At 32.1% G+C, this 69,029-nt stretch overlaps 1 protein-coding gene across 2 annotated transcripts; it reads right to left on the bottom strand.

The window, feature by feature from the left end:
- Positions 1-40,826: 40,826 nt before the first annotated feature.
- LOC132746151 (STE20-related kinase adapter protein alpha-like) lies at positions 40,827-64,996 on the bottom strand. 2 transcript variants are annotated; one of them, XM_060735228.1, is made up of 13 exons: positions 64,877-64,996; positions 63,468-63,587; positions 60,607-60,687; positions 58,676-58,790; positions 57,739-57,863; positions 57,093-57,201; positions 53,954-54,077; positions 53,390-53,561; positions 52,573-52,677; positions 51,523-51,616; positions 50,791-50,932; positions 50,179-50,303; positions 40,827-42,974 (listed from the first exon to the last, which is right to left on the bottom strand). In XM_060735228.1, exons 2-13 carry the CDS (start codon positions 63,477-63,479, stop codon positions 42,904-42,906), a joined length of 1,275 nt encoding a protein of 424 aa, XP_060591211.1. In that variant the 5' UTR covers positions 63,480-63,587; positions 64,877-64,996; the 3' UTR covers positions 40,827-42,903. The 2 variants fall into 2 exon arrangements, with proteins under 2 accessions (XP_060591211.1, XP_060591212.1); XM_060735229.1 differs by lacking the exon at positions 64,877-64,996 and adding an exon at positions 64,832-64,850.
- Positions 64,997-69,029: the final 4,033 nt, after the last annotated feature.

The following is a 69,029-nucleotide window of genomic DNA, read 5'->3' as shown; positions in this document are numbered from 1 at the left end:
TGTCTTAAGGTTGGCAAATTTACTGATTTTTTTGCTTCTCTATTAACAACGGCAGGCGCCATGGTACAGTTGTATTATTGTTTGTCAATAATATAGGGGTCAGGCATGCGGCTAAAAGTACTAACAATATTTAAGGATGGAACTAAAGTTTAATGGTGCTTTACACATTGGTTTAAAGTTTAAACAGTCAGTTTCTGAAATGTAGTTGTTCCTGTATTCACTACATTAGATTCCGAAAGAAAATATATCATTATCGGTCTTTAAGAGTGATTCACTTGCGGCTGTTAAAGATAACGCTTCAATCACAATATCATCATGTGTGCTGTTGACGAATACGATATAATTGTTTTTATATAGGTATAAATCATTTGCAATCGACGTAATATGGTAAATATCCTGTATACCCAAATAACTAAATTTCTTAATTTGGAACAAATACTCTAAAAGTGGATGTAAACGGATAATGCTTTAAATTTATGAAATATCAAGGCACTTGAATTTTATTAAAATGTGACCTAACGTTCGATTTTGTAGCTGATTTGGAATATTCTAGTTCATACCTGCTCGGGAAATGGTTGCAAAGGAAGAGTACTTATGACTGGCCAGATTCTAGATTATTGAATGAAATATCAACACCCGAAGGTTGTGTTGTTCCAGTAGCAAATGTAAAAATAGTCAATTTCCAGAATTTGCTAGTGAATGCCCTAGAAGCACATCACATCAATGTATATATTTTACTAAAAGAGCTTTCAAAGGATGTTATTTAACCCATATGCCCGACAATTACATTATATATATTGTAAAACATATTATTTTATGGCAAGCCGAAAATACTCCAAAAGAGCTTTTTGACCTAAGATTACTTGTGTTTAGATGGATTGATGTCCTCAATTTTTTACAGGACTGTATAAGGTCTAATACCCTTAGAAGTTATATGATAGAAGACAGAAATATTTTCTACGGACGAATTTCTGAAAATCAAAGGGAGTTAGTTATTGATAAAAAAAGATAAATTTTTGAAATGACGATGAACAAATAATTCAAAAATCAAAGACATTGTTCCAGGCGTACGATATATTTGATACTCCGGAAATCATAAGAAAAACGAAAAATGAAGAACAAATTGAAAAAACTTCTAATGGAGCAGTCTCCAGTGTTTGTGAACGTATACGATCGCGATTACATACAACAACAATTTCTTGAATGATTGACAAGAAATAGAGAATTTGTAGAACTGAAAAATGAGTTGTTTAATTTAGTAATACCGGATAGTTACCAAATACCATTGATCGCACGTGATTTATATCTAGAAGACAATTATATCGTATTCTTCAATAGCACACATAATATGATTGAAACGTTATACTAATAACAACTACCAGTGACTGATAGTAAATTTTTTAATCTAATGTAGTAAATACAGGAACAACCTTATTTCAGGAGGAAATGACTGATAAACTTAAAACTAATGTGTAAAGCACCTGTAAACTTAAACAGTTTCATCCGTATGTGTTGTAAATAATTTTAGTCAGATTCTCAACCCCTGTATTATATACTCAAACAATATTACTACTGAACCATCGCGCTCGCAGTAACTGTTGTTGATTAAGTAGATTTGCCAATCTTAATTCGCTGCATAATTATGTCAATTACCATTCGGTATGCATTAGTTTTTAAGTAGTATCAACCTTAATGCGTCATGTGTTTTATTATTATATAAAAAACCCTAGACATAATAACAGTTGTCAAACTATTTAGGACAAGATAGTTTCCAAAACCCTTGAATCAGCGATTATTCATTAAATAAGATAATTTGAGATTTCTGTCATCACTGCAGCAGTCTGTCATCATACAGTGTGTGATAATAGATATCTCACAGTTAAACATAACGAATTATGATGAATGCGTTTTCGTTGCGTCAAACTGTATTGAAGATGAGCTAATTGTTTCTATTCTTTGCCTTTTATTCGATTTAGAAATATTTGTAATCTCACTAGTGATGCTGAGAAGATAAACTGATGTACTATTCAACATAAACATTTCATTGCATTGCACTATGCCTATATGTTTTAAATAATATAGCTTTAAATGTATTTAACAATACCTAACTATACTTATATATCTGAAGTAATATAATTTATATATGACCTAAGATCTCAAATAAAATTTGTTCACACATGCTATACGTTGAACAATGCATCAATTGCTTACTTCCGTTTGTCTTCTTTAATAAATTGCATATTAAATCCATGTATAAAACGCAACATAATTGTGTGTCAAAACAAGAGAGATAGACAAGTAAAATTAGTGAAATTAAAACTTTGGAGATAAAATATAAATGAAGATAGAAAAAACGTATTTAAACAAAGACATGGAAAAGGTATCAAGAAAACTTTCTCGTTGTCTTGATTTCATCGGTTATCGAATGGATTTGATTCGCTTTCGAAGGAATTTCTATCTCGAATTAGACCGGCGATTAAATATGAAATGGCCAGAATACACACATTTTACCACAGGGAGCAAAGTTGAAGGAATAACTAAATATTACGGAAGTGATTTAGATCGCTTCGTTATTCAGAACGAAGTTAAATGTTTAGAAGAAGAGATGACTGATTCTAAATCGATTGTGTTTAACATGGATAAAATTAAATGTTCGCCTGGTTATACGAGACTTATTTTAAGCAATTCGAATAATCATGTGATACCCGAGGAAATCAGTATTGCCTTATTGAGGAAAATGGCCAAAAGCATATTTCCAATAATTCAATTAAAAGTTTTGTCGAGATTTCTAAATTTGGAAAAAGTGCGCTTTAAGTGGACTTAAATGGATATATGAACATGTTGCTAGTCGTATAAACCTCTATACACGTAAATGTCAAATCGTTAAGCTAGCGAATATTTTTTTATTATGTTTATGCTTGTAGTGTGTAGCGTAAAAAACGAATATTGTTGTTTTGAAGGGAGTTTTGTTGATTTCTTGGGGTTGGTTGAGTTTAATTGTGATGATATTTAATTAATCATGATTTATTGGTTGTAATTTGTTATTGCATTATATTTTGTTGTTTTGTTACATCTGTTTTGTAAGCTATATTTACTTCATACTGGTTGAGTTGTATTGAGTGATTTTGTCTTCAATTTGTAAAGATTATCAGTTTGAAGATATCTGCAAATAGTGGGTGTTTTAGTTTTAGCTGTTTTCCTATGCTGATTAAATTAATGTTTGTGGTTTTTAGTTTACACAATATTTTAGTTTAAACATGATTTTATTTATAATCTACACATATACATAATAAAGTACATATAATAAGATTTACTAATTGAGTAGGAAGCTTGTAAAGCTTTTTGGAAAACTCTCTCTTTGTGGTCTTTACTGTGTCTTGGAGTTGTAAAATAATTCATTCTATGTGCTCTATAATTTGGCTTGAGTGTGAATAATTATCAGAGTTCTTTGTTTTGGGTGTAAATAAAAATCAGTGTTTAAATGTATATATTGATTTGAGATAGAAAAAGATAAAGATACCCATAAAATATCGTTAACTAAACAATTAAATGCCAGTTACAATTACATCAAGGCAGTCATTCTCCTGGCACAATCAATCAAACAAAGCAAGCAAGCACCCAATCAATCATGAAATAAATATTTTATTATATTTGTATACACCAATATACATATATTTTAAAATTTAAAAGGACCTTGCAGAATAATTTATCAAGTAAAGTAGTTTAATGCGTATAATCCCACTATTATACGATAAAATAAACATTTAAACGTTTATAATTACAGTCTGTAAAAATTGTTAGAAATGTGAATATAACAATGATATAAACATATTTCAAAGCATACTAAATGATTTAATCAATATAGATGTATAGTTACAAGATAAACATTCAAATAAATAAATAATACGTACAAACTACTTTAAATATAAAAATAGGAAAGAATATGCCGAATTACAATAGAATCTTATACAAATTATGCCGACAATATCAAATGATATGTTGTCTGATCCATATAAAACATTAAAAAATGTATTCGATTCACATAAAACAACTATCCTACATTTGCTTGAACCTTAAGTCGGTTTAAGTATCAAAATGCCAAACCATTAGAAAAAGATAATTTTACATTGTTGCATGTCTAAAAACAGCTTATTTGGAATTTCACGTATGTCTATAGCAAAATGTGATGAATTAATCAACTTAGCTGTATAGTTACAATATAAACATTCAAATAAATAAATCATATTATGAGTGGTATTGAAGAATACTATATAATTGTCTTTTATATAGCTATGCGAGTATTGGTATTTGGTAACTATCCGGCATTACTAATTTAAACACGTACGCCCGAACAATGTCTTGGATTCTTGAATTATTTGTTCATCGTCATTCAAACAATTATATTTTTATCAATAACTTACTTCCTTTGATTTTCAGAAATTCGTCCGTAGAAAATATTTCTGTCTTCTATCATATACTTTCTAAGGGTAGTAGACCTTAAACAGTCCTGTAAAAAATTGAGGGTATCAGTTAATCTAAACAAAAGTAATCTTGGGGCAAAAAGCTCTTTCGGAGTATTTTTGGCTTGCCATAAAATAATACGTTTTACCAAATAATTATTTTGTTGTCGGGCATATAGGTTAAAAACAACCTTCTTTCAAAGCTCATTTAGTAAAATATATACATTGATATGATGTTCTTCTAGGGCATTCACTAGCAAATTCTGGAAATTGACTATTTACATTTGCTCATGGAAAAACATTACCTTCTGATGTTGATATTTCATTCAAAAATCTAGAACATGGCCAGTCATAAGTTTTCTTTCTTTGCAATACTTTTCCGAGCAGGTATTAACTAGAATATTCCAAACCAGCTACAAAATCGAACGTAAGATCACTTTTTAATGAAATGCAGGGGCCATGATATTTCATAAATTTAAAGCATCATCAGTTTATATCCACTTTTAGAGCATTTGTTCCAAATTGATACATTTGGTTATTTGGTTATACAGGATATTAACCATATACCGTCGATTGCAAATGATTTATACCTATATAAAAATCAAAGGGCTGCAGCTCTATGGTATTTTCTGATCTTTGCAATCTAAATCATACTGACTATCTGTATGTACTTTCCTGTATAAGGTTATTTTTATATACATGTACTATGATTCATCTTACGCAGCGACAGCGTTTTGATTTTCTTCTATAACAGTTTGAGATTTACATATGGAATTTTGCATGAAAAAAAATAGAATTGCCTCGACTAGGATTTGAACCATAGGCCTCTCACACCCTCAACGAGACCGCTTACCTCTGCACCACGGCGAAGTTATACATATGAACCTTGAATAAAAACGAATACATTATGTAATTCTAAATTGAGAATTTCCATTTCGTGTTTGTAATCCTTATTAATTTCGAGGTATTTTGTTCACGATAAACGTGTTGTTTAACACTGATGAAAATAATTTATCGAAAATCTTCTCGCCAAAATAGTCCGACATGTATATATTCCACTACTCGACAGTCAGATTTATTTGTGTACTACGCTCTGGAGTATTCGGTAATCGGCATAGCTAAAAATAGCATTTTCATTGATTAAAATGATATTCATGATAATCCGAAGCTTTACGGAAATAGCCGAACATTTTTCATTGGGTAAAAAAGATATTCATCCGCGAAATTTGTGATTGTAACCTCATATTTCTATTGACTAATCTAAACTTTTAATGCACTGTAATTCGTTAAATGCCTACATTTAAAATTATTCTTTCTTTTAAATTGCTGGTTTTTAAGCCTTTTTGAGTGAGAACTACTTTGCGTTGTTAGGACTGTTAGGAAATTTTGTGTTAGACCGTGGATGTTAGCTATGTATTTACTGATCTTACGATCAGAAAATACAAAAAACAATTGTATCGTATTCTTCAACAGCACACATGATGATATTGTGATTGAAGCGTTACCTTTATCAGCCGCCAGTGAATCACTCTTAAAGACCGATAGTGATATATTTTCTTTCGGAATCTAATGTAGTGAATACATAAGAAACTCCATTTCAGAACTTTAAACCAATGTGTAAAGCACCATTAAACTTTAGTTTCATCCTTTAATTTTGTCAGTACTTTTAGCCGCATGCATGACCCCTGTATTATAGACAAACAATGTTACTACTGTTCCATATGGCGCCTGTCGTTGTTAACAGAGGAGCAAAAGAATCAGTAAAACTGCCAACCTAAATACACTGTATATTACATGGTGGCTAATTTGTGACATTTCGTGGTTTCAACTGGTTCCCCGCGAAGGTAAAATACGACATTTCACAAATCAACCACCATAGACACCATTCTTTCAAGTATTAGTACTATGCATTATGAAGCTAAAAGAGTTCTATTTTTCTAATATACTAAACACCCTACACATAATTACTATTTAGGACAAGATTGGTTTTCCAAAAAATCTATAATTAGCGATTATTCATAGCCACTTGATTTTTTTCCACTAAGTCTATTTTAAGACACGAGTGGTGGTTAATCATTTCATCCAATTCATTAATATAAAACCCATCTAATAGAAAATCTGCAACTTAAGAAAGAAGAAAACATTATGGTAACAAGTAACGATAAAAGCATTAACAGTATGAATATTTTGTGATTTTATTACTTGTCATAACAATGTTGTTTATAAACTTGAACTTAGTAATTGGTTAGTTATTAGTTTGCGAAAGTCACGCAACGTATGATTAATATATCTAAATTACCACTATTACGTTCGTACTTGTTTATTCTGTTATATCCTTGGGGAGTGAGTTGCATACGGCGACTTCTTAATGTTCGAGGAAGACCTCAGGTGGTCATGTGTGCATCATGATGTTATGAATTATATGAAACAATAATATTCATCTTAGTATTTAAAACAACAGAGGAAATAAACCATAAATTTTAAGCAATTTCTCATTTATTTGTTTATTATTTGACTCATACAAATTTATCATATTAAGTGTATTACAGTACATTCTACAAAACTTGCATCACATGTGTTTCTATTTACGTACTTACATATAAAAACATATAATACATATACATAACAAATGTCAACAAAGTTCAATATCCATCACTGTATTGGTCAACAAGTAACTTATTGTACAGCATCACCTTAATAATGCAAGAAGCCTTATACACACATGTTGCTTATCTTCAATGGTCTTTGGTCATAAAAATACTAAAAAGTTACGCCACTCAAAAAATGCGGTAGCAAGTTTTTGAAATTCCACAACACATAATACCAGACGTTTGTAGCTTCTACACTACACAATGAAAACATGAGTGCCAGTAATTCTGTAAAAGTAGGCTTTTTGGAACTTATTTTTATAAATGCGATTGACATAGATTATCTTAGGTTTCGGAACAACAAATAGACTACACTGATAACGATAAAAAGACTAGACTTCGATTTTGTTTTGATTGGTTTTTACGTCACACCGACACAGTATAGGTCATATGGAGACATTCCAATTTTACTGGTGGAATCAGACCTCGGGTGCCCTTCCGTGCATTATTTTAGGCATGAACGGGCACCAGAGTAGAACCACCGATGTTCGTAAGCTAGCACATAAAAGATCCCAAAGTCCCCGTCGGGATTTGAACCCACAGCGGTGAGGGGCAAGTGGTTTGAAGTCAACGACCTAAACTACTCGGCCACGAACGCCTCTTGACTAAACTGCATGATTTATAACGTATTGAATTAAAGTAATTGAATAAAGTTGATCTATGTGACCTTTATCAATATGTCGTTAGATAGGACATCACTTTAAACTGTTGAACTCGTTTCATTAGTGTATGGATGTATCGTTTTAAACATTTATTTGTGATTTTTTGCCTTTACAAAAATAACGTACTTAAGATCTAACATTTATTTTCATTTGCTACCTTTATAACAAAACTTCATTCTCGTGTGAAATAAGTGTATATGATTATGAAGTTTTTGTCAATTATCCTTCAGTATTTTGTTAAAATTCGTCAAAAGAAAGACATTTCACATATAAATATTACTACTAATTAAGTCTTCTTCACTCACCTAGGGTATATTTGCAATTTGTTTAATATAGACTCAAAACTGTGCGTCGCTCTATAAAAGTCAGACCGAATTAAGCTCATCTTTTTTCAGTTAAAGTTCAGTAGGTAGTCAATTATAGTCTTCCAAGTTTTCTTCAAACTTTTTGGGCTCAAATCCATAGCATATATGGTGATGTTTAATTTGTGTATTTTGTTATTAACACACTTTCTCATTGATGGTAATTTGTTTTTGTGTGTTCATCTCAAGAGCTCCAGTGGACATGTCCTCGATCAATTTTATTGTAAAATTACACCCAACAAATTAAACCTACCTCGTATGAGTAATATTTTCCGTTGAAAAATATCACCAGACACTCTTCTTGTAAAACGTCATAGTTTAAGCTAGGGAGCAACCATTAAACATAACAATAACAACATAGGTCATAGACCACCAAATTTTAAATTTTCTTAGGATAATGGTCACGTCGTCGATCAGCTAATTTTGACATGATAATGTAAAAAATATTTAAACTAGTACTTGTATGACAAAATTTGGAGTTTATATTTAAAAGAAATGTGAATAAAAAAGAAATGAATTATTTGAGATCCTTCACTGGGATCCATGCGTTTATCACCTCCACGACTGATAATAATCTCTCTTGCAACATTTTTTAAAAAATAATCTAGAAAGAGGACAGCCTCTTGATGCCATGAATGTTGCATAATTTATCAGAATTTTGTTTCATTATCCGCAGGCTTAAACATACACACTCTTCCCCAAATTTTGTAATATAACCCTTGTATTTTCCCATTGATCAATGGTTCTGTTAACAGTGGTGTAAGGAACGCCTAATTCAATAGCTGCTTTACGTATGGAATAGCCCTGGGTCACAAGACGTTTTGCCCCACTATATATTTGATCTGTGCGGGTCCTCTGAGACCTAGGCATTGCTGAAAATATATAAATGAGTGTCACCAAAGGGGAAAAATATAGTGGTGTTAAACCAAGGGAAAAAAAACCAGTAAAATATAGTGGTTTGTAACCTATGTGTTTATCTATCCTTTAATTTACTACTTTTTTACTTTTGATATTATGGACAAAATGTAAAAATATCTAAAAATTATTCTTAGGAAAGCGGAAAATATGTATTTTGGGCAAAATATGGATATATTTAACATCTTTTCTTAATGGCTGATCCCTGACCTAGATTACTGTAGGAAATCGACCCACCCCCTTCCTGGGAAAAGAGCTAAAAGCTTACTTAATTTTATTATGTAGAAAAAAAAATTTGTATAATTATCAAAAGTAGTTATTTTTTGTAATTTTTATATATTTTGTATAAATATTAGAGCTAAGGAGAAAAGATGCACTTACTTTTTTATTGGGTAATTTCTACTTTCACTTCGCCATTGTTTTTAGAATCGTCTGCTGCGTGAACTTTGACCTCACATAAATACTCTTCAGTGGGAGTTTAGTAAAGTACTTACATGTGTTGGAAAAAGAAAGCAAAGAAAGTTCGTGTTTTATCAAGTTTTTTTGAAAAAGATACAAAAAACCAAATTTTGATCGAGGACCTGGCTGATCGAGGACGTGTCCAATCACTCTAGCTATCAGAAACAATGGTAGTTTAACACCTAACATTTGGCAGAGTCTACTTTGCGCTCTTCCATCCCTCAATACAGCAGATATATTTAGTTGATATTGGTTGAGTTGTATTAAGTGATTTTCTCTTGTCAAGATTATCATAGCTGATGCTTTGTTTAAGAAGATATCTGCATATACTGGGTGTTTTAGTTTAAGTTGTTTTCCGATGCTGATTAAATTTTGTGACGTTATTTTTTTGATGATTATTTATGGTCTTTTCTGTATCTTGGAGTTCTAAAATGATTCATTTTAAGTATTTTATATTTTGGCGATTTTGTTGTTTAGTTGTTTAGAGCTTGGACTCGCCAGGTGTTGTATAAAAGACGTACACTTGAAAAGATATTTTGTATAAGTAGTGAATGTTGTGTGTTTGACTTGGGTGTGAATAATTATCAGAGTTCTTTATTTTAGGTGTAAAAAAAAACAGGGTGTTTAAATGTATATATGGATTTGAGATAGAAAAAGATAAAGATACCTAAAATACTTAAAAATTACATGCTAGTTTTCTAACTGAGAATATTTTAATTTTAAGTCAGGCGGTGCCGATCAGCCTCCATATCTTGGATATTGGTTATAGTTTTATTAATTAATCTCTCCTTAGATTAAAATACATCAATGCATTCATTCATTTGACACCATCAATCAATCAATCAATCAATCAAAGCAAGAAACCAACCAACAATCAATCATGAAATTGATACTTATACACCAATCTAAAATATATTTCAAAATTTAAAAGGACCTTGCAGAATTATTAATCAAGTATAGTAGTTTAATGAGCATTATCCCACTATTCTACGATTGAATAAACATTTAAACTTGTATTAACTACAGTCTGTACAATTTGTTAAAAAAATGTGAAGATAACAATCAAATAAAAATATTCAAAAGTACACTTAATGATTAAATCAATATAACTGTATAGTTATAAACTACTTTAAATATATGAATGGGAAAGAATATGCCAAATTACAATAATACAAGTTACGCCGATAAAATCAAATGATATATTATCTGATCCTACATTTTACGAAACTTAAGTCGATGCGAATACCTTGCCAAACAATGAAAATAATTTTACATTAACGCATGTCTAATAAAAGCCTATTTGAAATTTCATATCTGTCTATAGCAGAATATGATGATTTAATCAATATACTAGTAGCTGTATAGTTACAACATCAACATTAAAATAAATAATAATCAAATTACAATAAGACAATTTATGCCGATAAAATCAAATGATATAATTATACGGAATATTATGTTGTAGTAGCTTTCTAAGGCTATGTATTTTTGTACGAGCAGCGTAAAAAAAACATTAAAAAATGTATTCGATTCATGATACAAATATCATTCATTTAACCGAACTTTAAGTCAGTTTAGATATCAAAGTACGAATTACTTGCCAAACAATAAAACTATTTTGAATTTTATGTCTGTCTATAGCAAAATGTCTTGATAAATTGCTTATGGCGCTAACATACAATCGAAAAAAATAAAAATGTACATCCTCAAATAGTGCTTCCGGCTTTCAATTGAAAATCAAATGACTGAATTAAAATATAATGCTTGTGTCAAATGACACAATTCTACTGATACCTGCAAAATACAAACATTAATGTGTGAAGCCATATTTTTCACTGAAGCATTTGTTTGGAATACAAAAGTACTTTTTGTTCCTCCTGTAACGTTATTGTAAAACCCTTCCGGTATTATTTTTTACCATTGAAGAATATGAGATAATCTTGTTCTGTATAAATATGATGAACTAGCATCTGGTGCTCCAGGGCATTTCTCTGGTATCACTAGTCTTTGCAACTCTCCTTTAACTTCTGAAAATTCTTTATCTTCTGCCAGGCAATTTAAAAATTGTTCGCATGTGACAAAGCGGTCGTATATTTTCAAATACAATAATGACAGATTCATCAGAAGCTTTTCAATGTGTTCTGCCTTTTCAGCTTTACTAATGAATGCCGGCGTATCAAAAACATCATAAGCAACGAATAATTTCTTGGTTTCTCGAATAAGTTGTTCATCTTTACTAAGAAGTTGATCTATTTTATTAATAGCTAACTTTTTTTGCAGCTCAGAAATTCGTTCAAAGAAAAGATTTCTGTCTTCTATCATATAACTTTTTAGGTTATTACATTTAATGCCAGTTCTTGTTAAGAATTTCGAGGGCATCACATAATCTGAACAAAAGTAAATTTGGAGCAAAATGTTTTTTGGTTTTTGTGTATTTGTAATTCCTCTCTGCCTTTTGCCATAAAATAATTAACATTTCTTTTTACTATTTGTTTATGACGTTATTTGCCGGACAAATCGGTTTTAGAGGGTCTGTCTTTAAAAAGCTTTTTCAACAATATATATACTTTGAGATGATTTTCATCTAAGGAATACACCAGTAGAAGTTCTGCATTTGCAAAGCAAATTCGCCATTCTGTATTTGAAAAATGACTTTTAACTTCTGCAACTGGGACAACATGACCTTCGGATGTCGATATCTCTTCTACTAATGTAAGATTTGGCCAGTCGTAAGTTCTCTTTCTTTGCTCCCATTTTCCAAGGAGATCCCGACTTTGACACTTAAAACCAGCCACAAAGTCATATGACATGTTTTCACTTCGAAAAGAAACACATGGTCCATGTCTACGAAATAGATTTAAACGTGATCCATTTAGATCAACTCTATGGGCTTTTCTGCCAAATTCGGAAATCTCATTAAAACTTTCAGTAAATCTATTTGAAATATATGTTTTACCATTTTGCTTAATGAGACATTTTTTTGCTTCATTTGATAGATACGTGTTATTCCAATTACTCAACACAAGTCTCGTATAGCCAGGCGAACATAAATATTTGTCCATGTGAAAAATAACAAAATTAGAATCAGAAGTCCCTTCTTCTAAACATATAACGTCATTGGAAAGAATCAAACGATCAGTATCACTTTCGTAATATTTAGTTATTCCTTCAGCTTTACTTCCCGCGGTAATTTGAGTGTATTCTGGCCAAATTATATTCAAATTACGGTTCACCTCAAGAAAGGTATTTCTTCGCGCCTGTATAAGTTCCATACGATAACCACTTATATTCAAACAACGAGAAAGTCTTGTTGAAACATGTTCCATGACTTCGTTTTGTTTTTGTTTCAAATATCCCAATATATGTTTTTTAGATTACCATCCGTCACGGATATTTTAGCAATTAACGTATTAGTATGTTTACAACTAGTCAATTATCAATTTCAAGAATATAAACAACACTTTTATGAAATCACGTAAAAAATACATAATCGTCATACTGTCCTTTTTTGTTACCGTCATTGATTTCTCCCTTCATACGGTACAAGGGTTTAATATTAAATAAATTGACTTTTATGAATTTACTACCACTCGCGTCTTAAAATACACTAAGTATAATAGCTAGTGAAATGGCTATAGAAAAACGCTTTTCAAGGTTTTTGTAAATCTATCTTGTCCTAAACAGTTTTACAACTGTACTATGTTTGGTATAATGATAAAACACAGAACACAATAATTCACACATAATACTAACAACACTTAAGGAATTTGTAGATGCTTTTCATATTACTTTCAAGTTTATCAGTCAGTTGTGTTCTCCTGAAATAAGGTTGTTCCTGTATTTTCTACAAAAGATTAAAAAAAATACTATCGGTCACTAGTGGTTATTGTTGGAATATCGCTTCAATCATATCATGTGTGCTATTAAAGAATACTTTATAATTGTCTTTTATATAGCTATGAATTACTTGCGAGCAATGGTATTTGGTAACTATCCGGTATTACTAATTTAAACAGTTCATTATCAGTTCTAGATATTCTCTTTCTCTTGTCAACTATTCGAGGAATTGTTGTTGTGTGTGATCCCGGTCACAAACACTTAAGACTGCTCCATTAGAAGCTTTTCAATTTGTTCTTCCTTTTTCGTTTTCCTTTGATTTCCGGAGTATCAAATATGTCGCACGCCCCAAACAATGTCTTGGATTCTTGAATTATTTGTTCATCGTCATTCAAAAACATATGTTTTTTATCAATAACTAACTTCCTTTGCTTTTCAGAAATTAGTCCGTATAAAATATTTCAGTCTTCTATCACATAACTTTTAAGGGTATTATACCTTAGACCTTATACAGTTCTGTAAAAATTTAAAGGCATCGATCAATCGAAACAAAAGTAATCCTGATGCATAAAGCTCTTTCGGCTTGCCATTAAATAACTTGTTTCACAATATATATAATGTAATTGTCGGACATACGGGTTAAATAAACTTCTTTGAAAGCTCTTTTAGTAAAATATTTATATTGATTTGATGTTCTTCTATGGCATTCACTAGCAAATTCTGGAAATTGGCTATTTTGATATTTACTACTGGAACAACACAACCTTCGGATGTTTATATTTCATTCAGTAATTTTGAATATGGCCTGTCATAAGTACTCTTTCTTTGCAACCTTTAGAGCATTTGTTCCAAATTAGGAAATTGAGTTATTTGGTTATACCGGATATTTACCATATACCGTCGATTGCAAATGATTTATATCTATATAAAAAAACAATTATATCGTATTCTTCAACATCTCACATGATGATTTTGTGATTGAAGCGTTACCTATATCAGCCGCCAGTGAATCACTCTTAAAGACCGATAGTGATATATTTTCTTTCGGAATCTAATGTAGTGAATACATAAGAAACTCCATTTCAGAACTTTAAACCAATGTGTAAAGCACAATTAAACTTTTGTTTCATCCTTTAATTTTGTCAGTATTTTTAGCCGCATGCCTGACCCCTGTATTATAGTCAAACAATGTTTCTACTGTACCATGTCGTCTACCGTTGGTAATAGAGGAGCAAAAGAATCAGTAAAACTGCCAACCTAATAACATTGTATATTACATGGTGGCTAATTTGTGACATTTCGTGGTTTCAACTGGTGCCCCGCGAAGGAAAAATAATTAGCGATTATTCATAGACACGTAAGTCTATTTTAAGAAGCGAATGGTGGTAAATCATTTTATCCAGTTCATTAATATAAAACCCATCTTATAGAAAATCTTCAACTTCAGAAAGGAGAAAACATTATGGTAACAAAAAAGCGAAAAAGCATTAACAGTATGAATATCTTGTGATTTTATTACTTGTCATAACAATGTTGTTTATGAACTTGAACTTAGTAATTGGTTACTTATTAGTTTGCGAAAGTCACTCAACGTATGATAATATATCTAAATTACCACTATTACGTTCGTACTTGTTAATTCTGTTATATCCTTGGGGAGTGAGTTGCATACGGCGACTTCTTAATGTTCGAGGAAGACCTCAGTTGGTCATGTGTGCATCATATTGTGAATTACATATGAAACAATAATATTTATCTTAGTATTTAAAACCATAAATTTTAAGCAATTTCTCATTTATTTGTTTATTATTTGACTCATACAAATTTATCATATTAAGTGTATTACAGTACATGCTACAAAACTTGCATCACATGTGTTTCTATTTACATACTTACATATAAAACATATGAAACATATACATAACAAATTCGTCCGTAGAAAATATTTCTGCCTTCTATCATATAACTTCTAATAACCTAATAATAAAGTAATCTTGGTGCAAAGGCTCTTTTTGGGGTATTTTCGGCTTGCCATAAAATAGTATGTTTTACATGTAATTATTTTGTTGTCGGACATATGGGTTAAATAACCTTCTTTGAAAGCTTATTTAGTAAAATATATACATTGATATGATGTTCTTCTAGGGCATTCACTAGCAAATTCTGGAAATTGACTATTTACATTTGCTACTGAAACAACATTACCTTCTGATGTTGATATTTCATTCAAAAATCTAGAATATGGCCAGTTATAATTTCTCTTTCTTTGCAATAATTTCCCGAGCAGGTATTAACTAGAATATTCCAAATCAGCAACATCGAGCGTTAGGTCACTTTAAATGGCATGCAAGGGTCATGGAATTTTATAGATTTAAAGCATTATCCATTTACATACACTTTTAACGAATTTAAATAGAAAAGCTTCTAATGGAGCAGTCTCTAGTGTTTGTGAACGTCTCCGACCGCGATCACACGCAACAATAATTCCTTGATTGGTTGACAGGAGATAAAGAGTTAAGTGAATGAGCTGTTTAAACTAGTTATACCGAATAGTTACCATATATCGTTGATTGCAAATGATTTATACCTATATAAAAATATATAGAGGATATTGAATGAGTGTAGTTAAATACTTGATTTATTAAACGAGTTGAAAATAAATCATATTATGCGAGCCCTTGGCGAGCACAATATTGTTTTATTCAACGAGTTCAATAAATTTAGTATTGAATCTACACGAATATGATATTCTCTTTATCACATATATAAAATAAGAAAAGTAAACTGTTAAAATGAGTAATTTTTCAATTACGCGCCTATAGTGTAACGCAAACATTAGCGCGTTTTAACGCTATGTTTATATATCGCGCAAATGACGTCACGTCAAAGTGTTATTACACTAGTGTAATGTCGTTTTAATTAAATCGCTTTTTTACACTCCTGCGCCGCGGTTATTGTGATAAATCGTATTTTTCAACAGCACACATGATGATATTGTGATTGAAGCGTTACCTATAACAGCCACCAGTGAATCATACTTAAAGACCGATAGTGATATACTTCCTTTCGGAATCTAATGAAGTGAATACACGAGAAACTCCATTTTATAAACTGACTGTTTTAACTTAAAACCAATGTGTAAAGCACCATTAAACTTTAGTTTCATACTTAAATATTGTCAGTACTTTTAGCCGAATGCCTGACCCCAGTATTATAGTCAAACAATGTTACTTCTGTACCATGGCGCATGTCGTCGTTGATATTGCTAGAGCAAAAAGAACAAGTAGAGATTTTGATGCTAAAGCATCAAGTCGCCGGATATAAATATGATTGTATTATCATAAATAAAAGAAAATATCAGTTTAATGGTTCGAGTATAAAGAAAAGAGGAACAATAAGTTGAGTAATGTTTATTCATAAACACGTTTTCATTTACTTGCCACAATTATATCTTTCTTGCTGAGAGTTTTATGCAAAAAATTTATCTCATGTTATAATAAAACATCATATTTGAATCAAACTTGCTTAGCAATTTTGTCAAGAAACTCTTATCATTAATAAATAAGCAAGTGGTGATTGGCAATATTTACCTGTGACTCAATAATTTTCGGGAGCTGTTTCGTTTGCTTACATAACTTATTATGATTAATGTAAACGATTTTATTGTAAGTATAATTACATGTATAATCATATCAATTAATACTGCTCGATGGCCTAGTGGTAGTAACCTACATGTAGTAGGCGCAAGCTCGAATCTCGGACAAATCCTGTATGTAGTTTTCATAAATTGATTTTTATCATATCTTTTAACTTTATGAAATATAAGTTGATAAATCGTGTGTTTCATTTCTAGCACTTTTTTATTTCATAATTTTGATAAACGGTCAAAAAGTATTATAAAAGAAAACATAAAAAATCACTTTATCGAACCTACAGTCTTCAATTTGAAACTAACTTAAAATCTAACATCTTGTCATCGAGGCTTGTAAATCGAACATACAGTCTTCAATTTGAAACTAACTTAAAATCTAACATCTTGTCATCGAGGCTTGTAAAGCAAGTGATATGATTATAATTCTATTTGTAATTCTACTTTATACATATACCGTTGAACGTATTGTTTTCTTCAGCATCCGATAATTACCGACAAATTATTACCGATCATCGAATATTTGCAAAGTGACTATGAAAATATATATGCTTAATTATTGCATAAAACAATGCAATTCTACTGTAAAAGTGGTGTCTGCATCTTATGCACTATCGAAAAAATATATTATTTAGCTGAAATCAATATTCCTGTCGTTATATACAATAAAGTTTAATTGCCTTTCAGTTCGATAAACTATCAACACAAAGATGGTTTATTAGTTTTCTCTGTGTATCCAATACGATTCCGACCCCTACTGTCATACCGAGATTTTTCATACAAAATTACTCTGATTTGCACTTTATCAGCTGCTAACCATTCACATGTTACCTGTATGTCTATCTTATCAGCCATTTGTTACTATTAATAGATTTCATACCAATAACATACAACGTGTAGTCACGTGATTCTGGGAGAAACTGTTTATAATAAATAAGATAAAAAAATAGAATAGGATTCATAAGATACAAACAACCAGATAATTTAAAAGTTAATTCAAATATCATGCATGATTTATTTATCATAAAATAGCAACGCTTGACACTTTAAAAAAGTAAAAGCATCCCTACATTGAATGACTGGTTCATAGGGATACGTCATTAATTCATTTTATAAATATTGTAATGTTGCCTTTTACGATGTCAGTATTTCAATATTTCATATCATTTAGCAACATTATTGTATGTTTGAATTTTTGAGATTACTGAAAACAATTGTAGTCTTTAATTGTTCAGTAATTGTTATGCTTTTATTTACAAAAAATAATGCCTTCTCCTACCATAGGTATAATATTAAACTGTCACAAATATAGACTAATCAGTAAAATTGCCAACCTTAATACACTGTATATTACATGGTGGCTGAATTGTGATATTCCGTAGTTTCAACTGGTGCCCCGCGGGTTAAAAATACGACATTTCACAAATCAACCACCATAGACACCATTCTTTCAAGTATAAGTACTATGAATTATGAAGCTAAAATAGTTCTAGTTTTTAATATACTAAACATCCTAGACATAATTACCTTTAAGGACAAGATTGGTTTACCAAAAATCTATAATTAGCGATTATTCATAGCTACTTGATTTCTTATTTCCACTAAGTCTATATTAAGACGAAATTGGTGGTAAATCATTTCATTCAATTCATCAATATAAAACCCACCTAATAGAAATTCCGCTACGTAAGATAGAAAGAAGATATGGTAACAAAACAAGGGAAGGGCATAAATCAGTATGACTGTCTTGTGATATTATTAATTGAATAACAATATTATTAAATTTTGTGAACTGGAAATTGGTAATATAAGCATGTGAAAGTCACGCGACGTATGATTACTATTTTAAATTACCACTATAACGTTCGTAAGTGGTATATTCTGTTATATTTTAGGGGTGTGGGTTGCTAACGTCGACTCTCCATTTTGATTGATGGGGAAGATCTCAGGTGCCCCTTTGTGCATGATATCATTAATTATCTGGGACAAAAATTAATTTTTGGTCACAGGAATTATATATGAGACATCATCTTAGTCTTTAAAACAACAAAGAGAATAAACTATACTTTTTAAGCAATTTCTCATAAGTTTATCACTTGACTTTTAAAATTTAGCATTTTAGTACATTCTACAACAAACTTAACAAAACTTGCATCATATGTGTTTTTATTGACATACATGTGAACTTACATATAAAAATCATATAATACATATATATATAACAAATGTCAACAAAGTTCAATAACCATCACTGTATTTGTCAACAAGAAACTTATTGTAAAACATCACTTAAACATCAATGAACAAATCTGTTGTGTTAACTTTAAACCAACAGTTAAGTGATTAAATATACTACATCAACACTGCAAACATGCAAAAGAGTCATTTCATAAAATGCAGTATTAAAAACTGTCATGCCATATAAGAGACTATTTTGCTAATAAATACTAACAGCTTACTAACAGTCTTAGGCAAAGTAAAAAGTCAAATTAACCTGTGGAACAAACAACAGATATGAAGCAAAGGTTTCTTTGAATCTTAATCCTTACTGGATGACAATAAAAGGTTTCTATGGAGTAATCTTCCATAAAATGCAAGTCAAAGGCAATTGTACTGCTGATGATGCCAATCAACTTAAAACTATAATAATTGTAAACTTTAATCATTTGTTGCTACTTTGATTTTTTTCTGCCCAGTATGTTTTAATTGACATTAATCCTTAGTCTGCAGTGGTAACAAAATTCATACATACCACCAGGGCAGACCAAGATCAGTTGTGCATCTTGCCGTCCAATCATGGATTGCATTGCTTGTTATTCGGTTTATCATTATTTTGAAATTATCAAAGCTGCTGTCAAATGCTTTAACGACTCAGGTTCAAAGGTTTATATCAAGTCTAATTATTTAATAAGCTTTTTTATCTTAATTTCTAATATTTCAAGGTGGTTCATAGTTGTTACAGAATTGTAACACCCTTTATTACAAGTATTGTGAGTTTAAAGAAAATTTCACACATAGTTGCCAAAATATTACAAATGTTTAACTGCATAAGCCATAAAATGGTCAAATATCTGAAAAATAGGCTTATATAGATGTTGCAAGGTTAATACATATTTGTAACAATACTGTTACAAGTGTAACGTGATTTTATAGTTAAAGGAACATTTCATAATATGGTTGTTACAAATGTTACAGATTGTTACAAATGTTACATCACAAGACTGAAGATAGTCGGAAATCGGAATAAATAGGGAAACATAGATGTTACAAAGTTGTTACATAGTTGTCTCACCATTGTAAAATTTGTTACTAGAGTTTGAAGTAAAATGAATTTCTCGCACATTGTGGTTACAAATGTTACAGAAGTTACCAGTGGTGTTACAGTATTTGCTATATAAAGGTCAAAGATCAAAATTAATGGTGTTACTAGTTGTTTCAGCATTGTAATAAATGTTACGCAAATTGGAAAAGATTATATTTTGTACCTAATTGTTACAGCTATTTTCAGAGCATTCATGTACATAAGCATTGGACATTAGTGTTACAGCTGTCATATGTGTTATGATTACATACATGTTACTTGGCGTTATTGTTTAACATATTATAAGCGTTTCACTTTATTGCTACAATTGTGTACCCTATCTCTTTGAATGAAAAAATCAAATGTTTCCAAACTACAAAATGTATTTTTTTTTTACTTTTTAACACAGACGGCACTTATAGTGTTTCGAACAAGATAATATTGAACGTTTAAATACGGCATTGATTTAAAATATACTCGTACACTTCACGCATAAAAAATACTGATTTAACCGGCAGTAGTTGAGTTTATCAATATTTTAATCACATACACATCTCCATTTAACGAGATAGGGTAAACAAATATTTTGGAAACATTTGATTTAGTCATTCAAAAGCTGTTTTTATAGATGTTTTTGAAGTAGGGCAGGTTTTATTAGTTGTTTAGTGTTCGATCGGTCTTTGGTTAACGCGATACTCCCGTTTGTAGGTACGTTTGTTTTGCGGTATACAAGCATGTTATTTCGCTTGAAAAACATAGTAAGCATTCACGACTGCGCAGTGGATTTCAAATAAATGCATGTTTTGGCATGGTAAATTCCAAACAGCATAATTATAAATAGAGGTTTAATAATAAATTACAAACGCATAATTATAGCCATATTCAATAGTCTATTAAATATTTGAAATGTGCTATGAATGAATTCTTAAAGCTGTGAAATGAGACATTTATAATTAAGCACCCGTGTATCATCATTTAAAAAAACTAATGAAGTGAGTAGATGGAAAGCACACTTTCAATAAAAAAAAAACTGCAAATTTCATTGTTCAAATGGAACATTACATAACAATTTAGAGGTTCAATGAACGAATATACTTGTAGGAATATAAAATCTAAAAATTCAAATGTAAGAAATAGAGGATATTTGTTTGTTTGTGTGTAAGATGAAATTTTATTTCATCGAGTGGGCTTTAAAAACAGTATTCTCACGAGTGGCGTAGCCACGAGTGAGAATACTGTTTTTAAAGTTCACGAGATTCAAATGTAAGAAATAGAGGATATTTGTTTGTTTGTGTGTAAGATGAAATTTTATTTCATCGAGTGGGCTTTAAAAACAGTATTCTCACGAGTGGCGTAGCCACGAGTGAGAATACTGTTTTTAAAGTTCACGAGATGAAATAAAATTACATCTTACACAACAAATAAACAAATTTTCTTTTTATTTTATGCTAAAAACAAGTTTAAACGAAATTTCCATAATATTAACATAAATATTAAAATCTGTTTCCCCATTGAGAGCCCCATTTCGTGCGAATTTCTCATTAAAAACAAGAAGTCTTGAGCTGAAAAATAAGTCCGACAATCAACATTAAATGACAGTGATATTAATTATTTTGTTTAAAAAATATGAATGATCGCTTGTTTTAATAATAAAAACAAACAATTCGTGTAGGAGAAAATTCCAACCATCCATCCATATTTCTGTTACTTACTGCGAATTTATATTAGACCTGGCTTTGTTAAATGTAAGCGGCAGCCATTTTTTAAAGTTGTGTATTTCACGGGAGGAAAATAATTGTGTTTGATTCAGAGGGATATCATTTGGAATTGTTAGTCATACACCTTTTTAAAAGAAAGAAAACATATTTGAGGATTGAAACAGACAAAAAATAAGTGTTGACAGATGTGAAAACATGAAAATGGAAGACTTGGAACTTGCTCGGAACGCTGGGTGGTTTAATTGTTCTACGAGCTGTAGCTGTCATTGCTTTTCAATTTTTCATAAAGCATACGGCAGTTATTACTCGTAGGATACTTTAATATGCCCAAATGTCATCAAGAGCAGTTTGCATGTGGAAGGAATGTATTTTTCAGACTGTAAAAATGAAACAAAAAATTTAGAGACGAAATTTGGTGATTGGAATTTGAATGAATAGAAGTAAGTTTTCTTCTTTTTATTACTTTTGACGTTTAAGGTATTTATCAATTTCAGCTTTGCTTTTTCTTTAAACAGCCTGACATTGTCAGAATTGTCAACAAAAATAAAATTGAGGTACCACATGGGGAAAATCTTAAAAAAGTAGTTTCGTCATTGAAAAAAGTGAAATTATATTTTGATAATTTTCACTGTGAAATTACCAAATATGATTTTCACGGATAAATCAGTAATCCACTGAAAAGCATAAAATAAAGCAGGATATTATTTTGACAGCACTTCCATAAAATGGTTATCAGGTTGATTTGTTTTGTTGACCCCAAAATTTATACTGCTAAATGGGTGGTTTTCTGATATTTTTAAAATATAAACATTTTATCACTTGATTATTTTGAGTTACTAAAATCATGATATTCACTAAAGAATACCAATATATCTTATAAAAATACAAAGTTTATTTGTAACTCAAAAAACAAATATTTGTCAAAAGAAGAGACTAGACAAATACAACTATTTCGAATAATTTGAAAGAAAAAAAAAGCATGGAAAAAGTGAAAAAAAGACTTTCACGTTGTTTGGATGTAACTTGTTATCGTATGGAACTGATACAGAATCGGAGAAATATCTTTTTGAGATGAACCGCGAATCGAATATTAAATGGCCGGAATACACTCAAATTACCGCGGGCAGTAAAGCTGAAGGAATAACAAAATATTTCGAGAGCAATTTAGATCGTTTGATCCTTTCCAATGACGTCAAATGTTTAGAAAAAGGGACCTCTGATTCCAACTTTGTTGTTTTTCACATGGATAAATATCTTAGTTTGCCTTGCTATACAAGACTTTTGCTAAGTAATATGAATAAAATGGATCTATCAAATGAAGCAAAAAAATGTCTCATTGAGCAAAATGGTAAAACATATATTTCCAATTGATTTACTGAAAGTTTTTTTGAGTTCTCTGAATATGGCAGAAAAGTCCATAGAGTTGATTTAAATGGATCACGTGTTTATTTATTTCGTACACATGGACCATGTGTTTCATTTCGAAGTGAAAACATATCATTTGACTTTGTAGCTGGTTTTAGGTGTCAAAGTCAAGATCTTCTTGGAAAATGGGAGCAAAGGAAGAGAACTTATGACTGTCCAGACACTACATTAGTAAAGGAGATATCGGGATCAAAGGTCATATTGTTCCGGTTGCAGAAGTCCAAAGTCAATTTCCTTATATATAATGGCGTATTTGCTTCACAAAAGCAGAAATTTTGCTGGTGAATTCCCTAGATGAAAATTATCTTAAAGTATATATATTGTTGAAAAAGCTTTCGGAGACAGCTCTAAAACCGATTTGTCCGGCAATAACGTCATACATAGTAAAGAATGTTATTTTATGGCAGGCAGAGAATACACCAAAGAACTCTTTCGCTCCAAATTTACTTTTGTTCAGATTATTTGATGCCCTCAAACTCTTACAAGACTGCATTAAGTGTAATAACCTTAAAAGTTATATGATAGAAGACAGAAATCTTTTCTTAAGACTAATTTCTGAGCTTCAAGAAAAGTTAGCTATTGACAGAAAAGATCAACTTCTTAGTAAAGAATAAGAACTTATTCGAGAATCCAGGAAATTATTCGATGCGTATGATGTTTTTGATACGCCGTCTTACATTAAGAAGCTGAAAAGGCAGAACAAATTGAAAAGCCTCTGATGATGCAGTCATTATTTTATATGAAACTATACGACGATAAAGAGTTTTCAGAAGTTAAAGCAAATTTGCAAAGACTAGTACATTGTAATATCAGAAAAATGTCCTGGACCACCAGACGCTAGTTCACCTTACTTATTTAGAAGAAGATTATCTCGTATTTTACAATGGTAATATAAATACCGGACGGATATTAAATAACGTTTCAGAAGGAACAACAAGTACACTTGTATTCAAAACAAATGCTTAAGTGAAAATTATGACATTTCATCATAAATTTTAATTTTCAATCTAAAGCTGCCAGCAAATATTTGTTGAATTATTGTTACAACAGTGCGATGGAAAATCGGTAGCCAGACTAATATCGTATGCAAACACAACTGTCCATTGGATTATCTAGTTATCTAGTCAAAACTGGTACCAACAGATTCCCCTATAATTACGCATATTCTCGAATTTATCCATTTCCCTATAGCTTTTTTCCACGTTATCTACTTACCTTATCCCTTTCCCATACAGATACGCATTTCTATTACCGTAAATTAAATCCAATTAAACAAAAAATTGTAAATCTACTCAATATTTAAAATGATTATTGGTAACTAATTTGTTGCTATTTTAAGAAATGCTGTAATATACAGTATAATCTGACAGGTGTGCAACTTGATTTCCCCTAAGGTCACTCAAGTTAACTGATGAAGTGTAAAAAAATAGATGTCTATTTCGTCATCAGAATATTTGACAGGGTGATTAACCAATCAGTGAAACATTGTGCACGACTTTTTCATGATCTAAAGGTGTATGCTTTCTACACAGAGGCATACAAGGAGCAATAAAAATCGTCAGTATACAGTGTGACAGGGACATTTAGTGCACATTAGGAAGAATTAAAATGGATGATGCACAGTATTAGACATCAGCAATTGTGTGAATAAATTATGCAAATTTTATTTTTGAGCAGCCAATAAAAATGTTTTGCCTGCAATTAATATTAGGCTACGATTACAATGTAAATAAATTCCACGCAGTAACATACGATGACTTCTGATTGACAGGCATGTTTACAATTTACTTTTCAAAAGAGTTACGCAAATTTATGAAAAAGCCACCAGAATTAAGTCCTACGCGTTAACCTCACTAAATACGAAAATCGGTCCAACTGCGAATATATAGCGGTCTTTCACGTGCTTTTATATTCACGATGAACTGTAAATTTCTTTAAAATATTAACATTACGCAGTTTGTAAACTGATCATGTTTCCTATAAATGTCAATTGTGTAGATGTAATAAGAGTTTCATGTTACCTTCATTTAGGTAAATCTTTAGATAAAGCAAAAAATGTATTGATACTGCTGTTAAATGATTGTTTTGATGATGAAAATAACGCTGGACGAGATTATGATAATGATTGTGATGATGAATATGATGATGATAATTGCGATGACGATGATGATGATGATTATTATTATTATTATTATTATCATTATTAACATTATTGTTTTTATTATTTATATTATCATGGTGATGATGATAATGATAATGATGTTTATGATGATGATTTTTATTATTATTATTATTATTATTTTATTATATTTTATATTATTATTTATATTATCATGATGATGGTGATAATGCTGCTGCTGCTGCTCCTGCTGCTGCTGCTGATGATGATAATTATTATTTTTATTATTATTATTATTATTATTATTATAATCATTATTGTTTTTATTATTGATATTATGATGATAATGATGATGATGATGATGATGATAATGATGATGATGCTGCTGCTGCTGTTGCTGCTGCTGCTACTGCCGATGATGATGATGATGATTATGATTATTATTATTATTATTTTTATTATTATAATTATTATAACGTTTATATTATGAAAATTAAATGTGGTAAAGATATATCTTATAGCTATGGCAATATAATAATAATAAGCGCTTATGTGAATGTGTCATGGATCATTCTTACACGATAGTTTACGAAAGACCGATAGGGACATTTCATCGTCATGATTTCCAGATTTCATTGTAATGAATTCGTGAAGTTGTAATCGTGAACTCATGAAGTTGAAATGGCCCTACCGGTCTTTCGTAAAAGTTGTACAAAATTTGCTGCGTAAAAGTAGTCACACTCGTTGAATAGTTTCTATGCATAGCGCCCCGGATGTAAATAAATATTTAAGGAAAAAATTAAAAGCGAAAACGAAATAATCGTGAATTAACCAGTTGTGTTTCAGTAGGAAATCTAATATCATAGTTACAATGTTTTGAATTATGTTCGGTCTTCAAATCGTGATTGTTGGACTTCTTTTGAGGTATCATTTATTTATACCAGTTAAAGTAGATTAATATCCTAAAATAATTATTCCTGTAACATATAGTTGAATAAGGAAAAATAATCTTAATTCGAGAATTGATTGATTGACTGACTGACTGGTTTGAACTTTTTACGGAATCAGATATATTAAGCAGTTTCGCAGGTTCTGTTTAACAGAAAAGACCCTACACTTTGATACAAATTAGTATTGAATCTACGCGGATATAATTTTCTATTTATCACATATCTTAAATAAGCCTTTAGCATAACGCTAATATTAGCACGCTTCGACGTTATGTTTGTACAACGCAAATGACGTAACTATTGTAATAATTATCGTTTCTATAAAATGGGTTTATTATACTTCTGCGCCGTGGTTTATGGGATAAAGTTCATTTTTTACAACTCTATCTATTACTTCAGTCTAAAAGTAAATTGGTATATTATCGAAGATCGGTAATGTGATTAATAATTATGTATTTAGTATTACACATATGTAGACAAGAAAGTTTAAAACCGTGATATGTACAACAGGCTCATAATATCAAATGGTACCACCTCGGCTCCCTACATCGACCAGGAGACTTAGTTGCTTATTCGCTCAAATCCCCAACTATATACGAAAAGATCTGTTGGTTATGACCAATCACTATGTGAAATATGAAGACTTTGTGATAATTATCTTTCAAGATGAGCTGAAATAATAATACCATTCAAAGACCCTGTGACCTTGACCTTTGACCTGGAGACCCCAAAAACAATAGGGGTCATCTACTTGTTATGACCAATCAATATGTGAAATATGAAGACTTTGTGAAAATAGTACCAAAGATAATAAGCGGAAATAATGTTACCATTCAAGGCCTCTGTGACCTTGACCTTTGACCTAGTGAACCCAAAATCAAAAGGGGTCATCTACTAGTTACGACCAATCAATATATGAAATATGTAGACTTTTTAATGAATACTTTTAAATTATCAGCGTAAAACATTCAGACATTTAAGTCCCCTGTGTCCTTGACCTTTGACCTAGTGACCCTTAAATCAATAGGGATCATCAACTGGTTATGATCAATCAATATGTGAAATATGGAGACTTTGTGATAAATAATAATCAAGATAATAAGCGAAAGGGGCATAATAAAACAACAGTTTCTCATATATATTTATTGTGTGTTGTCATGTTTTCTAAGTTAATTGAAGGGTAAACTGAATGACAGATATTTGTTTACATTGACAACTGTCCTTTTTTTAGAAAAGGCGACAACCAAGATAAGCGGCGATGTCTAAACGCCGTAATTCGGGATTTGGTATAAAAGACATTAAAACTTAGTTGCTGCTCGCCACTAATGCGGTAATGGCCCTCGAGTCCCAAATGTCCTATGGGCCTGCGGCCTTCAGGCCATTATGCACATATTCAGGCCATTATCGCATAATGGCGAGTAGCAACCAAGTATTAACCACTAAATAAAACATGTAACGTCACACAGGCCGGGTTATATTGTGATAATACATGTGCCGTCACACACATGTAGTCTGCATTAGCAATCGAAACATATTTTCATTTTCTATTTTTGCGAAAATATAATTTACATCGGCCTTAAAATGAATCATAACATGGTTTACTAAATCATATATACTTAAACCTGCCGGAGCCTAATTTTAAAATGGCCTGTGATCTTGGACAGCTATCAAAACTGACAAGTCAAATCAATTATTTTTATTCAGCAAGAAATTAAAAAAAATACATAAGGGGTTAACAAAATAATACTCAACAATTTGTTCCGGTTGAAAAAAGTCCTGAAAAAGAAAATGCAGAATTAATAGACATTTATTTATTATTAGACAGAGATTAAATAATAATAGACATGTTTAATGTTTTAAAGAAACGCGAGGATATATTAGAACCTAATATAATTGAAAACTTCAACATAATTAATCGTTAAGCACTACAATGCCTTATTGAACGCTCAAGTAATTCTATTGTTTACTCTGACGTTTTTTTTTTTGTGTGTATGTATGTGTGAATGAATGCCTTGTGCAAATCGCTCTTGTCGCGCAGTAATTCGGTTTCTACTAAGACAATACATTTGTCACTATGCAAATCAATAAATATAAATATTTTGCATGTTTCCCACTCAATTGGAATAAATATCAGGATTTACGCGATAAGGTACTGTCTTTACCTACTAATAGTTAATATAATATAATCAGTAATACAGAATTGAATAATATTATAATGCATAAGTGCCGTCGGGGGAACAGGACGTCTTCGATATTCTTCAATTTTCAAATTCGAAAAGCTTTAACTAAAATTGATTAATATACATGATCGACGCACTCCTGGCGGGACTTATCAAGCTTAAAATGACACATTCCATTATTTTTTATCATTAATGCAATGATAACAAATAAATTATTGTTCTTAATGGCTATACTTTTAATGTCTGCGGAACTCACTTGAACAATATGGATAAGAATCTACAGAGTATTTTACTGTATATTGCCAGTTCGTTTTGTCTTTGTTCTTTGAATTTTTCGCAACGTAATAAGTAGTGTTTGCTATTGCCGATTACGTTTTCTAGATAAAGAACCATCGTCTATTTTCTAAAGCCGTCCCGTCCCAGCGTCCTGTTTCTTCTAGAAAGTGCGTGTTATTTGTACTAAATTTTAACATTATTTCGCGTTCATACTAAGGTAAACGTATTAGATGTTTTTCAATACTATGGGGTTCTTTGCAGACTGCATAAGTTCTACCTTTATCAGATGACTAAAGTTGTGTGTTCCAGTTTTGATAATACTGGTCAATAAGGATTTATTTTCTAGAATTACCTAAGTGTGGAGTATTTAGGGCAGGTTAAAGAAACCACACATCTGCACCACCAGATTCAAGTGTAATTTTTACATGTTTCAGTCATTTAAACCCTTTTGTAGTTGTTTAAGCATATATTGATAAATTTTGTGAGGTAATTTTGAGACCTTCCCAGTAACTAGCCTCCAAAATGATATCCTGTTTTAATCATAATTGATATCGCCATTACTCAAGTCTCATCGAATTACATATATTTAGATGATGATTTACGAGCACTAATATTTTTCTAAGAAACTTGCACGGATTTTTTTCAATCATTTTTTAAAAATTCATAGCCAAAAATTTCTGATAGATACATAACAATTGTATGGTCCCGGAAGCGGAACATCCAGTAATGCTTTAGAAAGAATAAACGTCATCCAAAAGCCCACTAGGAATGTCGCCAAACTGTTTTCATGTTTATTGTTGTGTTTGACACAAACAAAATGTACTTCTGTTCATTAACTGCTAAAAATATCCGTGACGGATGGTGGTCGTAGAATCTAGAAATAAGACATGTTATCACTAGATTATTTTTAGATAACTAAAAATACCAAAACATTTAAAATGGTTAATCATTCGCATGGTCTATTTATTTACAGAATTGCATATGAAAAGTTAACCAAGGACAAATATTTATCGAAAGAAAAGAAAAGAAAAAAATATTTTGAGATATTTGAAACAAAAACCAAACGAAGTCATGGAACATGTTTCAACAAGACTTTCTCGATGTTTGAATATAATTGGTTATCGCATGGAACTTATTCAGCACCGAAGAAATATCTTTCTTGAGATGAACCGTAAATTGAATATTATTTGGCATGAATACACTCAAATTACCGCGGGCAGTAAAGCTGAAGGAATAACAAAATATTACGAAAGCGATTTGGATCGTTTGATCCTTACCAATGACGTCAAATGCTTAGAAGAAGGGACATCTGATTCTAATTTTGTTGTTTTTCACATGGATAAATACCTAAGTTCAACTGGCTATACCAGACTTAAGCTGAGTAATTGTAATAAAATGGCTCTATCAAACGAAGCAAAAAAGTGTCTCATTGAGCAAAATGGTAAAACATATATTTCCAATAGATTTACTGAAAGTTTTGTTGAGTATTCTGTAATTGGCAGAAAAGCCCATAGAGTTGATTTAATTGGATCACCTGTTACTTTATTTCGTAAACATGGACCATGTGTTTCATTTCGAAGTGAAAACTTATCATTTGACTTTGTGGCTGGTTTTAAGTGTCAAAGTCAAGATCTTCTTAGAAAATGGGAGCAAAGAAAGAGAACATACGACTGGCCGAACAGTACTTTAGTAAAGGAGATATCGGGATCCGAAGGTCATGTTGTTCCGGTTGCAGAAGTTCAAAGTCAATTTCCTGATACAGAATGGCGTATTTGCTTTACAAATGCAGAACTTTTGTTGGTGAATTCTCTAAATGAACATCATCTCAAAGTATATATATTGTTGAAAAAGCTTTCAGAGACAGCTCTAAAACCGATTTGTCCGGCAATAACGTCATACATAGTAAAGAATGTTATTTTATGGCAAGCAGAGAATACACCAACAAACCTTTTCGCTCCAAATTTACTTTTGTTCAGGTTAATTGATGCCCTCATATTCTTACAAGACTGCATTAAATGTAATAACCTTAAAAGTTATATGATAGAAGACAGAAATCTTTTCTTTGGACGAATTTCTGAGCTGCAAAAAAAGTTAGCTATTGACAAAATAGATCAACTTCTTAGTAAAGATAAAGAACTTATTCGAGAATCCATGAAATTATTCGATGCGTATGATGTTTTTGATAAGCCGGCATTCATTAGGAAAGCTGAAAAGGCAGAACAAATTGAAAAGCTTTTGATGAAGCAGTCATTATTGTATATGAAACTATATGACCGCTATATCCCATTTGAAAAATTTTGTAAAATCCCAATGACAAAAAAAAGAAATTTAGAATTTAAAACCCAGGTTCAAAGACTAGTATCCCAGAAAAATGCCCGGAGCCCCAGACGCTATTTCCCATAAATTTTTAAAACAGAAAAAGATTAGCTAACCCTACAATGGTAAATAAAAAACTGGAGGGTTTTTAAACAATAATTTCAGTAGGAAAAAAAATACTTTTGTTTTCAAAAAAAAATGCTTCGGGTGAAAAATTTTTGGCTTCAAAATTTTTTGGGTTGTATTTTGCAGGTTAAAGGAAATTTTTTCCATAATTTTTTAAAATTCAGTCATTTAATTTTTCAATCGAAAGAGGGAAGCAGTTTGATATGTACTTTTTCTTTTTTTAAGGGGTTGTCGTTACCCCAAATAAGAATTTATCAAAAAATTTTGCTACAGACAGACATGAAATTCCAAATAAGCTGTTTTTAGACATGCATTAATGTAAAAATATTTTTATGGTTTGGCAAGTAAATCGAATTATGATATTTAAACCGACTTTCGAAGGTTCGTTTTAATGTAGGATATGTGTTGTAGCATGAAGCGATTACATTCTTTAAATGTTTTGCACGGATAAGACAAAATATCATTTGATTTTATCGGCATAATTGTCTCATTGTAATCTGGCATATTATTTCCTATTCCTATATTTAAAACAGTTTATACGTATTGTTATACTGACCGTTCTAAAGACTTCAATTTATTTATTTGAATGTTTATGTGTTAACTATTCAGCTATATTGATTAAATCATTAAGTATGCTTTGGAATTTGTTAATTGCTATTTCCACATTTTAACAAGTATGTAAGCACAGATACTTTTCACTGAAGTCAAAAATAGGTAATTAACAAATATGTTGAAATCTGGATAAAAAGCATGAATGGCTTCTAAGTTCTAATGTACAAATAATAAAGTTTCAGTATATCTTATGTCCATTTTTTCCGCATAGGGCAAAAAAAGATTTCCATTTTTTCCACATAGGGCAACAAAAGATATTGGTTGAATTGAATTGCAAGTCTTTCTATAAAATTTGTAGAAATGAAATGAAAGTAACGATAACACTTTTAAATTAACATACCGTGTATCAGGTTTTTCTCGCGACTATCTAATTTTTTCTTCATTCGCGTGTATTGAATATCGCAAAAAAATTGATTCGCTAAATTTTTGTTAATTTTCATACAGAGATTTCGCGAGATTCTTGAGTTTCCTTTTTTGCTTTTGATTTGCAACCCAGTTTAGTTGTACAAATTCTTTTTATTGTTTACCGTTTACCTACAAATCAAATTATCAAATATCAATTTTCGATATTCATGGTTGTTAAGAATTAAACGGTTTTTTTTCTTGTTTTTTTTAAAACTTTCTCCTGAGAACATAAAAATTTTAAGTGACTTAATGAGCAAACAGGTATTTTCTTTACCCTCATTTTACCGATTTTCTGATGTAATAAAATAATTCACATCTTGCAAGCATAGGCAGCTGAGCAATAAGGTGAGACGACGTTATAAGAGTTAGCGTGAAATACCGAAAACATACATGTAAGCGATACATCAATAGGACAATTTAAAGCAAGGTCTTTACTGTGAAAACAATAAATCACTGACAAAAAGAGTTGTTTTTCTTTGTTACCAGTAAAACGCGAAAATCGCTAAATGTAGATGAATGTTAAATGTCAAAATCGTGAAATTTACCGAAGACAAGAGAACTTGATATACGCGTGCTCGCTATTACATTAATTTTCGATCCATTGAGGCTAATTAATGGAACCTTATTTTATCACAATTTTGTTAGCGCCATAAGCGATGTTTCAATGCATTTTGCTATATTTTGATATTTTAGACAGACGTAAAATTTCAAGCGGGGTGGGTGCGGAAGTTTAATATGTCATAATAGTTTTAAACAAACAATAAACATTTCTGTGCCGTATTTTTCTTTGTGGTGTATCATTCTATTTCGTATGTCCAAAGTTTTATCCTTTCGATTGTAATTGGTTTATACAAAATTTATTTTAGTTCGATTGTGTAGAAAGCTATAAGCTTATAGACACACTTTCGAATCCGTTCCTGGAGCCAACCAGTACTGAGCAATGAGTGCAAAGTTTCTTGCTAAAAAAAGCAACGACTTGCCCCTGATGGTGTATGAACCCATGCGGCTAGCGATCATTAGATTACTAGTCCGAATCGTTAACCACTCGGCCATGCCGCCACTCGATTGTAATTAAATAACAAACTCAGTAAGTCCATTTTTCCTGTTTTAATATATCTGTATTTTAACAATAATTACAACCAGTTGAAATAACATCTATATATGTAAATACAAACGCACCGCAGAAAATTTCGGCACTATCGTTTAAGACTTTAACAATTGCATGTCTACTTTCTGACTCTCCGCACAGTTTTCTCAAAAGTTCTGTCACTTTTTTATTAATACAAGAATAATTGTAACAAAGGTCTCAAAAAGGAACCAATGAAAAAATGACCCTTAAACAAGAAATTATGTACCAATGAAAATGCATTCTAAGAATTATGAAATTATAAATTTGACCAATGAAAATGGTTAGATTAGGACTGATTAACACGCCAGAAGTCAAAAGCCAGCGGCATGCTAATAACTTTCTATAAGTCAAAAAGATAATCAGATAAGAAAACTTCAAATAAATATATTATATACAATTGATGATAACCACTATGTTGCCATATCTGTGACGTCAATTAACATAAATGTGTCAGACACGTAAATTGCAATAAACATGTCAGCGGTCTGGCAAATTGATAATTTACATATACATGTACCTGAATTTCAATAATTACACTTTTCCTAAAATCATAAAGAAATATAATAATTTCATGAAAAGTATTTCGAAAAAATATAAAAACGAATAACAAATGCGGTAGTGTAAAGTTAGTTTTATGGTTCACCTAAGCATATCTTAACCGACATCAGGTCTTAAACATAAAGTAGTTTGTTTAATGAAACTGTCTAAGTCAATAAAACAACGAGGGAACAAATAGCCATTACAAATAACCGATATGGTTAGAAATTGCATAAGACATCAGCCTGCTTTTCAAAACTCAGACAAAATACATACTAAACATTACATCAAGACAGTCATCACAACACAAAGATAAGAAACGGTATGCATTTCAACACGACTCACGCAACACGTGTAAGCATTAGAGACAAATAACCAGTAAAGTAAGTCAGCTCTTTTTACTTTTGCAGTATTTTGAACAATACCGGAAGTGCTTATGAAGAAATATATGTTCCAATTGTTTACTTCAAGGGTCAAGGATATCTTGAATTACACCTTTAGCTCAGCTCTAACTTGACATCTTATACTAGTTCTCAAATTGCAAGGCTGAACTACTGTATGGGGGACGAAAGAGTGCAAAAGAACACTCTGTCACAAGTGAAATGTGTATATGTATCATTGTTTCAGATAGCTATAAACCTAGAGCTTTGGTGATGAATTCACAAAAACAAACTACCATCAATGAGAAAGTGTGGTATTCACAAAATACACAAATCAGACATCACCGAATATGCTATGGACTTTAGCCAAAAAAGACTTAGGAAAACTGGGAAGTCTTTAATTGACCATCTACTGAAATAAGTGTGAAATATGATGAGCTTAATCTGGTCGATCTTTTATGGTGTAACGCACAGTTCAGGGCATAGAAATATATAGCTTGCATATGTAACCTAGCCGAGAGAATAGGACGTAATTTGTAATAATTTTTATATCCCGAACTTCAATTTAAAGTGTCTTTCCGTTGATGAATTTAAACAAAAAGCTGAAGGATAATTGATAAAACTTCATAATCATATTAACGTAATTCAAATGAGTATGAAATTGTGTTATAAAGATAGCAAATTTGACAGTGTTAGATTTTTTAACACGTTATTTCTTTAAAGACAAAAATCACAAATAAATGTTTGAAACGATACTACCATACACTAATGAAAGGTGTTGAACAGTTTTAAGTTAGGTACTATATAGCAATATATTCAATTTAGTAAATGCCACAAAGACCAACTTTACTCAATTACTAAAAGTCAACACATAATCAATCAAGCAGTCTATATCAGTCTAGTCTATTATCTGTTATCAAAACAATGCCTGAAGACTAAGATTATCTGTGCCAGTCGCATTTATAAAATAAGTTCCAAAAAGCCTACTTTTACAGAATTAATGGCACAACATGTTTTCATTGTCTTTAATAAGAAGTTACAAACGTCTAGTATAACGTGTTGCGAACTTTAAAAGACTGGCTACCGCATCTTTTAATAATTATAGAGGTATAATTTGACTTTGTTTAGTTTAACAAGAAACGTAGACATAACTCCAAGCTTTTGACAGGTGTTTTACTAAATTTTACAATCGTAACTTTGATTTAATTTCTAAATTCAATAGTGATTTAAAAACTCTTCTGCGACAAGGGATTAGCCAGCCTGGTTTTTATGGCGATGTGATTTACAAACTTCGTAAGATTTTTGGTCATGGTAATTTTTCTGCTGTTTTTACTAAAATCATTAAACGTTTTATTAAAAGAGGTTATGACCCTACTATTTTAAGGCATACTGCATGTTTAGTGTTCAACCCTTTTACAGTTGGACACTACGCTTTCCTCTTTTGATTACATCTGACGGACCAAGTGGGAGACTCTATGATGGATAGTTCGTAAAGCCCTTTGGGACTGGATTGTCTTAATGTTCGTCTTCTGCCTTGCTTCGTCGGGCCCTTGTAGGTGATTTTCTTGTTGCTCTGTCTTCCTTTAGGACATTGAGTACTTTTGTTATGGTCATTGGGTTTACTTTTATATGTTTCTACATGATCATTTTAGTGTTTTACTTATTTAACCTTTTGTAACCATGACAACTGTTAGAATTTCACTTGGCGGGGATTCATTTTATTTACACTGTCTCGTTTATAGGAACATGGTGGGGCTAAGAGCGAGGTTTGGTGCACCATTAACCGGTTTAAACTCCCCAGCAGTCATTATTATGCTGCTGACCGTTCCAAGGCGGCGCCCCACTGTGTTCCTCAGATGTATGTCTATGTTGTTTCATACTGTTTTGGCGACACTTTTGCTTGTGTCCCTTGTTGTTTTCTCGTCTACGGTAAGTATCTTCCCCTTGGCTCTAGTTTTTATTTCTTTGATTAACCCCCCTTCCCCCCTTTCCCCCGGTCTCCTGTCCCCTTCCCCTTTGTGGGCCTATTATTCTTTTCTTTGAATTCCTAATCAGTTACAAATTATTATTTATTATTTAATGATTAATCTGTCCGTGCTCTGTCTTTGCCCTGTCCTGTTTTTGTTTAGGGTCCGCCTGGGCTCCTTGCCGTTGGTTCTTGTTGCTGGGTCATTTTGGGGGTTGCGTTCATTGAACGCCGCCTTTCCTTGTTGATCTTGTTTATCATATTTTATGCCGACAGTCTTGTAATTTAAGTATACGTAAGGTTCTGCAATTTGTATACCTAATTAATTTATAGAAACGCCAAAGAATGAACTAAGAAATCGCAAAATGGCATCAATCTATAAACTTTACATTCAATGATAAAGACCATATGCTATAAAGCTAATATTTCCATTAAAGTAACTCAAATCAGGTGAAAAGCATAAAAGCAAAAAGTTTGTATTTTAACGCATAACAAGTGAAACACGTATAATGGAAAAAGAAAAGAAATGGGTTCAGAATTAAATGAAAACGTGTTTTGTATAATTCGTAGCCCAATTTGAGCGTTCATTTTAGATCATTTTCAAAATGAAAAAGATTTTGAAAACGCGGTTATGCTAGACTAAAATGAAATGATGCACATATCTCGGAAAAATATTTTCAGTATCAGCAAGTCAAATAAGTCAGTGGAGTCCTTTTAACTCTTAATAGATGAATTATTAAATCTGTTTGAGCTCTTACATCGAATAACTTCATTTACCAAAGTTTCGACAGTTTTCGTGTTACCCGCTTTAGTAGATTTTGTCATGTTAAGTGCGATAAATTAATGACCTAAATATAAAGGATGTGTGTACTATTTTGATCTTTGCATCCGTTAAGGTGTAAAACACAAATATATCTTAGGTATTGAGATAATTAGTAATTAGATGGAATTTTGAAAAAGGATTAGATGCTAGGAGGCCGTTGTATCACAGACAATAGGGGATAGCTGCTTTAATGTCGGACACATGAAAACGAACAATGGCACTGGACCAAAACCTAAATGTACCCATGAAGCGATAAAGTCAGAGAATTCCCAGAATCAAATGCCCAGTAATAATACCTAACCAAGAGCTCTTTATCAGATAAAGTGAAAAGTGATCACCACCACATCGAAAGATAGAACGTGGAGATGGATTGGCCACGTCGCTAAATATGCCCGTTGAATAAAATCCATAATCTTGTAGCAAAAGTAGAAAACTAGTCCCCACCTAAAAAAAAGCCGTTCAAATGTTCATGAATTAGTAAATTACAGGACCCAAGAAGGAGCCAGTAATGGGTTGATATTTGGCATGCGTGACCCTAAGTAATAAATGTTTATTAGTATGACACACAATCTTCTTTACTACAGACCTGGGACAGTTTTATTAAAATAACAGATTTTTCCGAAGCTAGTGTGTCTAATCCACTGAAACATCTTATGAAATGGGAAGACGAGTCAAAAATGATCTGATAATGGACAGTAAATATACAGCAATTAAATTTGCGTAAGATAAATATACCAATCTTATAGTCTATCTGTAAAAATAAGTTAATTTGAGATTTTTGTCATCACTGCAGCAGTCTGTCATCAAACAGTGTGATAATAGATATCACACAATTAAACATAACGAAATATAATAAATACGCTTTCATTGCATCAAACTACAATTGAAGATGAGCCTTTTGTTTCTATTCTTTGCCTTTTATACGATTTATAAATATTGGTAATATCACTGGTGATGCTGAGAAGATATACTGATATACTATTCAACACAAACATTTCATGTCTATATGTTTTAAATGATATAGCTTTGAATTTATTTACTAATACCTAACTATTCCTAGTTATCTGAAGTAATATAATATAATATAATCTATATATGACCTAAGATCTCAAATAAAATTTGTTCACACATGCTATACATTGTACAATGCATCAATTGCTTACTTCCGTTTGTCTTCTTTAATTAATTGCATATTAAATCCATGTATAAAACACAACATAATTGTGTGTCAAAACAAGAGAGAAAGAGAAGTAAAATTAGTGAAATTAAAACTTTGGAGATAAAATATAAATGAAGATAGAAAAAAACGTATTTAAACAAAGACATGGAAAAGGTATCAAGAAAACTTTCTCGTTGTCTTGATTTCATCGGTTATCGAATGGATTTGATTCGCTTTCGAAGGAATTTCTATCTCGAATTAGACCGGCGATTAAATATGAAATGGCCAGAATACACACATTTTACCACAGGGAGTAAAGCTGAAGGAATAGCTAAATATTACGGAAGTGATTTAGATCGCTTATTTATTCAGAACGACGTTAAATGTTTAGAAGAAGGGATGACTGATTCTAAATCGATTGTATTTAACATGGATAAATTTAAATGTTCGCCTGGTTATACGAGACTTATTTTAAGCAAGTCTAATAATCATGTGACACCCGAGGAAATCAGTATTTGTCTTATTGAGGAAAACGGCCAAAAGTATATTTCAAATAATTTAACTAGAAGTTTTGTCGAGATTTCTAAATTTGGAAAAAATGCGCTTAAAGTGGACTTAAATGGATTATGTCTTAAATTTGTGAAATACCATGGTCCTTGCGTTTCATTTAAAAGTGACTTAACGTTCGATTTTGTAGCTGGTTTTGAATGTTCCAGTCAACATCTACTCGGGAAATGGGAGCAAAGAAAGAGAACGTATGACTGGCCCGATTCCATATTAGTAAAGGAAATATCAAGATCCGAAGGTCATGTCGTTCCTGTAGCAAATGTTAATAGTCAATTTACAGAAACAGAATGGCGAATTTGCTTCACAAAAGCAGAACTATTTCTTGTGAATGCACTCGAAGAACATCATATCAAAGTATATATATTACTAAAAGAACTTTCAAAGAAGGTTATTAAACCCATCTGCCCGGCAATTACATCATATATTGTGAAAAATATTATCTTATGGCAAGCAGAAAATACACCAAAAGAGCTTTTTGCCCCAAGATTACTTTTGTTTAGATTAATCGATGCCCTTAAATTTTTACAGGACTGTATAAGGTCTAATTCCCTTAGGAGCTATATGATAGAAGACAGAAATATTTTCTACGGGAGAATTTCTGAAAATCAAAGGATGTCAGTTATTGATAAAATAGATAAACTTTTGAATGACGATGAAAAAATAATTCAAGAAGTCAAGACATTGTTCGAGGCTTACGACAACTTTGATACTCCAGCAATCATAAGAAAAGCGAAAAAGGAAGAACAAATTGAAAAGCTTCTAATGGAACAGTCTCTAGTGTTTGTGAACGTATACGACCGCGATCACACACAACAACAATTCCTGGATTGTTTGACAAGAGATAGAGAATTTGTAGAACTGAAAAATGAGCTGTTTAAATTAGTTATACCGGAAAGTTACCAAATACCATTGCTTGCAAGTGATTCATATCTGTATAGAAGACAATTATATCGTATTCTTCAATAGCTGTGATGGAAGCGTTACCAATAACAGCCACCAGTGAATCACACTTAAAATTTAATGTAGTGAATACAGGAAAAACTACATTTCAGAAAAAAAAACTGACTGATTAACCTGACAACCAGTGTGTAAAGCACCAATAAACATTTAGAGTTTCATCCTAAAGTGTTAATAATTATAGTTAAGATGCCCGACAATGTTACTACTTGACCACGGCGCACGCCGTTGTAGATAAAAGAGAAAAATTTGAGTAAATTTGCCAATCATATTACACTTCACAATTATGTCAGATAATATTCTTCCATATACATGTAGTATCAACCTCAACGGGTGCTGTTATTATTATTATTATTATTATACCAAACACCCTTGACATTACTATTTATGACAAAAAATATTTTCCAAATATCTTTTAATTAGCGATTATTTATATCTACTTGACTTGATATTTCGACTAAGTCTATTTTAAGACGCAAGTGCAAGGTGAATTGTTTCATAAAAATCATTTAATATTAAACACACGTATTTGAAAATCCGCTCCTCAGGAAAGGAGAAACAATTACGTAACAAAAAAGGAAAGGGCAGTTATCATCTTGTGATTTTGTTACTTGTCATAACAATGTTGTTTATAATATTTAAATTAACAAGTGGCTGGTTATAAACATATGAAAGTCACGAGACGTATGATTAATATATCTTAATTACCACTATATCGTTCGTACTTGTTTATTGTTATATCTTTGGGAGTGAGTTGCATACGCGACTTTCCACTTTTAAAGTTGGAGGAAGACCTCAGGTGACCCATTGTGCATCGTATTATGAATTATATATGAAACAATAATATTCATCTTTATATTCAAAACAACAGAAAAAATAAACCATAAATTTCAAGCAATTTCTCATAAGTTTATTATTTGACTTATACAAATTTACCATATTTAGTGTATTACAGAACATTCTACAAAAACTTAACAAAACTTGCATCACATGTGTTTCTATTTACATACTTACATATAAAAATCATATAATACATATATAGCAAAGGTCAACAAAGTTCAATAACCATCACTGTATTGGTCAATAAGTAACTTATTGTACAACATCATCTAAACATCAATGAACAATAATTTGTGTTAACTTTAAACCAACAGTCAAATGATTAAATATACTACATCAACACTGCAAAAAGAGTCGTTTTATCAAATGCAGTATTTAAAACTGTCATGCCTGATATGAGACTATTTTGCTATATTCATAAAAAACTAACAGTGTTCAGTAAGTTTTGTATGATTTTTAGTAATATATTAATATTTCTATGACCATTTGTGTATAAGAAGGAAAATTTGTCAATGCATCAAAAGTGTTCTCCTTCAGCAATAGTTTTGTTCAAAGTCAAAGCAGCAAAATTTAAAAATAAAAAAGCCTAAAGCAAAGCAAATAAGTTAAACTAAACTGTGGAACAAACTATAGATCTGACGCAAAAATTTCTATGAATTTAATTTATTACAAAATTAATGATAAACATGGATTTATATGAATTCAAATATTTATAAAATAAGAAACAAAGGTTTCTACCGCGTAAACCTCAAAGAAAATTACCAAAAATTGTTTTGCTGATGATGCTAATGAAAATTAAAGCTATTGTTACCTTTGTTTATTACTAGCTTCAATTATTTATGGGAATCCGTTAAAATTATTTAATTATTTATTATCAGCATTTTTGTATTAAAAAATAATGGATTTTTAAGGTATTGAAATAAAAATAAAGAATTATATAAGCTGTTGTGTTGAATTTATATTATTGGTTAACAAAATGATTTTTGAAAGGTTATATGGCCCTACATAAACGGTTGTCAGCATATATAACCAGAACAGCCTGGTCAGGGTAATCTTGCAAACAAATAAAGGATATTTAAGATTTTTCTACAATAATATTAATATAGGATTTATTTTCATAAAGTGGTATGAACATAAATCTAGCCACTCGTGAAAAAATATCATAATTTTCATATCACAAAATGAAAATAAATCCTGTTTTTATAGAGAAAAAAAGAATTTTCTGTTTTATATTAAATGCTTTTTCTTTTTATTGACCTTACAATTTTTAACACTTCTACTTAATTTTGTGTATTGCCTGAATTAAGAAGAAAGTAGTCTTGCAAAACACCAGTGAAAATATGGTAACTATGTTTCAGTAAAGTAAAAAATAAATGTTTAAAGTGAAAATACTGATAATTAAAATACGCATTCATTTCATAAATGTTTTTCAACATTTCATTACTAAATAACTGTAAATAATAAATGCTTATATACAGCCATATAACCTGTCAGAAAATTGTTATAACAATCTTATTACATATATTTCCGTACTTGTAAAAAATGAAATAAATTCATAAATTGACAGCAGCTGCCATATATACTTTATATGAGCCGCGTCACGACAAAACCAACGTAATGCGTTTGCGACCAGCATGGATCCAGACCAGCCTGCGTGTCTGTACAGTCTGATCAGGATCCATTCTTTTTGCTATCAGTTTCTCTATTTGTAATAGAGTTTGTAAGCAAACAGCATGGATCCTGATCAGACTGCGTGGATGTGCAAGCTGGTCTGGATTCATGCTGGTCGCAAACGCATTATGTTGGTTTTGTTGTGACGCGGCTCAATTATAATCATCACTATTATCCAATGAAAAGCCATGTTACAAATGTGCAGCACTGTATACTCTTAATGCTAGCTTTTGGTTATAAAATAATGATAAATAATGAAAAGCAATGCTTAACAACTACTGCAATAAACAATAATAATAAGCTACAAATTAGTTTTGTGTCTTACAATCTAAAGATTATTTCATAAGCCACAAGGCTAAAATTTTACAAATAAATTTAACTGAGGATGTAACTTATAGACTAAGTGTTGAGGGTGTAAATTTTAGAATAAGTATTTAAGTATTGTACAAATTGTCTAGAATTCCCAGTCCTCATCAAAATGGAGGTCTTCCATTTCTTCTGCCAAGTCTTCTACTGCTGAATCATCTACAAATATATAACATTTTAATATATATTATACATGTATATTATAAAGTATTAATAATTTTTAACATGTTATCTAGATTAAGTCCTATATAAATAGTAGTTTAGAAATATAACTGGAGCCACAAGGCAATGGTTATATATTGCAAACAACCATTATATACAGTCATATAAGCTGTCAAGAATATTTATAACAAATTTATGATACAGAAAAAACCCTTTCTTAGAGAAAAAAGTGATTTCTTCATAAACTGATAGCAGCCGTGTATATGAAACTACATAAACATAACAAATATCTAATGAAAAAGGTCGTTACAAATGTGCAGTATTATAATAAATTATATAAAAGTCACAATTATCCAATGAAAAGCAACCTTATTAACATGCAGTATTATAAAGTCTCCTATAAAGAATACTAACTTACATAAATAAAATGTACCCACGTCTGATAAGTTACTATGTTAAGTTTAAAGCATGAATAAGAGGCCTTTACTTAATTGATTTTCACATTGAATTAAAACAAAATGGATATACAGTCATGTATATATTGCTAAATTGTTATCTTATCACCTCTAACTATAGAAATTTTGTCTTTGGCTAAGCTACACATGGGTTTTCTGTGAGTCTGGTTTGAGTGTGTATAATTAACTTTTGGTTCTCAATTATTTACTTAAGTACTACATGTTTAGAAACTAATTTACAAGTTACTTAAGACAACAGCTTTTATCATTTGAGGCATCCAACTATCAATATCATTATCATCATCATCATCAGCAGCAGCATCAGCATTATTATTATCATTATCATTAACATTATAATCATTATTATCATTATCATTATTATTATCATTAACATTATTATTATAATTTTTATTATTATTATTATTATTATCATATCATTTAACCATTTCCACAGATTTTAAATCCCTTTCTCTAAAATTATATACAACTACATGCATTTTGAAAGAGATTTGATTTCTGGAGAATTAAAGGAGCTCCACTGAGGTAAAAAAGCCTAAAAACATAAAATTTGAATTCCTTCTGACCTTCCTTCCTTTTTTTCTTTCTTTCTTTTCTTTTCTTTCTTTTCTTTCTTTCTTTTTTTCTACCTTTTATTCATCCATCCATCATACATTCACTCCATTCAAAAATTCATTATAAACCACCTATTACATGTTAAGTGTGGTGATAAAAATTGACAAAGTTCGAACCCCAGCAGTGACCTTTAAGTTAGACAAAGAAACCTGGGTCTTACAGCACATTGTCCACCACCATCTATATTTACATAACATAAACAAGAGGGCCATGATGGCCCTGAAGTCGCTCACCTGTATATAGGCCCCCAGAGCGGGGCCAGTTTAAACCCCAGGGCTTTTACTTGAACAAACTTGGTAGACACCCATTAGAAGATGTTTTATGCTAAACATCTAAGGTCTAGCTCATTGAGATTTTTAAAAAAAAATTTGTTTAAGTTTTAACTATACTCATATAGTTAAAAGCAATGACACCCCTAGGGCGGGGCCAGTTTTGACCCCAGGGCTTTTATTTGAACAAACTTTAAAGACACTCACTAGAAGATGTTTCATGTTTAATATCTAAATTCTAGCTATTTGGGTTTCTTCAAAGAAGATTTTTAAGTTTTTGTTTTACATATATAAGGAAAATCAATGACCCCCCGGGGCAGGGGCCAATTTTGACCCTAGGGCTTTTATTTGAACAAACTTTGAAGACACTAACTGGAAGATGTTTCATGCTTAATATCTTAACTCTAGCTATTTGGGTTTTTTCAAAGAAGATTTTTTAAGTTTTTGCTTTACACATAAATAAAATCAATGATCGGCCGGGGCAGGGCCAATTTTGACCCCAGGGCTTTTATTGGAACAAACTTGATAGACACTCACTAGAAAATGTTTCATGCCAAATATCTAAGCTCTACCTCTTTGGGTTATTTAAAAGAAGATTTTTTTTTAAAGTATTTGCTTTACACTTATAAGGAAAATCAATGACCCCCGGGGCAGGGCCAATTTTGACCCCAGGGCTCTTATTTGAACAAATTTAGTAGGCACCCATTAGAACATGTTTCATGCTAAATAATCTTAGCTCTAGCTCTTTGGGTTCTTTAAAAGAAGATTTTATAAGTTTTTACTATATGCATATAGGGAAAATCAATGACCCCCAGGGGCAGGGCCAATTTTGACCCAAGGGCTTTTATTTGAACAAACTAGATAGACACTCATTAGAAGATGTTTCATGCTAAATATCTTAGCTCTAGCTCTTTGGGTTCTTTAAAAGCAGATTTTATAAGTTTTTATTATATGCATATAGGGAAAATCAATGACCCCCTGGGGCAGGGCCAATTTTGACCCCAGGGCTTTTATTTGAACAAACTTGGTAGACACCCATTAGAAGATGTTACATGCTAAATATCTTAGCTCTAGCTCTTTGGGTTCTTTAAAAGAAGATATTTTAAGTTTTTACTATATGCATAAAGGGAAAATCAAAGACCCCCGGGTCGGGGCCAATTTTGACCCCAAGGCTTTTATTTGAACAAACTTGATAGACACTCACTAGAAGATGTTTCATGCCAAATATCTAAGCTCTACCTCTTTGGGTTTTTTAAAAGAAGATATTTTAAGTTTTTTCTATCGGTTGCCATGGCAACCAGAGGTTTGCATGGAATTAAATTCTTTGAACAATTTTTAAAGGTGACCACCAAAGGAACATTCCTGTGAAGTTTGGATGAAATTGGCTCAGCGGTTTATGAGGAAATGTCACAGTGTCGATTCTAGGAATTGAAAAATAGGGGTGATTTTCCCCCCTCTATTTCAAAAAAGGGGGCGATTTTCAAAATTAAGGGGTGCCAATATAAACTGCCAATGTTAAATCGTCTGCATTAAGTTTACACTGAGGCGTTCAACCGATGAAATAATTAAAACGATAATATTTATTTAAGGCAGCAGAAGTTGTCCCCCCTTAATTTTTAAACGAAAACATATTATTACAGAACTGCCGCAATTAATTATAAAGGGATTGGCAATACAAATAATCGACCTATCTTTCACGTCTAGATCGTAGCCAAGCTAGGAATTGCCTCATTTTTCTTGATTATTTACTACACTAAAATGGCGCCCAACTGTCAGACCTAGCACACTAGTTCCGGTCGATACGGAACATTCTGTTAATTCCTTCAACTCACGTAACCAATACCATACAGTACTTAATTATTATAATTAGCTTACAGTTACCTCCCTTCGGTTTTCGGTGAAAATGTAAACAAAACATCCAAATATAATGTGGGATGGAAGTTATACGGTTTTATTAACTTTTTTTATAGATGCGCGATTTTCACGCACATGATTTTGAATTGTGCGCGATCTCTGAAATACTAGCGTGAATCGCGCAATCGCGCGTCCTAGAATAGACACTGATGTCATTTAAAGTAAAAGTTTATGGACGACGGACGGACGCCGGACGGACGGCGGACGAAAAACGATCACAAAAGCTCACCCTGTCTTTGTGACAGGTGAGCTAAAAATGAAAAAGTTTGAACCCCTACAGCGACCTTGACCATCTTAGTAGAAACCCGTCTTGTTCCCGACACACCATACATCATGGTAAAATTCATGTGTGAAAGAAAAATTACAATCCTTCCATGTATACTGAATTTTCAGAGCTGACACAACCACCACCTTCTATATTTATACAACATAAAAAATGACAAAGTTTGAACCCCCATAGTGACCTTGACCTTAGTGGTAGAAGCCTGAGTCTTGTGCCCAACACACCATACCTCTATGGTTAATTCATATGTGAAAGAAAAATTACAATCCTTCCATGCATACAATTTTTAAAGGTGACCACCAAAGGACCATTCCTGTGAAGTTTGAATGAAATTGGCTTAGCGGTTTATGAGGAGATGTTGTTTAAAGTAAAAGTTTACGGCCGGACGACCGAGGGACGGACGACGGCCGGACGCCGAACAAAAAGTGATCACCATGTCACTTTGTGCCAATCATGTTAGATAATCACAGAGAACATGTGTGTGAAGTTTCAATCCATTCCCATCAGTAGTTATGGAGATACCAGCTTGCACGCAAAAACTTAACCAAGAAATTCTAGGTAAAAAAGGGGCATAATTATGCAAGAAAGCAAATCAAGAGTAATGGGACTTGTGCCAATCATGTTAGATAATCACAGAGAACAAGTGTGTGAAGTTTCAATTCATTCCCTTCAGTAGTTATGGAGATACAAGCTTGCACGCAAAAACTTATTAACCAAGAATTTCTAAGTCAAAAAAGGGGCATAATTATGCAAGAAAGCAAATCAGATTTATTGGAATTGTGCCAATCATGTTAGATAATCACAGAGAACAAGTGTGTGAAGTTTCAATTCATTCCCTTCAGTAGTTATGGAGATAGCAGCTTGCACGCAAAAACTTATTAACCAAGAATTTCTAAGTCAAAAAAGGGGCATAATTATGCAAGAAAGCAAATCAGATTTATTGGACTTGTGCCAATCATGTTAGATAATCACAGAGAACAAGTGCGTGAAGTTTCAATCCATTCCCTTCAGTAGTAATAGAGATACCAGCTTGCACGCAAAAACTTAACCAAGAATTTCTAAGTCGAACTAGAACTCCGCAAGTCGGATGTGTCGCCTTGTGAACAATATAGTTTAGGAGAAATGGCCAGGACAAAAATGAAATTTGAAAATCAACACAGGGCAATAACTCAAAAAATAAGAAATGCAGAGCAGCAGTTTCTGTGCACTGCACTTCTTATCAATAAGATATATCATCCTATTAAGTTTCAAGTCTAAAGCTTTTATAATTTATGAGAAATGGCCTAGACAAACAAAATAAAGTATGAAAATTAACAAAGGGGAATAACTCAAAAAATAAGAAATGCAGAGTACCAGTTCTTGTGCACTTCACTTCTTCTTATTGAGATCTATTATCCTATGAAGTTTCAAGTCCATAGATTCTATACTTTAGGAGAAACGGCCCAGACAAAAATAAAGTATGAAAATTAACAAAGGGCAATAACTCAAAAAATAAGAAGTGCAGAGTACCGGTTCTTGTGCACTGTACTTCGGGTCATTATAAGAAGCATGCATACCATGTTTGAAGTCAATCCGACTTATAATGACTGACTTATGCTCCGGACAAGCTTAAGGGGACACCGACGCCGACAACGACGCCGACACCACCAACAAAAGTAACCCCTATATGTCGCCTTTTTCAAGGCCACACAAAAAGGGCATAATTATGCAAGAAAGCAAATCAGAGTTATGGGACTTGTGCCAATTATGTTAGATAATCACAGGGAACAAGTGTGTGAAGTTTCAATCCAATCCCTTCAGTAGTTATAAAGATACTAGCTTGCACGCAAAAACTTAACCATAGGGACGCCAAAGCTGACAAATGGGTGACTGCATTAGCTCAAATAGTCAAGCTGCAAAATGACAAAGTTTGAACCCCCACAGTGACCTTGCCCTGGGTTTTTTAAAAGAAGATATTTTAAGTTTTTACTATATACAAATAAGGAAAATCAATGACCCCCCGGGGCAGGGCCAATTTTGACCCCAGGGCATTGATTTGAACAAACTTGGTAGACACTGACTAGTTGATGTTTCATGTCAAATATTTAAGCTCTAGCTCTTGCGGTTTTCTAAAAGAAGATTTTTTAAGTTTTTACTATATACAAGTAAGATGATGTTTCATGACTAGGTGATGTTTCATGCCAAATATTTAAGCTCGAGCTCTTGCGGTTTTCTAAAAGAAAATATTTTAAGTTTTTACTCTATACAAATCAATGCCCCCCCCTCCCGGGGCAGGGCCAATTTTGACTCCAGGGCATTTATTTGAACAAACTTGATAGACACTGTGTGGTAGATGTTTCATGCCAAATATTTAAGCTCTAGCTCTTGCGGTTTTCTAAAAGAAGATTTTTTAAGTTTTTACTATATACAAGTAAGATGATGTTTCATGACTAGGTGATGTTTCATGCCAAATATTTAAGCTAGAGCTCTTGCGGTTTTCTAAAAGAAAATATTTTAAGTTTTTACTCTATACAAATCAATGCCCCCCCCCCCTCCCGGGGCCGGGCCAATTTTGACCCCAGGGCATTTATTTGAACAAACTTGAATAGACACTGTGTGGTAGATGTTTCATGCCAAATATTTAAGCTCTAGCTCTTGCGGTTTTCTAAAAGAAGATATTTTAAGTTTTTACTATATACAAATAAGGAAAATCAATGACCCCCTGGGCGGGGCCAATTTTGACCCCAGGGCATTTATTTGAACAAACTTGGTAGACACTGACTAGTTGATGTTTCATGCCAAATATTTAAGCTCTAGCTCTTGCAGTTTTCTAAAAGATTTTTTAAGTTGTTACTATATACAAATAAGGAAAATCAATGACCCCCCTGGGCAGGGCCAATTTTGTCCCAAGGGTATTTATTTGAACAAACTTGGTAGACACTGACTAGTTGATGTTTCATGCCAAATATTTAAGCTCAAGCGCTTGCGGTTTTCTAAAAGAAGATATTTTAAGTTTTAACTATATACAAATAAGGAAATTCAATGAGCCCCCGTAGGGCCAATTTTGACCCCAGGGCATTTATTTAAACAAACTTGGTAGACACCCACTAGAAGATGTTTCATGCCAAATATTTAAGCTCTAGCTATTTGGGGTTTGTAAAAGAAGATTTTTTAAGTTTTTACCTTAAACAAATTTTGACCCCAGGGCATTTATTTGAACAAACTTGGTAGACACTGACTAGGTGATGTTTCATGCCAAATATTTTAGCTCTAGCTCTTGCGGTTTTCTAAAAGAAGATATTTCAAGTTTTTTTCTTTCGGTTGCCATGGCAACCAGAGTTCTGCTTTGAATTAAATTCTTTGAACAATTTTTAAAGTTGACTACCAAAGGAACATTCCTGTGAAGTTTGGATGAAATTGGCTTAGTGGTTAATGAGAAAATGTCGTTTAAAGTTAAAGTTTAAGGGCGGCCGTACGCTGGACGAAAAGCGATCAAAAAAGCTTACCATGTCACTTTGTGACAGGTGAGCTAAAAAATAATGATTCATGAAAGGAACATCTTAAGTCTCCCATAAGATTGTAATATCACTGTATTAAACACACACAATTAAGATGGCGTTTTGATTTATGGTAATAAAAATAAAGGATTTCGGTAAATCAAATTTTACCTTTTGGTAGTTTGGAAACATCAAGAAGTGGTGTAACCGGATGAAGCAATGACGGTAACACAGACGTACACCTTTTTCTCAGATTCTTTAGGAATGGATGATTTAGTAGAATGGTTGCTGTAGGCCTGAAGTAGTAAAATAAGAAAATATTAGACTGGCTATTGAATCTACAACTATTTGAAAATTGGAGTAAAACAATACTAGTACGCAACAAAACTGTATAATCTATGGAACATTACTGATTTCCAAAAGCTTGATGTAAATATGTTAAAGCTGCATGCCTCCAGATGAGCCAAAATTTTTCACTAAAACCAAATTTCAAAAAAATGTACTAAGATTTTAGGAAAAGTAAAATGATTCAAGATTCCAGTAATAATGTACATATTATTTGCGATTAATAACTGATTTTGCAGCATATTTCTACTGCGTTTGTCATACAGAAATGACTGTTTTTTTGCATATTTTGTCTTCTTTTAGGTAATTTACATGGGCTGTAAGTGCCGTTTACAATGTGTAAATTACTTTCTTTGCCCACTTCACTGTATTGTTTGGTTTTTTTTTAAATCGTTTTTTTATAATATATAAATAAATATTTAACTTTGTAATATCTACCTTCTGTCCGGATCTCGTTCTAGACACAGTTCTACAAACTGGTGAAAGTTTTGGGTGAATGTTCTATTATAGGCATAACCTAGGGCACTGTTCTTCTGGATGGAGCCTGACACGTTATCTATACCAGAATCCTCTGGAACATCTGTGTGTATGAAAAATATATATATATAATTATATTCTTACACAAAATTATCAACCTGGAGTTTTTAGCATTTGCACAGATACTAGTTATCTAACATCACCTGTGTGTAAGATAAGCTAAAGCTTTGAATGACCTCATTCTGCTGCCGCTATGAAATAAATCTTTCTTGTATATCAGACAGGATTATCTACCGTTTACACCAGTGCTAGAAAACTCTATCTTACACTCCCCCATGTAAGACAAGTCGCGTACTTTAAATGACTTCATTACCATGCGCCTTTTATGAATGAATTGCGTTCTTAGGATGACGTCATTTAGATATTCCGGTATGTACCGGCAGCCAGTGTAAGATTTTTATGATATCAATAAGCTACTATTAGGAAATAGTGCTAAATAATACAAAAAAATGTTTTTGTACTAAATAAAAAATATGTCTTTGTTATTTTTTTAGAACTTCAATCAATTTATACCTTGAGGTGAACTTTGGGTTCTGGTGACCTAAGTATGTTTATTAAAGCTGGACATAAAAGCCATTATGAACTTTTAACCGTTTTTTACTTCTACAGTAAAACTAGCTAAACATTACATACCAGAGTTTGTGACATTTTCATCAGCTGTGAGATCTGCAATTGTTGTACAATCGGCTAACACCGGTTTTGTTCCATTTAACTTTTCTAGTAACATCTGAAAATAATCAAGATCCATTCAAGTATGAAGAAACTGCTATACATATTTATTAATGGATTGCTAACCATACACTGATAAAGGTTAACTGCCCAGTTAGCTCAAAAGGAAGATAATCAGATTTTTTATCGACGGTAGCTGGTTCAATCCTTGGCGAGGGCAAAATTTCTGCGTGAAAAATGATCTTGACATTTAGTCTAAAGGATATTTGTCTTTTACTGCTGATTCAGATGTCATGTGTGATTAATAGTCTAGTAGAAGGACACTTGCAGAGAAATTCATTATTACTAATAATACTGATTGGTTATCCAGGATAGCTGTGTTTAGGTGGACAGATCCCCAAGATATTAAAATCGACTTTAAAACCAAATTGAATAAACAAACATACACTTTGGAGAATGAAAAAATTATACATTTTTTTTTCTCTAGACTCAATTTAAAAGAACGGTAGTCATAAAGTCACATGCAAATTTCTTCATCTCCTGAAACTAAGTAATAGGCCTATAAATTTGTGTAGTGGTATCATTTGTATAGATCTATAACAATCATGTATTACTGACATAACAATCATGTTAGATGAAACAAATTTGGCATTTTGTGATGTTTAAGACAAGTACTGGTGTAAGCTTACTGATCATTCTTAATTAAATTAACTATCTGAGTGACAAGAGATGACTAAAAAATAATCCAATAACTTCATAAGTGCACCACCTAAATCAATTTCTTTTACCCTTAACCAGCCAAATAACTTAAATGAACTTGTCCAGTTTTAAATCTACACAAAACCACACATTATTTAATTATTTTCACGGAAAATTTCAAAATATGTACTGACTGAATAGTAAGCAGTGCAGACCATGATCAGCCTGCTGACCTTGTTCTGCACTGGATACATGGGTGAAATCAGTTGCCATCAGCCGGTTAAGATTTATAATCTGTCACAACATTCAACTTACCTGTGTGGCGGGCATATCAGTAAATGGAGCATAACCATTGGCCAGTTCACAAGCTGTTATACCAAGACTATAGATGTCTGACTTTGTATCATAACCGCTCAAATTCTGAAAATCGTGAAATACATTCATGTATAAACACCACTCAACTGCAAAAATTAATCATGTGAATCATCATCACTTAACATCTAGTTTTTTAAATTCTTACCATCACTGTAAAGGTCATCTGGTAGCATTCCAGCTGTCTTGGTAGCGAACATTCTCAGGAATCCTTCTGTGCATTAATTCAGGCATAAGCACACATGGCACCTTATAGGAACCATTGACCTTCTGTGAGCTAAGCTGGATGGCATTTTTATATGAAAGAATCTTAAGTCCCTAACCTGATTCAAACTCACAGTCACAGATGAGGGGCAATTGATTTCAAAGTCAACTACTTTAATAACTTGGTCAAAGAGGCCTGGTCAGCCATGAAGGCCTTTCACAACAATAAAATAAACACAAATATTTCCAGCATAACTCAAATCAAAACCACATATTATCTACAACAATAAAGAATATGGTATCAATGTTTAGTCTGCAAGCATATATAGTTTCTTAATCTTTTCAAAATTATTCAACAGATATATGTTAACATGATAGTCAAAAATCCATTTTTCACCTGACAACTGTACTAACAGGTACTTTAGTCATGTACTGTAAATATATTTAGCATAACCACTATTGTACACATGGATTTCATTTCACCAAATACTTATTTCCCATGGAATATGAAATACTTTCCAATGGAATATAATATACCAAACGTCAAGAGTAATACCTGTTCAAGTATTTCTGGACTAAACCAACAGAGCATTTTTCGAGGATTGTCTGGATATGTATACACTAGTTTCCGCAATTCTCCATGCTGTAAAAGTTGAAAGGCATTTCTCATACCCGACAAACACACACGACCCGCAGCTGATATAAGTATGTGACTAGATTTCACTCCCCTGAAAAGGTACATAAAATAATTCTATTCCTGCAATTTGACTGGATGATAACAAATGGATATTCTAATATTTGCATAATATAATATGCTAATCTACCTCCTGAGAATTGTCATATATTCAGATATACAACAACTTCTATCATAAGTTTCGTAACAAACATTAAAAGACATGGTTCTTTTTTATTGTGGCCGTTTGTAACACTTTTTCAATGTTTACTCATTAGTCATTTCAATGTTTAATCATTAGTCACTAAATTTATAACATACATACTATATGTACTTCAAAATTATGTGCAGAATAATAAATAATTTATAAAACATGCCCTTGTTTCTACCATAATAGGCATAATTTGAAAATATACATATAAAAACATCTAGAATGTTTGTAATAACCTGTGTATTATCCCTTTAGCATGAAGGTATTCTAACGCATTTAGAATATCTCTTAGTATATAAGCAATCGCTTGTTCTGGCAACCCACTGGTAAAATATGCATGCATCAAATCTCTGCATGAACCTATAACATAAATATGAATCATAAATCACAAGATATACATGAAAGACAATACTGGTTGGGGAGATAACTTCGGCTGGTTGATAAACTCGGCTTTTTATAATTAAATCGAGTTATCAAAATTTTTAATCTAATCAAGCTCACCATCTCATACTATCGCTGGAATTCGACAATATCTGGAAATTTTGTCAAGTTTGGTAAGATATTTAAACAAGAGGGCCATGATGGCCTGAGGTCGCTCACCTGTATATAGGACCCCCCCCCCCCCACCCCCAGGCCAATTTTTACCCAAGGGCTTTTATTTGTTTATTTGAACAGACTTGGTAGACACCCATAAGAAAATGTTTTATGCTAAACATCTAAGTTCTAGCTCATTGGGTTTTTTAAAAGAAGATTTTTTAAAGTTTTTACTATACACATATAGTTAAAAACAATGACACCCCTGAGGCAGGGCCAGTTTTGACCCCCGGGCTTTTATTTGAACAAACTTTGTAGATATTTACTTAAAGATGTTTCATGCTTAATATCTAAACTCTAGCTATTTGGGTTTTTTCAAAGAAGATTTTTAAGTTTTTGCTATACACATATAAGGAAAATCAATGACCCCCCGGGCGGGGCCAGTTTTGACCCCAGGGCTTTTATTTGAACATACTTGGTAGACACTCATTAGAAGATGTTTCATGCTAAATATCTTAGCTCTAGCTCTTTGGGTTCTTTAAAAGAAGATTTTTTAAGTTTTTACTATATGCATATAGGGAAAATCTATGACCCCCTGGGGCGGGGTCAATTTTGACCCAAGGGCTTTTATTTGAACAAACTTGGTAGACATTCACTAGAAGACGTTTCATGCTAAATATCTAAGCTCTAGCTCTTATGGTTCTTTAAAAGAAGATTTTTTAAGTTTTTACAATATGCATATAGGGAAAATCAATGACCCCCCGGGGCGGGGCCAATTTTGACCCCAGGGCTTTAATTTGAACTAACTTGGTAGACACTCACTAGAAGATGTTTCATGCTTAATATCTTAGCTCTAGCTCTTTGGGTTCTTTAAAAGAAGATTTTTTAAGTTTTTACTATATGCATATAGGGAAAATCAATGACCCCATGGGGCGGGGCCAATTTTGACCCCAGGGCTTTTATTTGAACAAACTTGGTAGACATTCACTAGAAGATGTTTCATGCCAAATATCTAAGCTCTAGCTCTTACGGTTCTTTAAAAGAAGATTTTTTAAGTTTTTACTATATGCATATTGGGAAAATCAATGACCCCCTGGGGCGGGGCCAATTTTGACCCCAGGGCTTTTATTTGAACAAACTTGATAGACACTCACTAGAAGATGTTTCATGCCAAATATCTAAGCTCTAGCTCTTACAGTTGTTTAAAAGAAGATATTTAAAGATTTTTCTTTCGGTTGCCATGGCAACCAGAGTTCTGCATGGAATTAAATTCTTTGAACAATTTTTAAAGGTGACCACCAAAGGAACATTCCTGTGAAGTTTGGATGAAATTGGCTCAGTGGTTTATGATGAGATGTCATTTAAAGCAAAAGTTTACGGACGGACGGACGTCGGACGAAAAGCGATCACAAAAGCTCACCCTGTCACTTTGTGACAGGTGAGCTAAAAATAACACACATTTTTACCTGTTTGTTTACAAAACATGCCTATAAAAAGTACGGGAATCCCATTGTTGTGCGCATGTGCAGCAGATGCTCATTTTCAGACCCGCACAGGGGTACTTTTATATATTGACCGACAACCGGTAAAAGTGACGACATTTACGTATACATTTTGTTGATGAAATTCAGACTCACTTTTGTCTTGCTAACTCAGAAAAAAGGCTGATTACACAATTGTAATCTTTAAGTGGAATGGATTGAAAGACTGATGTTAAATACTCCTTTTATATGTTAATGTGTAAGTTGAATACCACTAAATTAATTTCTTCTTCACTCTGTTAAGCTAAGCAAAAATAAATTTGAATCACTAATTCTTTTACTACATATTTAGTTATACGTTAATAAATGATAATGCATGTGTTTTTACGTAAAAATGATTTATATGTTACATAGTACGTTGCATGTAAATGTCGTGTTGTCATAGATATACATTATACTAACGTAATGCTCAACAATTTTGGTAACAAATATTTTCTATTTTACATAAATGAACAGCAAAGAAATAATAAAATGTCTAAACATGTTATTTTACGTTTTAACTTACTCATTTAAGAAGAAAAACAAAGAGCCGGAATTATCTACTCGCGCGCGTTAAAAATATCCTTTTTACGTACCTCTTCCAGGGCCTCTCAAAATTACCCGTTATGTTTCTAAATATAACTTTTATGGTGATACCGGAAAATTGAAGAGCTGAAGTTTATTATGGTGCAAGATTCATCAGAATACGTAAACAAATAAATGAAATATGCCCCCAAAACACTGATTTTCGGCCGAGTTTATCTCCCAAACCAGTACAGCATAAATAAGCATAATTATTGTTTTCATGATTTCATTCTTAAAGAATTCAAGTCTCAATCAAACTCAGCCTATTGTCTGTTTATCTGTATTTAACGCCTATTTTAACACATTTTTTGGTCATTTCCTGATGGTCAGTTCACTCTATCTGCTTTCCTGGATAAATTACCAGTAATAACTAATTTCTCTGCAAGTGACCTGACTGCAAATCCAACATGATTTCAGTGGTAAGAGACAACTGACCATCACACTTTTTTCAAGTCCCAGATAAACTTTCACTGAAAAATTTTGGCCTCATATAAGGATCAAACTAGTAACCTCTTGATAACAAACTGTATTATCTCATTATAAAGCAAGGCCGGCTGTCAAATTCGAACTACACATTGACAGAGAATACAACAAAAATAAAACAATGAAATCATCATTACTTATCTGATGGAACAAAAATTTACATTTACAAATCATTTCCACAATGAAAATCTTAATTCACAATTACCATCATTTATAAATCATTTTGATAATGAATATTTCAAGAAATAATTACCGTAAGCCATTAACGGCATAATGGTCCAGACTTCATTATTGTGTACAAAGGAGGTGTAGTATGGTAAAATAGCTTCATGGTTAAGCTGCCTACACAACACTATCTCATTCTGAAACGTTCAACACGATTTTATTTCAATCGGTGCCTTGAAAGGTGCCATGAAGAAAGACCTTAAGCGACTTTTATAGTGGCTAAGGCAGGCCATATTGTACATTTGTGCAGTTTGTCAATTGGTCTATACTGCTGGCTGACAAACGTTTTGATATCCCTATATTTGATAAATGGACATCACCAAAAAGGATAAATGGGCATGTCAATTAAAAAACTTCAGCCGCTGATTGGTTTTATTAATATCAGTAAATAAATGACAGATTGCTCAAATTCTGAATAGCACAAGACTTTTATATAGTAACAAAACTGTTAAAGATTTTAAAAGACCTTTTTTAATGAAACTCTTAAATATAAAAAACTCAAATGCCTCTCCATTTTCATCGTTCAGGAGAATTAAAAAGTAACGCCTATGTAACAAATGTAGTGCTAAACAGTTTCTGTAAGTTACTCTTAAATTCACAATTTGGACATTTTACTATAATTTTTCCCCGATTCCAATTCACAAATTGTTTGCAAGAATGTCTAGAAAACTTACCTGGACAGAATTCACACTTGCTTCATTCTCTAATTTGTCAAGATCCACCTGTCTGATGGCCACATTATGACCTGAGGCGATGTGTTTAGCCACTGATATAGTAGCAGCCTCATTACAACCTTTACCTGAAGAAACAGAAAATTTACTTCACACTCCATTTGGTAAAAGATTTTTATATTCATTCAGAAGATATGATTTCTGGATAAAAATAATTTCACTATAAATGACATTCTTTTGGTGACTGTCCTAATGCAAATAAAATACAAAATAGAGAAAGCGGAATTCCTAAAAGCAACAAAAACAACAACATTGAAAATGTTGCAGGCACGGTCTAATGCAAAGACTTATTTTGGAGCTGATTTTATGCAAGGTCTTAAATATGGGAAAATCCAACAACATTTATGAAACTTGCACCAGAAAAACTACATAAAGCTTTCAAAAGTTCTGCTAAGTAATAGTTTCTGGATGTTTCATAAATAGAGCATATTGAATAAGTGTAGGTTTAATTCTAAATTTACCGAACATGTTGAATAAAATCATATTATTTAATATGTGAGCCTCTGGTGAGCATAATATTGTTTAATTCAATGAGTTCAATAAATTAAGTATTGCATCTACACAAGTAATAATATTTTATTTATCACATGTTCAAAATAAGAACAACTTACAATTAAAAATAACATTTTCATTGACACGCCTATGGTGTAATACTAACATAACCACACTTTAACACTATGTTCGTTTATAATGCAAACGACGTCACATCAAAGTGTTATTACACTAGTGTAATATCTTTTGTATTAAAATGGCTTTATTAAACTCTTGCGCTGTATTTTATGTGATTAACAATATTTTGTAAAATAACTCAATACTGATCCTATATACTATATATGTTTATCATTTATAAAGCTATCATTAAATGCCATTAAACACTTACCTATGGTAGTATAAATATCATATTGCAATGGTTCATTGCCATATTCCAACATTATATTGGGGAAATCCCCTTTGCTAGAATTCTGGCTACCTACAGGTGATGTTGCATTTTGGTCCTGCAAACCAAAATGAAAAGCAACTTTAGAGCAAAACTAAGCAAACAATTTTATAGATTAATTGTCCCCCTTGTGACTGAGGGGTAGTCCCCTTGCGACTGAGGGGTATTCCCTTTGTGACTGAGGTGTAGTCCCCTTGTGACTGAGGTGTAGTCCCCTTGTGACTGAGGTGTAGTCCCCTTGTGACTGAGAGGTAGTCCCCTTGTGACTGAGGAGTAGTCCCCTTGTAACTGAGGTGTAGTCCCCTTGTGACTGAGGGGTAGCCCCCCTTTGACTGAGGAGTAGTCCCCTTGTGACTGAGGTGTAGTCTCCTTGTGACTGAGGTGTCATCCCCTTGTGACTGAGGTGTAGTCCCCTTGTGACTGAGGGGTAGCCTCCTTGTGACTGAGGGGTAGTCCCCCTTTGACTGAGGGGTAGTCCCCCTTTGAATGAGGGGTAGCCCCCTTGTGACCGAGGTGTAGTCCCCTTGTGACTGAGGGGTAGTCCCTTGTGACTGAAAGGGTAATGGTATCAGAAATGCAGCCACTGTTTATCCCTGCATTGTCATAAGAGGCAACTAAATAGGTTCAAATCTATGGAATTTATGCAATTCTTAGCTCCAGCCGGTGAGGTGATTTCGGCTGGTGCGCCGTAAAACCAAACCAAACAAACAAAAAAGTTCAATTGTTCATGGAAGCAAAACCAAAATGGTGTTATTGATAAAAAAATAAGTAATTCTATGAATAAATTCATTATGTCCCAGAAAAAAAGATGTCTTCAGAACAAACAGAAGTTGCTTCCGTAATAAAAGTACTATGACTTACATCCCAGTGAAGCTATTCTAAATATTATATTTTTTATTCACGCTGGTAAGAAATATCAATTGTTGTTCTACCCTTTTTTGAAGTATGATCTACATCAGTGTTTTTTTTCACTTTTGGGGGAAGGGGGTCGGTGCCCATTGGAGGGGGAAAAATGCAATAGGAGGGGAATTTTTATACAGATCTAAAATATTGATGTGTCACATGATAAACTTGTTGGGATACCAGGAGTAGCTCCCCTTACCTATATGAAAAACCTTGCTTAACAGTAAGTCTTACAGGCATAAAATAAAGCATTTTTCAGCAGTTAGTTGCAAAAAAATGATATTTATTGCAGGCAAACTTGGGCTGCCATATTATAGGGGGAAATTTCAGTTTTGAGGGGGGAAAAAAACATACTATTTTGAGTGGGGAATGCGGAGAATTTCGCCGAATATTTTGGTGAAAAAAAACACTGTACATTCATCCTTATCTGGCAAATACATATATGTTTGAAAATATAAAGTTTGCATAATGATATATTTCTAACTATAAGTAGTCAATTCGTATTAAAAAATGCAAAATAGCTGTTGTTTCAGCAATTAACTTTTAACTCTTCATAATCTTTAGAATTACATAAAGCAGTTTTTAACATTTACTAGAAGAAAAAGAAGAACCTCTTGTACAATTTTGTATATTATTTCAACACATCATGACAAAACCAATGAGTAAAACCACCATATTTCTGTAATCTCACATGTTTATTGTCTGATTTGGTCTCACCAACAGAGTATAGCTCATATGGCGACTTTCTCGCTTTACTGGTGAAGGAAGATATCGGGTGCCTTCCGTGCATTATTTGAGGCACCTGAGTAGAACCACCAACGATCCATAGGCTACCTGGATCGCTTCCTCACATGAAAGAATCCAAAGTTTCTGTCGGGGATTCAAACCCACATAATCTTACATGTATAAGACTTTCCTAGAAACAAGGTTCTAATCTATTTGATAACACAGAGAAAGGAAGAACAAAATACCTTGCTTTTCAAATATTTTTCCTTGTCATATGGTGGGGAGTCTGTTGGACTTGATACTTTTTCACTTGATCTGCTACAATTCTGTAAGGAATTGACAATAACAATTATATATGAATTTACATTCATAATATCAAAGAAACATTGAAAACAAAGCATTTCATAAGTAAATGAAGAGATGAATTTATGTTCAAATTATTAACTCATCAAAGATGAACACAAGATGAATTTATGTTGAAAATATTCCTCATCAAAAGTTAAACCTATTAAAAATGAACACAAGATGAATTTATGTTGAAAATATTCCTCATCAAAACCTATTAAAAATGAACACAAGATGAAGTTATGCTGAAAGATGAGATGTTAAAAGATGAACACAAGATGAATTTATGTTGAAAAATATTCCCTATCATGGATGAAAAAGAGATGGATTAATGTTGAAAATATTATCTTTCAAATATGATCACAAGATGAAGTTATGTTGAAAATATTCCATATCAAAGATGAGCACAATATGAATTTATGTTGAAAATATTCATTATCAAATTGAAAAAAAACTTCAACTTGTTTGGTGGTGGGAAGACATTTTAAGATTGATAAAAAGAATTAAAGAAATTCTAGATGATATGACATCCATTAATCAACTGAAAAATCACCAGTCCTTTATTAAATATAACAGATATTTCAATCAATAAAACAATGAAAGTTCTAAAATTCTAGAGCTTTTTATTTTGAAGGGGAGGGGGAGAGAGAATTTTTCCACAGTTTAAGCAAAGCTTTGTGCAACATATCCAATTAAAATATTTCTTAATTATCTTCATATATAAAGCACACTTGCAACCAATTAATTAAGTGGCAATGAGCATTTACAGTGCTTTAAGAGCAAAGAAAGGTATTTCCTGCAGTATTTGAAAATTTCAATGACACTCCGAAACATTAAATGAGCCGCATCACTACAAAACCAACATAGTATGTTTGCGACCAGCATGGATCCAGACAAGCCTGCGCATCCGAGCATTCTGATCAGGATCCATGCTGTTTGCTATCAGTTTCTCTACTTGTAATAGGATTGGTAAGCGAACAGCATGGATCCATGCTTGTCACAAATGCACAACTTTGGTTTTATCGTGACGCTGCTCATTAATTTGGAAAGAAGTTCTACCATAATGTGACTCCTTTATAATAACAAAAGCCCGGGTTGTAATCTTTGCATTTAATTAACGGAGGCATTTATTACACATCAAAAGAAATTAATGTACTTATAATTAATATTTGACGATTTTATAAAATTCTGATAATCAGAATCATTTGATGACATCTATTATATCTTCAAAAGCTTTATGTCTTTCTTACTTTGGGTTTGTTCAAATATAATAATCAGCAAATAATTAATGAACATTTCTCCTACATGTATCTTTGAATTTACTTTAAGACAACATAAATTGAGATAAGATGATTCAATAATTTCAAGCAATTACTTGTTCACAGGATAAATTTTTAGAGTGTTACACTAGGGTTATTCAAAATACCGTAATTTTCCAGTTACTGTACATTTTGTATGCTGATAATAGTTTTCAACATCATTGTATTGTATTAACCTAATATCTATATATTAAAGATATTGAATTCCTGCTCCCATAAATAGATGTTATCCGGAACTCAGCAAATAAGGGTTTTTCCAAACTAATCCATAGGTACAAACTTTTTACTGTTATAGCTTCATGGTGCATTACCTGTCACAATGGATTAGTCAACCTGTTGCACTTATTTTCAAAGCTGTAACTACCTACAAATTAGCTGGGAAAAAACCCAAAATATTCTTAATTCCGGAGTAGGTCTATTAAATAAAAATGCATATAAAAATTAAACAACAAAAAAAACAAAGCAAAGTATTCAAACTGGGATAAATAATTAAATAATCTAGGCAACTTCAGCTTATGGCAAATTATTTGATAAAATTTGAATCAAACATGTTTCAATTTAAAACAAAATGAAATTTCCTCTTTAAAAAAAAATGAAAATAAAAAATTGTAAAAAATGAACAAGTGCCACATTTGAGTAAACACCATTATACACCCATCTCCTGGTTACCATGACCCTGTTACCTCAAGTGGGTTTGGTGGATGGAGCTAATCAAGGTGCATGCACAGGTGAAGATTGGAGACTAGGTGGAAGGACTGTCAAGTACCTGAGTAAAGTTAACTTTTTGCCAAAATGAGACCCCCCCCCCCCCCCCAAAAAAAAAAACAAAAAAAACAAACAAAAAAAACCCACCAAAAACAGACAGACCAAAGACAATGTCCACCTGATCAATTAATCTTGGGGCATAAAAATATATGATGTATATACATGTATACAACAACTATAACATAAATGATAAAACAAGCTGTTAAAACTGTAACAAAACAAGTCTGATACTTATATTCAGTTACAAATTGACTCACTTCTACCTGTAAAATAAATATTATTATTATGTTTCAGTATGTATACAATGAACATTTAAAAAATGAAATAATTTTTTTAGGCTGGGTTTTGTTGTAAGTCAAACCAACACTGTAAATGTCATATTGCGACTTTCCAACTTTATTGGTGGACCTCAACTGGATAGCTTCGTCACATTCCTTCCTTTTTTTTGTTTCTGTCAGGTTAAAGTTGAAAGAAAATCACTGTAGCACGTTTGGACAAAACTGGGAAGAACACACCGCTGCAAGGATTGAGACCATTTCTTATATATATATCCCCTTTACCTTTGTCTAGGGGATAATTTATTAGGGTTAATCTAAGTTCTTATCATTCATTATTAATGCTATCAGTTGTTTAATACAATGCAAAATATCATTTAGAATAAGAGAAAATTTATTTACCAAGAATGACATTGATGCTGGATGTTGAAGTCAGTCCCCTAGCCTGGTCAGTTTTAACATATCCTCTTCTTTAGGTGTGCAAATGTGTAGTGATAGGACAATTGCAGTTATCAAAAGGACCTAAAATGTATATCAATAATATAGATTTAATTCACTACTTTAAGAAATAATATAAGCCAGGCTATCATACATTGTTGAGAACAAAGTTGAATACTACTGGACAAGTATACAAGAACACAACTTGTTCACCTAACTAGACAAGATTTATATATTTCTTGTGTGTGTTTTTTTATTTTATTTAAATGGGAATGGGGCCTTAATTTGGTCCTGGTGATAGGGAGAAAATGCCCTGTTTACTATAAATTAAGAGGGGTTATATTTCATACAAGAATTCACACAAATTTGTTTTCTTCACTACTTAATGAAGACATTTATATCATCTGAAAGAATTGCTTCTGACACTATCTAAATAGATCTAAATCCACAAATAATTTACTGAATCAAGCAATATTGTGTGTATATTGATAAATATTATCTAAAGGAATAACATCATGAAGATAAATATAGACGGAGAAGAACTGTGATGTCACAAAGTTTAATTCAGTACAGACTGAATTGTGTTCCCGCATATTATCATATGTCGGGGGGATTTTGCGAGATTTAATGCATCATGGATATAAGTAGCCGAAATACTGCATATTGCATGCCCGGAGGTACATCAACATTTTCTACTTATTTAAGAAGTACAAATATTGCTCCGATGAAAATCTATGTTGGCAATGTAAGCAATAATTCATGGATATCGCCAAAGTTTAGAGAGCACGAAAATCAGAGATTCGCGAAAAAACACGATTATCACTGAAGAGCGAAAAGGATTGTGGGTCTGAATATGACTATCATCTATTTTCGGAGCTTCCTATCTGTTGTTTATATACTGTGATAACATTTATTAAATAATTGAAGATATACAGGTGATTGACAAGAAAATAAGTTAAATAAATGGTAAGGCTATATTTTTTGTATTTCTGTTCGTTTTTACTAAACAAAAATTGCCAAAAATATCTTGTCGTATAAAAAAACCGTCAATCCAGTATATATCCAATACTGTATATATTTATGGTCTTATTATTTATAGAGATTTGAAGCATTCACAGAAACCCTTACAATAACCATTATAATAATTTGAGTTACTGATTACTGCTTCTAAATTCATGACGTTTATTCAGCTAAACGATAGTTCGCCATCCGAAAAACATGATATCCGAATATGCTGGAAATATTTTAATGATAAATTGGTTATGATACTAATGCAATAGTTTTCATTTCACAAAATTTCACAACGGTAATAAATTATTGAAAAATACACGATATATTATCCTCCCTTATAGCTTAACTTGAAATATATTTACATCTTCGAAAAAAAGTAATTTTCTATGTTGTTGTTGTTTTTTAACCGGAAGTAGTTAAGATGCGAACGAAATGTATGTGATAACGACGTTTGTCAAACTACCCGCAACGGTTACTTCCCCTGAAAAGTACAGACGAGTTTGGACGTGTGTGCGCAGCTTTTAAAAACTAACAATTTCTTTGGTTAGTTTTAGCTCGATTGCGAAACAAGTTCTTGCAACTTGTATTAAACCGGCAGCACGAAATACCCAAGTATACCCAAATACACCCAAATATAGCAATATTTATTTTTGTTTGTATAAAAAATAGATTATAATGGAAAATAAATGAATATTTATAAAATAATATGACTTAGCTAGTCTGCTATAACTTTCATTCATTCCGTTGAAATGGGCAGTTAAGATGTTGTAAGAAAATAAAGTTGTGACATTTGCTTATCTACTATATAGGTTCTTTATGAAAGTACTTGCAATTTTAAATCAAGATATGATATTTGTTGTCTACACTTACATTTTAAGGTGTAATTTTGTTGAAATTTCATATCATAATTATACAAGTGTCCATGTTATTTAAAAAAATTATAGCTTTAATGGAGTACATATACTCTATACAATGATAGGAAAATGTATATTTGGGTATGTTTGATTATATCTTAGTGAAAGTGTATATTGTATTCATGATTAAAACAACACTTTTTTAGTATAAAACATATATTTTTAGTATAATTGGGCAATATTTGGGTATATTTAGGCAATATTTTGGTATATTTGGGCAATATTTGGGTGTATTTGGGTATATTTGGGTATTTCGTGCTGCCCCACCTTAACCAGTAGTACGCCACCCCTTTCCTTAATTTATGTGGTTAACATGGTTTCTTACAACAATATCTAAATTAGAATTACATGCAATAATGAGTCGGCAAATAGATATCGAAAATAAAGTATTTTCGCGCGCAAATAAAATCGAGTGTTTGATTTATTTTAATTTTAGTGTTTATCACATACCAGTGCCGATTTTGCGACTCCGTAAAAATGGTATTGCACGGCCGTGCATGTATTTTGACGTGATATAGTACTTGAAAACATAGTGTGAAAACGTGCTAAATGTTAGCGTTACATTAATTGATTCTTCTGCACTTTAAACACTCTTTATTTTGGGTAAGTTATAAATAGAATATTAATTATATTCGTGTAGACTCATTACTTACTTAATTAATCTCGTTGAATAAAATAATATTTTGCTCGCCAGAGGTTCGCGCAATATAATTTTATTCAACGAGTTGAATAAACTCAGTAGTGATCCTCTATAATACATGTATATTATTTTCCTCGATTGTCATGTGCTTTAAATAAGTTGTCTCCCTTTACACCGTTGTGTAAAAGCGTAATCGTACTTAAGATCCGTGGCGTAACTCGGTAAATAATTAGAGCTATTTTATTATGAAGTAATTCGGCACAAACTTAACTTTTTACAAAAAATTCTTTTTTTTACTTCTGATAATTTTATTTGCTACGAAAATTAAATTCTAATTTTTCGAAGCCCTATCTTATTTTCGAGAAATTGCAAAGCAGGACAAATCAATTAGGTTAACAAAATATTTAAAAATGAATAAAATATAGTATTTATAATGTTTCACTAAGCCGAAATACAAATGAGCCACGTCACGACAAAACCAACATAATGGGTTTGCGACCAGCATGGATCCAGACCAGTCTGCGCATCCGCGCAGTCTGATCAGGATCCATGCTGTTCGCTACCAGTTTTTCTACTTGTAATAGGGTTTGTAAGCGAACAGCATAGGTTCCTGATCAGACTGCGCGGATGCGCAGGCTGGTCTGGATCCATGCTGGTCGCGAACGGACTATGTTGGTTTTGTCGTGACGCGGCTCAAATATTATATAGTATAATATTCATCTCTCCCTCCACCAGCAAAAAAAAATCCTGTAAACAAATTCAATGGCGATAAAGTTTTGATAGCGACATTTGCTTTTATCAATTTAGACGTTATTTTCGTTTAAAGTTTAGTTGCTCGTGTTTAAAACTCACCCGAATGATTAGTTATCGGAGTACCATGGATGACACCAATAAATCATTCTCACGGAATTGTCGGAGAAAGCCGATGTGTTACGATTGTAATATTTGATTTTAAAGGGACTTCATTGAGTTACATGTATTTGACAAAACGGGACTGGAAATATTTTCTGGAGATTTTCAATTTATCAATAACTTCAATATCCTCAATTTTAGATAATTCGTTCCGCCCGTTTGTCCAAAATATTTTATTTTTATTGAGCGAAATGACCTATTTAAAACAAAAGCGTTTAAACGCTTTAAATTTAGTTTGAAATGCTTTCCCGCCAAAAAATTCTAACATATATACAGTATCGTAGCAAATCGGCTATTTCCGGAACGTTATTCTGCATTAATTCCACCCATCCTTTAACGGGATGTACTTAATTCCGGATATAAACGGTTCAAAATTATTTGAGAAGAATTTCATTAGACACTTTGTCTTTCATTCTAATCCTGTTTTTTCTTTTTCTTTTTAATGCGTTGTGTTTATTGTAGATCAAAGATCGTGAAAAATAACGTCCCGGAAATGACCTATATATTTACGATATTGGCCGATGTAAGAACGTTTTTGGCGGGAAAGCATTATAGTAAGACTACCTCAAATCGGCCTCAGAATTGCACGAAGTATCACTTTTTCTTACTAAATTCTGAGTTTATCATCATTTTTTTTCCATAGGGTTTCGTTTCAAGTGCCTTAGTCGATCTGTGCAAGATTTTCAAATTCTATGTTTTTAGGGTTTGAACCTCGGTGAAGTTTCTTTAAGCCAATTTAAGTTACAGAGCATTAGATCAGCAGTGGAGGAATAAAAGAAAACTTTAAAACATAAATAAACTTTCTGAAGGTCTTAATTTAGAATGAAATATTTTACTTCAACCACTTTTCCTGTACCTTTGAGCACTGTTGCCAATGGATATAATAATATTTAAATTGTCATATAAGCTTTTTCTTTCATATTAAATTGTGCGTGTCTTAACCGAGTATTTTATTTATGAATAAATTTTGAGTTTGAATAGACGAGTATGGATTTTTACATCCTTATTTGGTTGAAAATATAAAAGATAAATGTTATTGGAGACCGTATACACTAACCTCTGGCTACAAAAACATTCTTTACCAGTATAATTTTATAAATTAATTTACATATCTAACAAAAACACGATTAAATTTAGGTATATTTAAGGAACGATGCTATTCACCACTATATATACCATACTTTAAAGGCACATCACGATGCAGAAACGACTAAGTTTAATAATAGTTATTTTGTCTCCGCGCTGATTCAGAAATCATGTGCACGTGGGATATGTAGTCGGTCACTGGCGGTGAAATTGGTAATTACTGGATAGTTATCCAGGAAAGCCGGGTAGGCTGATCAACCGTTGTGTAACATTGGACTGTATTAATATGTATTAAATCAATGCACTTTGTGGTCTTTTTCAAGATCTTTACCCAAAAGTGCGTTTATTCCCAAAGTGTGACGTAACACCGCCGATGACCCAAAATCTATTAAAATCGGTTAAAACAAACGAACAAATTAGAGCATGGTGAACATTTATCATCTCTAGAAAGTAGTGCTAAATGTGAAATCATTTGTCCAAAAATGTGCAAAATATAAACAAAGTTAAGAATTTTGACTGCCATACAAAAAGAGAATAATTCACTATAACTGTACTAACGGTAATATTTTAAAATAATTCTGGAAACAGATAGTTAATAATTATCTTCTACACAAACTTTTCAATCTCCAACTCGAAACGAGGGGTTAAATCCCTCTTTTTCAAAGAGCTTCTGATTATCTTTATAAATCACATTTTTATTGGTAATATTTTGGAAAATTTAACACGATACCAACAATAAAAAGCATTTGAGAAATAAAGATAAAGTTTGTATTTTTAAGGCTTAATGGGCCTTTAAGTGAAGTCGATCATGCATCAGCGAATGATGTCTCCGCAAACGAATCAATAAATAATGAAAGAAAAATGTTGACGTTCTATAATCAAAATACCCATCAATTGAATGAGTAGTGAATAAAAGCTAAGTACAGATTAGTATTAGATCTTTTAATATACACGTAAAGGTAA

Source organism: Ruditapes philippinarum, unplaced genomic scaffold, assembly GCF_026571515.1.
Source record: "Ruditapes philippinarum isolate M1 unplaced genomic scaffold, ASM2657151v2 ctg4096_1_1_1_1, whole genome shotgun sequence".
Classification (NCBI taxonomy): domain Eukaryota; kingdom Metazoa; phylum Mollusca; class Bivalvia; order Venerida; family Veneridae; genus Ruditapes; species Ruditapes philippinarum.
The sequence above is the reverse complement of the archived record's forward strand: the minus strand, read 5'-3'. Positions and strand labels throughout refer to the sequence as shown.

Bases quoted from the DNA above. Each gene is read 5' to 3' on its own strand.
- LOC132746151 (XM_060735228.1), bottom strand. The intron at 58,791-60,606 runs GTATTTTGTTCT...TTTGGTTTGCAG, and splicing joins AAAAATATTTGAAAAGCAAG to GACCAAAATGCAACATCACC. The intron at 42,975-50,178 runs GTAAAATTTGAT...ATATATTTGTAG, and splicing joins TGTTTCCAAACTACCAAAAG to ATGATTCAGCAGTAGAAGAC.